The sequence below is a fragment of the Triticum aestivum genome, chromosome 7A (assembly GCF_018294505.1).
Source record: "Triticum aestivum cultivar Chinese Spring chromosome 7A, IWGSC CS RefSeq v2.1, whole genome shotgun sequence".
Lineage (NCBI taxonomy): Eukaryota > Viridiplantae > Streptophyta > Magnoliopsida > Poales > Poaceae > Triticum > Triticum aestivum.
In genome coordinates, this window is record NC_057812.1 from 550,189,266 (window position 1) to 550,261,354 (window position 72,089).

At 43.7% G+C, this 72,089-nt stretch overlaps 1 protein-coding gene, 1 long non-coding RNA gene and 1 pseudogene across 12 annotated transcripts; all 3 read right to left on the bottom strand.

The window, feature by feature from the left end:
• Positions 1-34,642: 34,642 nt before the first annotated feature.
• LOC123148144 (cytochrome P450 734A4-like) lies at positions 34,643-38,115 on the bottom strand (annotated as a pseudogene).
• Positions 38,116-50,833: 12,718 nt separating this feature from the next.
• Positions 50,834-51,749, bottom strand: LOC123148146 (uncharacterized). Its single transcript, XR_006473671.1, has 2 exons — positions 51,621-51,749; positions 50,834-51,138 (listed from the first exon to the last, which is right to left on the bottom strand). It is a non-coding gene; the product is annotated as an uncharacterized lncRNA (long non-coding RNA).
• Positions 51,750-51,996: 247 nt separating this feature from the next.
• On the bottom strand, positions 51,997-54,171 carry LOC123148145 (uncharacterized). 11 transcript variants are annotated; one of them, XR_006473667.1, is made up of 6 exons: positions 54,002-54,171; positions 53,692-53,927; positions 53,435-53,495; positions 52,263-52,714; positions 52,132-52,186; positions 51,997-52,034 (listed from the first exon to the last, which is right to left on the bottom strand). XR_006473667.1 is itself a non-coding variant. In XM_044567509.1 (4 exons), the coding sequence occupies exons 2-4, from the start codon at positions 53,852-53,854 to the stop codon at positions 52,696-52,698; spliced, it is 387 nt and encodes a 128-aa protein (XP_044423444.1). In that variant the 5' UTR covers positions 53,855-53,927; positions 54,002-54,171; the 3' UTR covers positions 52,198-52,695. The 11 variants fall into 11 exon arrangements, 1 of the variants encoding a protein (XP_044423444.1); XR_006473666.1 differs by having other exon boundaries at positions 52,263-52,834; XR_006473662.1 differs by having other exon boundaries at positions 52,263-53,014.
• Positions 54,172-72,089: the final 17,918 nt, after the last annotated feature.

Genomic DNA, 72,089 nt, shown 5'->3' on the forward strand with positions numbered 1-72,089 from the left:
TCATGCATGCATGCATGCAAATTATTGTGCAATAGTTAAAGGGCTTCTGCTTCTCATTCAGCCTGGTTTTCAGAGTCATGCACCAGTGGAAGAACGTGACTTTCTTGTTGCAAAACAGTGACCCGTACTACTGAAAACCCTTGTTTTATCCATGAGAGTTAAATATAGGCCAGGCATTATTATTCCCCCCTCTTCTTCTCTACATGTTTATAATTATTGCCGACCTGAATTTTGGGATCGGCATTGTGACTGTTGAACAAAAAACATAAACAATAATGAAATGTCAGCGTCAGTCATAGTCTATCTAACCATGCCACTGCCACGGCTGAACCCTAAGAAAAGTCACGATATCATGTACATGTCCCTAGCACACAATTGCTGGGTGGTGACGGTGCAGCCATTGCTCGGGACGTCAGGATCAGGGCCAGGGCGAGCGCTTACGTACAACAAAATTAGAGAAGTACTGCTGGCTAGCCACTGTTAGCTGTTAGGCACCAAACCGCCCGGCCCTCCTGCATTGCATGCGTCCTACCTGCCGTCTCCCCCATTGGTTGAAGGTCCAATTTTGTGTCTGAAAACGCCAACCTAGCTAGCTATCTCCTTGTCCGAACAGCTTGAGCCGCTTATTAACTTGCTAGCACCGTAGGCACCTTCACATCTGTCTCTACAACGGTAAGCACGCCATGTTTTGGTCTAGGCTTGCTGTTCCTCTAAGCAAGGAGCAGTGGAGGGTACTGCATGCCCAACCTAGGAGATGAGCTGAAATGAATTTCAGATTAGCGCCCGAAACGAGCTAAGGCGTACGTACTCTATCATCATGGCCTCATGGACCTGCTGATCCGCAAGGACCTAATAATGCGGTGCAGGATTGGGTCACATGGGCTCCCTCTCCATTTTTATGCATACGAGAGGAGAGACTGGTGCAGAGGCTTTGCTGCAATTACTACTACTGCATACATGCATGAAGCAACGAAGGATTTTATCCTATTTTTGCCGGGCCGCGCCACATGCCTGCCTCTCCGGGGGACCAGGACACGGTAGAACTAAAGCAGATGACAAGGAACAATATTGGTACATCTCCCTTGTCATGATCTCATCCATCCATGTGTAGTATATATCCAAGTGTACTCTAAAATAACCATCGGAAAATCACCGAATGTCCAATGCATTCTTCTAGCTGCATTCATTGGCTGAACAGAGCCTGCGATGGCCTTGGCTGATTATCTTGGTGCAGCAAGGCGATGTAGTATGTACATGTGGATTAGGGTTAGGTACTCCTAGATAGATGCACAGTGGTGCTGCATGCCCTCTGGCCGTCGGTCAATGATTGGTGGCGTGATGGACGTGGACCAGCCAGCAGTGGCTTGGAAGCAGCAGGAGCTCTAGCGCCCTAGCTTCTGCTTCACCGCCGGCTGGCGCCCAAATAATGGGGGCTCGCCATCTATCTTGGGACCGTCCGTCTTTTGGCAACCTACCCGAGGGAAGATTTGCGCACACTCGATCCGGCCGGTCCACACTCCACACCACCCTACCAACGAGACCAGTACGCTCCTGCGCTGTTCGTTCGTTCGTTGGGGATCGATGATGGATGGAGGGCTCGTCGACGTGCCTAGCTACTACGAGTAGTAGCTTATTATTAGCTTAGGTCTCATCATATCCTACTGCGTGGTGCGCACCTCCATCCATCATTTGCCAACGATCGGTTACTGCCCCGGTCGGAAGCTTTCCGTCGGTGTCTACGCATCAGCCGCTGTCTGTCACGGCAGGCGCCCGACACGGTCCAACGCCGGCGGAGAACGAAATAACGAACGGGGGCCCGAGATCGACGGAGGCGCGGGTGGAGCCGCCAACCGCGAGCGGCGACGGGGACGGCCGGACGTACGTACGCGGCCAATGATGGACGACGACGACGGCGGCGGCGGTCACAGGCAGGCAGTAGCCACGCCGCCCCATCACCCATCCGGCCGCGGGCGCATGCACGTCGCGCCACACGGCATGCGGAACACATGCGGGATCGGCGGGGCGGGGGACCCGGCGTTCCCCCCGCGGCTCGGGCAGGCGAGGCGGGAACGTGGCGCGTGTCCCCTCGCCTTCCGCGGGCCAGAGAGAGCAGCCTCCGATCTGGTGTCCGTCAGAGGGCCGCCCGCGTAACCTGCGCGCGGCTTGCGGCGCACATGGCACGCCGTCGTCGGCACTCGGCACTGCTACTGCTATCGGACGCCGCGACGTCCCGTCGGCCCTGACGCTCCGCCTGCCCGCCCGGCGACTCGTCCCGTCGGCTCTGCGCTCTGGGTATGTCATCGTCTCGTTACGCCAACCAAAGGCAGCGGCGCGCGGCTGGCTGCTTGCTGCTGGCGGCCTGGTGGACGAGTGGCGACGCAGCCCGGCAGGGCAGGTCCGTGACTCCCATCTGTGGATCTTACCGGTCACGGCAGCGTGTCAGGAGGGCTGGCTGGCTGCTCATCTGATCCAAACCCAGCCTCCTTCCCGACGTGGTACTACCACTACGTGACTTCCTTTCCTTTTTCATAAAGAATGAACTTCGTAGTACTACCACTACGTGCTATGTTTGTTTGGTTCTCCAAGAGAAAACCGAATCATCTCACAATATGAAACTTTTTAAACAACAAGTGGCCGCTTCATGTCTAGCTAGAGGCAACTCCAACGCGGATCATCATAGTGGACATTACCAAATGTTTGCGGACGTTGGCCATTCAACCATATCCACCAAATGACCGCCCCTTGTCGAATGGAGAGATGGGAGAGAAGGGAGGAAGAGCGGGAAATAGGTTTGTGGCGGGGTCCAAGGCTGGGTTCGTGGCATCTGCGGATGTCCGGACTCCCCCAAAGCTCCCCTCGATTAGATGCCGATTTGTGGGATTTCAGGTGTCCGCACCAGATCACTGACATTTGATAAATAGCATTGGATGGTTAAAAGTGTCCAGACCATCTACTCCAGACAATTTGATACCCACGTTCGAGTTTCCCTTCCTTAAGAGCTTCTTTGGACTGCAGAAATTTGGAAATGTAGGAACATGAAAAACATAGTATTAAGACGACATGTTCTATGAATTCCTACATGATTTCAAAACACACACAAAATTATAATATCTGTCTTTCGATGGTGCACAGGAAATAAACACAGGAATTAAGAGGATTAAGGAGAGAGAGAGTAGAGAGAGATAGAGGGAAAGTGCATTGCACTTCTCATAGAAAGAATAAAATGAAGTTTGAGCCTATGTTTAGACTCCAGTGGAATTGAAGGATAGGAACGAATTACATAGAATTTTCATGAACAAATTCCTATAATCTAAAGGGCTTCCATAGTAAAAACAATCTATGCATATGAAATCCTATAGAATTTTTGTGAAAATCCTTCAATCCAAAGAAAGCCTAAATGGAATTGAGACTACTCTGATATATTTTTCCCAAGAAGAAGTGAGCCGCTCTAAAAAAAGGTGGAAAGGCTAGAGAACTACAGGAAGGTATAGAGAATACTCCCCTTGTAAAGAAATATAAGATCGTTTAGATCACTGCTTTAGTGATCTAAACGCTCTTATATTTCTTTACGAAGGGAGTACTCAATGAGAAAGAAAATAAAGACCAGTCATAATTTAATTTACACCTCGGTATAGCATGCTAATTGTTTCTACACAATGTCATCCGTTGCAATGTACGCAAAGTCAAGCATGGCAGAGACTGACAGTGTCCCGGCTAAGGGGCCTCTTACCATGTCGACTCCCGGCCTGGTGGGCCGGGCTGAAGACCCCTTGTCGGTTCCATCCTAGGCTGCATAGGGCAGTCTATGACACATACAAGGAAGATTCTAGTAGACTTGACATCGATAAGACGTTGGATTTGTGGAGGACTCTACCTCCTCGTATGTAGTCGACTAGGATCTTGTACCCTAGCCCCCTCCCCCCCCCATGGCATCATATATAAAGCGAGGAGCCCAGCTCGTAGAGATCGTATTCAATCTCTTGGTAGTTCACATGTACTCTGTACACACTCCAACGTAATAAGGCACAAGAAGGATGTACGGTTTTATCTCCTCAGAGAGCCTAAACCTAGGTAAAATCCGGTGTCCTTGTTACCATCGTCTCTAGACACCTAGCTTAGGATCCCTTACCTAGAGATCTGTTGGATTTTCCCATGACCAAGACTTTGTTGAAAATGTGGTGATCTCGATCCTTCCACACATTCCAGGGCATATATAACCTTATCGAATATTAGTTGATGTTTCAAGTCACAACCTTCTGCATTCAAATTTTTTAGGACCTCGAGGGAGAAGTCATGCGCCTGTGCGAGGGGAACTCAATTCCCTATACTCCTTAGGCTCTTCCCAGTGTGATATGTCTTCGTCGTATCTACTTTTCCAAACACTTTTGCCCTTGTTTTGGACTCTAACTTGCATGATTTGAATGGAACTAATCCGGACTAACGCTGTTTTCAGCAGAATTGCTATGGTGTTATTTATGTGCAGAAACAAAAGTTCTCGAAATGACCTGAAACTTCACGGAACAACTTTTCAGAAATAATAAAAAATCCTTGCAAAAGATGAAGGCTAAGGGGCCCACCATCTGTCCACGAGGGTGGGGGCGCGCCCCCCTACCTCGTGGGCCCCCGGGAGCTCCTCTGACCTCAACTCCAATGCTATATATTTGGTTTCGGGGAGAAAAAAATCAGGGAGAAGGATTCATCGCGTTTTACGATACGGAGCCGCCGCCAAGCCCAAAAACCTCTTGGGAGGGCTGATCTGGAGTCCGTTCGGGGCTCCGGAGAGGGGAATCCGTCGCCATCGTCATCATCAACCATCCTCTATCACCAATTTCATGATGCTCACCGCCGTGCGTGAGTAATCGTAGGCTTGCTAGACGGTGATGGGTTGGATGGGATCTATCATGTAATCGAGTTAGTTTTGTTAGGGTTTGATCCCTAGTATCCACTATGTTCTGAGATTGATATTGCTATGACTTTGCTATGCTTAATGCTTGTCACTAGGGCCCGGATGCCATGATTTCAGATCTGAATCTATTATGTTTTCATCAATATAGGAGAGTTCTTGATCCTATCTTGCAAGTCTATAGTCACCTATTATGTGTTATGATCCGTTAACCCCGAAGTGATAATAATCGGGATACTTACCGGTGATGACCATAGTTTGAGGAGTTCGTGTATTCACTATGTGCTAATGCTTTGTTCCGGTACTCTATTAAAAGGAGGCCTTAATATCCCTTAGTTTCCGTTAGGACCCCGCTGCCATGGGAGGGTAGGACAAAAGATGCCATGCAAGTTATTTTCCATAGGCCGAAATCACTGTTCTGACCTTGTCAGCGTTTATAGTCACAAACTGAACTCGACGAGAAAGTATTTCGCGATTTGACCCTTTTAGAAACGCAGGGTCCGCGGCGTTTCCACCCAACATAGAAATGCCGAGCAAGCTAGCGTTCCCTGCCAACACGCAAACGCCGAGGCAGCTAGCGTTTCTGCCCTGGCCCACAGTCAGTCTGAACCCGCTGTTTTTGCTGACGTGGCACGCTTGAAACGCCAAGGTCCTTGGCGTTTCTGACCAGGATTAAGTAACGCGCGCAGGCCGCGCGGGCCTAACCCAGCCCACTCGCAGTCGCAGCCCCGGTCGAGCAGTTCTTTCCAAGACGAACTGGCGGCCGCCCCCTCCCTCTTCTTCACCAAATCTCCCCCAGATCTGCTATTTTGATCATCAAAACGAGTAGATCGGAGCATCCCCGAGTTGCTTGAGGTATTCTCTTCCCAATCTTCCATTTATTTTCAGTCAAGATTGGCTATTGTAGATGCATTTTTTCAAACATGGTGGAACCCTAAGATGAGTTATTAGTGATTTGTTTGATGAATATTTTGGTTACATTATGTTTAGAAAGAAGACATATACTCCTTGTGTTTAAGTATTCTTAGTTAACTTGTTTATTATTGGATTTAGAGGGAGACCATTTTTTGGATTAGGTTGAGCCTATTATTTGTTAATAATTAGTTGTGATAGATTCTTTAGGATAAAATAGGTTGAAAAGAATTGGTGTTGGTAATGTCGTTCGTGATTGTATCTTTGGGATAATTTGTAGTAGTTCTCACACGATTTTGTATATGATGCGGTCATAATTTTAAGCATATATCATAACAAATCCATTGACCTTATTTTGTAGGATGTTTGAGCCGGATAAATATCCCGGCCTTGATGATTATTACAAGGAGAAGCATCGTGCTGTGCTAGTGGAAAGAGGGGAGGTAATTATGTATCTACATTGTTGATTCTCATATTGTGAGTAGTTTAGAGAAGTATATAAATTGTGCGTGTGTTATTTGTAGGTTCCTCCAGTACTTCGTTTGAGAGGCCACAACCCACGTGAGTCCTTGAGGTATGACCGTCGCTACGAGCCTTATTTTAGAAGAATGGATCTTCTCCAGTTTGTGCTCAACTTTAAAGGCACACCACCATGGCTGAACTCGACGGCCATTACCGCCCTTACGGACCGTTGGAGACCGGAGACGCACTCTTTTCACCTTGCTCTTGGTGAGATGACCGTCACTTTGGAGGATATTGCGATGATCTCTGGTCTTCCGATCGAGAGCAGGGCTCTTACTGGGAAGGTGAGGTCTGAGGGGTGGCGACAAAGGGTTGCAGGTTTGGTTGGTGTTGAACCTCCCCCGTGGATTCATGAAACAAAGAAGGATCCTAGACCATCTGGTGTTTTGTTCTCGTGGCTACAAGAACATTTTTACGAGTGCCCAGAGAATGCTAGTCCGGCTGTTGTGGAGAGGTACGCTAGGGCTTACTTATGGAATCTTTTGACCCAAGTCGTGTTTCCTGACGGCACGGGAGACACAGCCTCGTGGATGTTCTTGGACCCTCTTCATAACTGGGATGTCAAGTGGAGTTGGGGGTCGGTGGCACTAGCCTTCTTGTACCGTCAGGTAATGATAATTTGATGCATTCTCGTTATATGAAAGAGATTTTTGCCTGTGATTGTTTAATGTGTGTACAAATGTGCAGTTGGACGGAGCATGTATGAGGAGTAAGCCGAAATCTTGTCTTGGTGGTTTTGTTTGGGCCCTACAGATTTGGATGTGGAAGCGTATCCCTGTGGGCCGTAACTTCACCATTGCTCCGGAAGAACCTTGGGAGTGGCCTTTTGACGAGGATGAGGAGCGATATCCCGCTATCGCATACACGTGGGCTAATGTCCAAGTGTCGAGTATCGCCGCCATGGGGCGGTACAAGGCATACATAAGCGAGCTTGACATGCTTACTTACAACCAGGTAATTATCAAATCCCTTGCCATCATTACAGTTTTTTTGTTGTGCATGAGCTAGTGACATGTTGTGATGTAGGTTAATTGGAGGTCGTACATGGTACTTAGGCAGTTCCCTTTGAGCAATATGTGCCTTCGTGACCAACATCTTTGGTGTGTGCGTTGCCCCATGATATGCTTTTTTGCGGTGGAGTGGCATCTTCCACATCGTGTTTCGAAGCAATTTGGAGTACAACAACGCACCCCACCGGAATATGTTGAGACAAGTGTGGTGCTACATAGGTGAGAGTTTCTTGTACCATATGTTGATCAATGTGTAACCACGGAAAAATGAAAATGATGCCGATACTTCTCATGCTTTGTAGGACGAGCCGGCAACACAACAAGAATGTCATTAATTGGGAGGATCACCATCTTATGTGGGTGGACATGTGGAATGCTCAGAGGAATGCCTGAGTTGAAGATGATCACACACCTGACAATGACGAGGGGGCATATTTAAGGCATTTGGAGTGGCTTCGCAAAGAGTACAGAGTTATCCTTAAGGGTGCTTGGACTCGTGCCGATTGCTTGGAAGTAATGCCAAGTGAGGCTGCTGATGGTGCATTCAACAACTCTATTAAGGAGTGTTGGAAATATGCCCTAGAGGCAATAATAAATTAGTTATTATTATATTTCATTGTTCATGATAATCGTTTATTATCCATGCTAGAATTGTATTGATAGGAAACTCAGATACATGTGCGGATACATAGACAACACCATGTCCCTAGTAAGCCTCTAGTTGACTAGCTCGTTGATCAATAGATGGTTACGGTATCCTAACCATGGACATTAGATGTCGTTGATAACGGGATCACATCATTAGGAGAATGATGTGATGGACAAGACCCAATCCTAAGCCTAGCACAAGATCGTGTAGTTCGTTTGCTAAAGCTTTTCTAATGTCAAGTACCATTTCCTTAGACCATGAGATTGTGCAACTCCCGGATACCATAGGAGTGCTTTGGGTGTGCCAAACGTCACAACATAACTGGGTGGCTATAAAGGTACACTACAGGTATCTCCGAAAGTGTTTGTTGGGTTGGCACGAATCGAGACTGGGATTTGTCACTCCGTGTAAACGGAGAGGTATCTCTGGGCCCACTCGGTAGGACATCATCATAATGTGCACAATGTGATCAAGGAGATGATCACGGGATGATGTGTTATGGAACGAGTAAAGAGACTTTCCGGTAACGAGATTGAACAAGGTATCGGGATACCGACGATGGAATCTCGGGCAAGTATCGTACCGCTAGACAAAGGGAATTGAATACGGGATTGATTGAATCCTTGACATCGTGGTTCATCCGATGAGATCATCATGGAGCACGTGGGATCCAACATGGGTATCCAGATCCTGTTGTTGTTTATTGACTGGAGAGTTGTCTCGGCCATGTCTGCATGACTCCCGAACCCGTAGGGTCTACACACTTAAGGTTCGATGACGCTAGGGTTATAGGGAAAGTATGTACGCGGTTACCGAATGTTGTTCGGAGTCCCGTACGAGATCCCGGACGTCACGAGGAGTTCCGGAATGGTCCGGAGGTAAAGATTGATATATAGGAAGTATGGTTTTGGCCACCGGAAGTGTTCCGGGCATTACCAATAGTGTACCGAGACCACCGGAGGGGTCTGGGGGTCCACCGGGAGGGGCCACGGGCCCCGGAGGCATACATGGGCCAAGTGTGAGAAGGGACCATCCCCTAGGTGGGCTGGGGCGCCTCCCCACCAAGGCCCATGCACCTGGAGAGAAGAGGGGGCAAACCCTAAGGGCACATGGGCCCTAAGGCCCATGCCTGGTGCGCTTCCCTCTCCCCCCACTTGGCCGCCACCCCAGATGGGGATCTAGGGCTGCCGCCACCCCTAGGGTGGAAACCCTAGGTGGGGGCGCAGCCCTCCCTCTCCTCCTATATATAGTGGAGGCAAAGGGGCAGCCCAACACATGAAGTTCCCCCCTATTGGCGCAGCCCTACCCCTCTCCCCCTCGTCTCTCGTAGTGCTTGGCGAAGCCCTGCTGGAGTCCCGCGCATCTCCACCACCACCACGCCGTCGTGCTGCTGCTGGATGAGTCTTCCCCAACCTCTCCTTCTCCCCTTGCTGGATCAAGGCGTAGGAGACGTCACCGGGCTGTACGTGTGTTGAACGCGGAGGTGTCGTCCGTTCGGCACTAGGATCATCGGTGATTTGGATCACGACGAGTACGGCTCCATCAACCCCGTTCACTTGAACGCTTCCGCTTAGCGATCTACAAGGGTATGTAGATGCTCTCTCCTTCCCCTCGTTGCAAGATTACTCCATAGATTGATCTTGGTGATGCGTAGAAAATTTTAAATTTCTGTTACGATCCCCAACAGTGGCATCATGAGCTAGGTCTATGCGTAGTTTCTATGCACGAGTAGAACACAAAGCAGTTGTGGGCGTTGATTTTGTCAATTTACTTGCCGTTACTAGTCTTATCTTGATTCGGCGGCATCGTAGGATGAAGCGGCCCGGACCGACCTTACACGTACTCTTACGTGAGACTGGTTCCACCGACTGACATGCACTAGTTGCATAAGGTGGCTAGCGGGTTTCTGTCTCTCCCACTTTAGTCGGATCGGATTCGATGAAAAGGGTCCTTATGAAGGGTAAATAGAAATTGGCATATCACGTTGTGGTTTTCATGTAGGTAAGAAACGTTCTTGCTAGAAACCTATAGCAGCCACGTAAAAACTTGCAACAACAATTAGAGGACATCTAACTTGTTTTTGCAGCATATGCCTTGTGATGTGATATGGCCAAAAGGATGTGATGAATGATATATGTGGTGTATGATATTGATCATGTTCTTGTAATAGGAATCACGACTTGCATGTCGATGAGTATGACAACCGGCAGGAGCCCTAGGAGTTGTCTTAATTTATTTATGACCTGCGTGTCAACATAAACGTCATGTAATTACTTTACTTTATTGCTATAGTGTTAGCCATAGTAGTAGAACTAATAGATGACGAGACAACTTCAAGAAGACACGATGATGGAGATCATGATGATGGAGATCATGGTGTCATGCCGGTGACAACGATGATCATGGAGCCCCGAAGATGGAGATCAAAAGGAGCAAAATGATATTGGCCATATCATGTCACTATTTGATTGCATGTGATGTTTATCATGTTTTACATCTTATTTGCTTAGAACGACGGTAGCTTAAATAAGATGATCCCTCACTAAAATTTCAAGAAAGTGTTCCCCCTAACTGTGCACCGTTGCGAAGGTTCGTCGTTTCGAAGCACCACGTGATGATCGGGTGTGATAGATTCTAACGTTCGAATACAACGGGTGTAAGCCAGATTTACACACGCAATACACTTAGGTTGACTTGACGAGCCTAGCATGTACAGATATGGCCTCGGAACACGGAAGACCGAAAGGTCGAACATGAGTCGTATAGAAGATACAATCAACATGAGATGTTCACCGTTGATGACTAGTCCGTCTCACGTGATGATCGGACACGACCTAGTCGATTCGGATCATGTTTCACTTAGATGACTAGAGGGATGTCTATCTGAGTGGGAGTTCATTAAATAATTTGATTAGATGAACTCAATTATCATGAACATAGTCTAAATTGTCTTTGCAAATATGTTGTAGATGAATAGCTCACGTTGTAGCTCCCTATTTCAATACGTTCCTAAAGAAATACCAAGTTGAAAGATATTGTAAGCAATGATGCGGACTAGGTCCGTAGTCCGAGGAGTGTCCTCACTGCTACACAGAAGGCTTACGTCTTTGATGCACCGCTCGATGTGCAAACCCCTACAACGTCGTCTGTGGATGTTATGAACACCTAACATACACGTCCTGATGACTACTTGATAGTTTAGTGCACCATACTTTATGGCTTAGAATCGGGATTCCAATGACGTTTTGAATGGCATGAGACATATGAGATGTTCCAAGAGCTAAAATTGGGATTTCAGGCTCATGCCCGTGTTGATAGGTGTGAGACCTCTGACAAGTTCTTTTGCCAACAAGATGGAGGAGAATAGCTCAGCTAGTGAGCATGTGCTCAGAATGTCTGGGTGCTACAATCACTTAAATCAAGTGGGAGTTAAACTTCCTGATAAGATAGTGATTGATAGAGTTCTCTAGCCACTATCACTAAGCTACTAGATCTTCGTGATGAACTATGACATGCAAGGGATGGAGTTGATCCCGGAGCTGTTCGCGGTGCTTAAGACCGCAAAAGATAGAAATCAAGAAGGAGCATCAAGTGTTGATGGTTTAACAAGACCACTGGTTTCAAGAAGGGCAAGGGCTAGAAGGGAAACTTCATGGATGGAAAACCAGTTGCCGCTCTAGTGAAGGAACCCAAGGTTGAACCCAAACCCGAGACTAAGTGCTTCTATTGTAAAGGGAACGGTCACTGGTAGCAGAATTACCCCAAATGCATGGTAGATAAGAAGGCTGGCAACTTCAACAAAATTTATACGTGTCATTAATGTGTACCTCACTAGTACTCCTGGTAGCACCTGGGTATTGGATACCGGTTCAGTTACTATTATTGGTGACTTGAAGCAAAAGCTACGGACTAAACGGAGACTAGCTAAGGGCGAGGTGACGATGTGTGTTGGAAGTGTTTCCAAAGTTGATGAGATCACCATCGCACGCTCCATCTGCCTTCGGGATTAGTATTGAACCTAGATAAATGTTATCAGGTGTCTACGTTGAGCATGAATATGATTAGATCATGTTCATTGCAATACGGTCATTCATTTAAGTTAGAGAATAATGGTTATTCTGTTTACATGAATGATACCTTTCATGGTCATGCACCCTATGTGAATGGTTCATTGAATCTCGGTCGTGGTAATACACATGTTCACGCCAAAAAATGTAGAGTTAGTAATGATAGTACCACTTTCTTGTGGCACTGCCGCTTAGGTCATATTGGCGTAAGATGCATGAAGAAACTCCATGTCGATGGATGTTTGAAGTCACTTGATTTTGAATCGTTTGACACATGCGAGCCATGCCTCATGGGCAGGATGACTAAGACCCCGTTTTCAGCTACAATGAAATGGGCAAGTGACTTGTTGGAAATCATGCATGCTGATGCGTGTGATCCAATGAGAATTGAAGCATGCGGTGGATATCACTATTTTCTCATCTTCACTGACGATTTGGGTAGATATAGGTATATCTACTTAATGAAGCACAAGTCTGAAACGTTTGAAAAGTTTAAGCGATTTCAGAGTGAAGTTAAGAATCATCATAACAAAAGATCATGTTTCTACGATCTGATCAAAAGGGGATTTTCTGAGTTGTGAGTTTGGCAATCACTTAAGACATTGTGGAATTGTTTCACAGTTGAAGCCACCTGGAACACCACAGGGTAATGGTGTGTCCGGACGTCGTAATCGAACCTTATGAGATATGGTGCAATCTATGATGTCTCTTATCGATCTACCGTTTTTCATTTTGAGGTTATGCGTTAGAGACAGCTGCATTCACTTTAGATAGGACACCATTTAATTCCATTGAAACGACGTCGTGTGAACATTGGTTTGGCAAGAAACCAAAGTTGTCACTTCTTAATGTTTGGGGCTGCGATGCTTAAGGCTTCAGCCGAAGAAGCTCGAACCCAAAGCGGACAAACACATCTTCATAGGATACCCAAAGGTGACAGTTGGGTATACCTTCTATCTCAGATCTGAGGGCAAATTGTTTGTCGCTAAGAACGGGTCCTTTCTCGAGAAGGAGTTTCTCTCGAAAGAATTGAGTGGGAGGAAGATAGAACTTGATGAGGTTGTCGAACCTTTATTTCAACCAGAGAATGATGCAACACAGAAAGATGTTTTCTGTGGCACCTACGTCTGTTGAATAGGAAGTTAATGATAGTGATCATGAAGCTTCGGATCAAGTTGCTATCAAACCTCGTAGGTCGACAAGGATATGTACTACTCCTAAGTGGTGCGGTAATCCTGTCTTAGATATCATGTTGTTAGACAACAAAGAACCTACGAGCTATGGAGAAGCGATGGTGGGCCCGTATTCCGGCAAATGGTTAGAAGCCATGAAATCCGAGATAGCATCCATATATCAGAACAAAGTATGGACTTTGGTGGACTTGCCCGATGATCGGCAAGCCATTGAGATAAATGGATCTTTAAGAAGAAGACGGACGTGGGCGGTAATGTTACCGTCTATGAAGCTCGACTTGTGGGAAAGAGTCTTTTCACAAGTTCAAGGAGTTGACTACGATGAGAATTTCTCACCCGTAGCGATGCTTAAGTCCGTCGGAATCATGTTAGAATTAGCTGTATTTTTAGATTATGAAATCTAACAGATGGATGTCAAAGCAAGTTTTCTTACCAGTTTTCGTAAGAAAAAGTTGTATGTGATACAATAAAAGGTTTTGTCGATCCTAAGGATGCTAAAAGGTATGCTGGCTCCAGCGATCCTTCTATGGACTAGAGCAAGCATCTCGGAATCGGAATATATGCTTTGATGGAGTGATCAAAGCTTTTAGGTTTATACAATGTTTGCTAGAAACTTGTATTTACAAGAAAGTGAGTGGGAGCACTACAACATTTCTGATAAGCATATGTGGATGACATATTGTAGATCCGAAATAATGTAGAATTTCTAGAAAGCATAAACGGTTGTTTGAAGAGTGTTTTTCAAAGGAAGACCTGGATAAAGCTGCTTACATATTGGGCATCAAGATCTATAGAGATAGATCAAGACGTCTGATGATAATTTCAAAGAACGCACACCTTGACATTTTTTTGAAGGAGTTCAAAATATATCAGTCAATGAAGGGGTTCTTACCTGAATTGTAAGGTGTGAAGTTGAGTAAGACTCAAAGATTGACCACGGCAAAAGAAAGAGGAAGGACGAAGGTCGTCCCCTATGCTTTTGTCATAGGCTCTATACGGTATTCCATGCTGAGTGCCGCACCTGATGTGTGCCTTGCCACATATCTGGCAAGAGGGTACAAAGGTGATCTAGGAGTGGATCACCAGATAGCGGTCAAAATTATCCTTAAAGGAATAAGGAAATGTTTCTCGGTTATGGAGGTGATAAAGAGTTCGACGTAAAGAGTTACATCGATGCAAGCTTAACACCTATCCGGATAGCTCTGAGTAGAGATACCGGATACGTATAATGGAGCAACAATTTGGAATAGCTCCAAGTGGAATGTCGTAGCATCATCTACGATATGACATAAAGTTTTGTGAAGTACATAGGGATCTGAATATGGCAAGACCCGTTGACTACAACCCCTCTCACAAGCATAACATGATCAAACCCAGAACTCTTTGAGTGTTTATCACATAGTGATGTGAACTAGATCATTGAGTCTAGTAGACTCTTGGATGTTGGTCACATGGCGATGTGACCTGTGAGTGTTAATCACATGGCGATGTGAACTAGATTATTGACTCTAGTGCAAGTGGGAGACTGTTGGAAATATGCCCTAGAGGCAATAATAAATTAGTTATTATTATATTTCAGTGTTCATGATAATCGTTTATTATCCATGCTAGAATTGTATTGATAGGAAACTCAGATACATGTGTGGATACATAGACAACACCATGTCCCCAGTAAGCATCTAGTTGACTAGCTCGTTGATCAATAGATGGTTACGGTTTCCTGACCATGGACAATGGATGTCGTTGATAACGGTATCACATCATTAGGAGAATGATGTGATGGACAAGACCCAATCCTAAGCCTAGCACAAGATTGTGTAGTTCGTTTGCTAAAGCTTTTCTAATGTCAAGTATCATTTCCTTAGACCATGAGATTGTGCAACTCCCGGATACCGTAGGAGTGCTTTGGGTGTGCCAAACGTCACAACGTAACTGGGTGGCTATAAAGGTACACTACAGGTATCTCCGAAAGTGTCTGTTGGGTTGGCACGAATCGAGACTGGGATTTGTCACTCCGTGTAAACGGAGAGGTATCTCTGGGCCCACTCGGTAGGACATCATCATAATGTGCACAATGTGATCAAGGAGTTGATCACGGGATGATGTGTTACGGAACGAGTAAAGAGACTTGCCGGTAACGAGATTGAACAAGGTATCGGGATACCGATGATCGAATCTCGGGCAAGTATCGTACCGCTAGACAAAGGGAATTGAATACGGGATTGATTGAATCCTTGACATCGTGGTTCATCCGATGAGATCATCGTGGAGCATGTGGGAGCCAACATGGGTATCCAGATCCCGCTGTTGGTTATTGACCGGAGAGTTGTCTCGGCCATGTCTACATGACTCCCAAACCCGTAGGGTCTACACACTTAAGGTTCGATGACGCTAGGGTTATAGGGAAAGTATGTAAGCGGTTACCGAATGTTGTTTGGAGTCCCGGATGAGAACTCGGACATCACGAGGAGTTCCAGAATGGTCCGAAGGTAAAGATTGATATATAGGAAGTATGGTTTTGGCCACCAGAAGTGTTCCGGGCATCACCGGTAGTGTACCGGGACCACCGAAGGGGTCCGGGGGTCCACCGGGAGGGGCCACGGGCCCCGGAGGCATACATGGGCCAAGTGTGAAAAGGGACCAGCCCCTAGGTGGGCTGGGGCGCCTCCTCACCAAGGCCCATGTGCCTGGAGAGAAGAGGGGGCAAACCCTAAGGGCAGATGGGCCCTAAGGCCCATGCCTGGTGCGCCTCCCTCTCCCCCCCACTTGGCCGCCACCCCAGATGGGGATCTAGGGATGCCGCCACCCCTAGGGTGGAAACCCTAGGTGGGGGCGCAGCCCTCCTCTCCCCCTATATATAGTGGAGGCAAAGGGGCAGCCCAACACATGAAGTTCCCCCCTGTTGGCACAGCCCTACCCCTCTCCCTCCTCGTCTCTCGTAGTGCTTGGTGAAGCCCTGCTGGAGTCCCACACTCCTCCACCACCACCACGCTGTCGTGCTGCTGCTGGATGGAGTCTTCCCCAACCTCTCCTTCTCCCCTTGCTGGATCAAGGCGTAGGAGACGTCACCGGGCTGTACGTGTGTTGAACGCGGAGGTGCCGTCCGTTCGGCACTAGGATCATCGGTGATTTGGATCACGACGAGTACGACTCCATCAACCCCGTTCACTTGAACGCTTCCGCTTAGCGATCTACAAGGGTATGTAGATGCTCTCTCCTTCCCCTCATTGCTAAATTACTCCATAGATTGATCTTGGTGATGCGTAGACAATTTTAAATTTCTGCTACGATCCCCAATAGGGAGACCATTTGAGCGCACCTAGATTATGGCCCTCTGCATGACCGAGTGGTATGTCTTTTTGTCTCTTTTTTGAACATGTGACATTTATTCATGAGTGGTGTGTAACTTAAGTTTTATTCAGGGCACGGAGCTATGGAGATGTATCAATGATAGTAATGTGGTGCTTGGCCGTGCAGCTGGTAGAGAAACAGACGTTCTCGTTAGGAGTACTCTACAGGTTAGAGGCCCTCTTAATATGAACATGTGTCATGTGAACCATTTTTGCATATTTACATGTCAATGTCTTTGCCTCAGCAGAAGGTTGTGAATCGTTGCCGAACAATAGCCGCTTTACTTTCTTGCCATGGCGGTTCATCCACGGATGTGCGTGCACATGCTCAGTATAGAATGGATGTGATGTCTTCCGCTCGTCCATCTTCGAGCCAAGCACGTGCTTCTTCCGCTCGTCCATCTTCCAGCCGAGCAGGTGCTTCTTCCAGCCGAGCATGGATTGATGAACAGGAAGATGAAGAGGAGGAGACAGACTACGATGCGGATCCGGACTATGTGGAGCTTGGGGCTTCGGAGATGGAAGATGCTCCACCGCCAACTCAACCTTATCAACCTTCTGAAGAAGCACGCCGAGTTAGCTCAAGAACCATCCGACGTCCTGGATGGCAGAACACTCCAGAGGGCTACGTCAACAGGGGGAAGATGGCTGCAAAAAGAGGCAAGAAGTGAAGTGATGACTAATGCGAACTTGTTAGTTCTATATGTGGTGAACTAGAAATGTAGTTAGTGTTTCAGATGAAGCAAACTTGTTATAGTTCTATATGTGATGAACTTGTTATGTTTTATGTCTGATGGACTTGTTAGTTCTATGTTAGCAAGACGTGGTAATTATTATGTGCTACGTCTAGAGCTTGCGTTGGTTTTCCCCGAAGAGGAAGGGATGATGCAGCAGAGTAGCGTAAGTATTCCCCTCAATTTTTGAGAACCAAGGTATCAATCCAGTAGGAGCCCACGCTCAAGTCCCTCGTACCTGCACAAAGCAATAGCTACTCGCAACCAACGCGATTAGGGGTTGTCAAGCCCTTCACAGTCACTAACGAGAGTGAGATCTGATAGATAGAATATTTTTGGTATTTTTGATATAAAGATGCAAAGTAAAAAGTAAAAGCAAAGTAAATAGCAAAACAATATAAAAGTGATAGAGCTTGATATGATGAGAATAGACCCAGGGGCCATAGGTTTCATTAGTGGCTTCTCTCAAGAGCATAAGTATTCTACGGTGGGTGAACAAATTACTGTTGAGCAATTAATAGAATTGTGCATAATTATGAGAATATCTAGGCATGATCATGTATATAGGCATCACGTCCGTAACAAGTAGATCGAAACGATTCTGCATCTACTACTATTACTCCACTCATCGACCACTATCCAGCATGCATCTAGAGTATTAAGTTAAAAACAGAGTAACGCCTTAAGCAAGATGACATGATGTAGAGAGATAAATTCATGCAATATGAAATAAACCCATCTTGTTATCCTCGATGGCAACGATACAATACGTGCCTTGCTGCCCCTTCTGTCACTGGGTAAGGACATCACAAGATCGAACCCAAAGCTAAGCACTTCTCCCATGGCAAGAACTACCAATCTAGTTGGCCAAACCAAACGGATAATTCGAAGAGACTTGCAAAGATAACCAATCATGCATAAAAGAATTCAGAAAAGATTCAAATATTATTCATAGATAGACTTGATCATAAACCCATAATTCATCGGTCTCAACAAACACACCGCAAAAGAAGATTACATCGAATAGATCTCCACAAGAGAGGGGGAGAACTTTGTATTGAGATTCAAAGAGAGAGAAGAAGCCATCTAGCTACTAACTATGGACCCGAAGGTCTGAGGTAAACTACTCACACTTCATCGGAGGGGCTAGGATGATGTAGAAGCCCTCCGTGATGACGGCCCTCTTCCGGCGGAGCTCCGGAACAGGCCCCAAGATGGGATCTCGTGGATACAGAAAGTTGCGGCGGTGGAATTAGGGTTTTGGCTCCTGTTCTGATCGTTTGGGGGTACGTGTGTATATATAGGAGGAAGGAGTACGTCGGTGGAGCACCGAGGGGCCCACGAGGCAGGGGGCGCGCCCTAGGGGGGTGCCCCTCACCCTCGTGACCACCTCTTTGATCCCTTGCAGTAGGGTCCAAGTCTCCTGGATCACGTTCGGTGAGAAAATCACGTTTCTGAAGATTTTATTCCGTTTGGACTCCGTTTGATATTCTATTTATCCGAAACACTGAAATAGGCAAAAAAACAGCAATTCTGGGCTGGGCCTCCGGTTAATAGGTTAGTCCCAAAAATAATATAAAAGTGGAAAATAAAGCCCAATATAGTCCAAAACAGTAGATAATATAGCATGGAGCAATAAAAAATTGTAGATACGTTGGAGACCTATCAGGCATCCCCAAGCTTAATTCCTGCTCATCCTCGAGTAGGTAAATGATAAAAAAGAGAATTTTTTATGCGGAGTGCTACTTGGCATAATTTCAATGCAAATCTTCTTAATTGTGGTACGAATATTCAGATTAGAAAGATTCAAGACAAAAGTTTATATTGACATAGAAAATAATAATACTTCAAGCATACTAACAAAGCAATTATGTCTTCTCAAAATAACATGGCCAAAGAAAGTTATCCCTACAAAATCATATAGTCTGGCTATGATCCATCTTCCCCACACAAAGTATTTAAATCATGCACAACCCCGATGACAAGCCAATCAATTGTTTCATACTCTAACTTTTTGAAAACTTTTTCAATCTTCACGCAATACATGAGCGTGAGCCATAGATATAGCACTATAGGTGGAATAGAATGGTGGTTGTGGAGAAGACAAAAAGGAGAAGATAGTCTCACATCAACTAGGCGTATCAACGGACTATGGAGATGCCCATCAATAGATATCAATGTGAGTGAGTAGGGATTGCCATGCAACGGATGCACTAGAGCTATAAATGTATGAAAGCTCAACAAAAGAAACTAGTGGGTGTGCATCCAACTTGCTTGCTCACGAAGACCTAGGGCAATTTGAGGAAGCCCATCATTGGAATATACAAGCCAAGTTCTATAACGTAAAATTCCCACTAGTATATGAAAGTGACAACATATGAGACTCTCTATATGAAGAACATGGTGCTACTTTGAAGCACAATATATGAGACTTGCTATATCATGGTGCTACTTTGAAGCACAAGTGTGGAAAAAAGGATAGTAGCATTGCCCCCTTTTTTTTTGGGCCTTCTTTTTTTCTTTGGCCTTTTTTTGGGACAATGCTCTATTGAATGATGATCATCACACTTTTATTTATTTACAACTCAATGATTACAACTCGATACTAAAACAAAGTATGACTCTATATGAATGCCTCCAGCGGTGTACCGAGATATGCAATGAATCAAGAGTGACAAGTATGGAAGAATTATGAACGGTGGCTTTGCCACAAATACTATGTCAACTACATGATCATGCTAAGCAATATGACAATGATGGATATGCCATGATGAACTAGATGGTGGAAAGTTGCATGGCAATATATCTCGGAATGGCTATGGAAATGCCATAATAGGTAGGTATGGTGGCTGTTTTGAGGAAGGTATATGGTAGGTGTATGATACCGGCGAAAGTTGCGCGGTATTAGAGAGGCTTAGCAAGGGTGGAAGGGTGAGAGTGCGTATAATCCATGGACTCAATATTAGTCATAAAGAACTCATATACTTATTGCAAAAATTTAGAATTTATCAAAGCAAAGTATTACGTGCATGCTCCTAGGGGGATAGATTGGTAGGAAAAGACCATCGCTCGTCCCCGACCGCCACTCATAAGGAAGACAATCAATAAATAAATCATGCTCCAACTTCATCACATAACGGTTCACCATACGTGCATGCTACGGGAATCACAAACTTCAACACAAGTATTCTTTAAATTCACAACTAGTCAACTAGCATGACTTTAATATTATCACCTCCATATCTCAAAACAATTATCATGCTTCAATCTTTTCTTAGTATTCAACACACTCAAAAGAAAGTTTCACAAATCTTGAATACCAAGCATATTATTATTAGGCAAATTACCATGCTATTAAGAGACTCTCAAATTAATTTAAGTGAAGCATGAGATATCAATAGTTTCTTTAAAATGAATCCACCACCGTGCTCTAAAAGATCTAAGTGAAGCACATAGAGCAAAATTATAACGCTCAAAAGATATAAGTGAAGCACATAGAGAAAAATTATCTAGCTCAAAGGATATAAGTGAAACACATAGAGCAAAATTATCTAGCTCAAAAGATATAAGTGAAGCACATAGAGCAAAATTATCTAACTCAAAGGATATAAGTGAAGCACATAGAGTATTCTATCAAATTTTAATTCATGTATGGCTCTCTAAAAAGGTGTATACAGCAAGGGTTGTGTACAGCAAGGATGATTGTGGCATACTAACAAACAAAGACAAAAATAATACAAGACGCTCCAAGCAAAACACATATCATGTTGGTGAATAAAAATATAGCTCCAAGTAAATTACTGATGGAAGTGGACGAAAAGAGGGGATGCCTTCCGGGGCATCCCCAAGCTTTGACTTTTTGGTGTCCTTGGATTATCTTGGGGTTGCCATGGGAATCCCCAAGCTTAGGCTCTTGCCACTCCTTGTTGCATGATCCATCAAAAGAATTCACCCAAAACTTGAAAACTTCACAACACAAAACTCAAGATAGAAAACTCATGAGCTCCGTTAGCGAAAGAAAACAAAATACCACTTCAAGGTACTGTAATGAACTCATTCTTTATTTATATTGGTGTTAAACCTAATGTATTACAACTTCTCTATGGATTATAAACTATTTTACTAGCCATAGATTCATTAAAATAAGCAAACAACACACGAAAAATAGAATCTGTCAAAAACAGAACAGTCTGTAGTAATCTGTAGCTAGCGCAAGATCTGGAACCCAAAAAATTCTAAAATAAATTGCTGGACGTGAGGAATTTATGTATTAATCATATGCAAAAATAATTAACTAAATAGCACTCTTAAAATAAAAATGACAGCAGTTCTCGTGAGCGCTAAAGTTTCTGTTTTTTACAGCAAGTTCAACAAGACTTTCCCCAAGTCTTCCCAACGGTTCTACTTGGCACAAATACTAATTAAACACAAAAAACACAACCAAAACAGAGGCTAAATAATTTAATTATTACTAAACAGGAGCAAAAAGCAAGGAATAAAAATAAAATTGGGTTGCCTCCCAACAAGCGCTATCGTTTAACACCCCTAGCTAGGCATAACAAGCAAGGATAGATCTAGGTATTGCCATAGTAATAAGATAGATTGGTGAAACTCATTTCATATTCTCTACGTTCGGCAGCAAGTTTGCTTTGAGGCAAGCAAAAGTAATCAAAAGGACTAAATTTAACGAGACAAAAGTCCCCAAGATCAACCTTGGGAGGTATAGGTTCCTCCTTCGGTCCTTCATAATGCACAACCAATTCATCATTATAAGCATTCTTTTGACAGAACTTTGTGAGCCTATATTCGAGAGAATATCCTAGTTCATTATTTCGAATAGCCAAATCATCATTAAGTTCAGAAATTCTATCAACTAAAACATTGGTAGGAACCCTTCTTCTAAGATTTTCATTAAAAGCAACATAATCTAGAGATTGGAAACACATTATTTCTTCTTGATCAAAGAGGATAGCCTCTATGGGAGGACGGCAAGCGTCCACCCTATAATGCGCAAAGATTTCTTTGGCTTCTCTTATTATGAATCTAAACTCATGAGCCAAAAAGATAGTAGCGGCACGCTTAACAGAAGAATGCTCAATATTAGAAAATTCCAGAAAAATCCTTTGTATAGAAGGATGCATGTGCATGAATTGTCTTTCAAGTTCAACTACAAGCATGGCAATAGCGTCCGCAAGACTACTAGTTTTGTGAAGAATAGAACTACCCATAGAAGTTAAAACACTGGCACAAGTAAAGAAATCTTGAATAACTCCTTTTCCAATAATATTACCACTACCAACACGGAATTTTTTTGTATGAAAGATGGTAGGTTCTTTAGCGGGAGCATCAGAATTTTCCATGATATTGTTATTGCCCAAATTGGCGATAACTTCCCCAGTTTCAGACATAACGACAAGCAGGCAAAAAAACTGACACACAAGCAAGAAAGGCAAACAGAGAGGGAGGATAGAGAGAGAGGACGAATAAAACGGCAAGGGTGAATTGGGGGAGAGGAAAACGAGAGGCAAATGGCAAATAATGTAATGCGAGAGATAGGGCTTGTGATGGGTACTTGGTATATTGACTTCCGCGTAGACTCCCCGGCAATGGCGCTGGAAATCCTTCTTGCTACGTTTAGAGCTTGCGTTGGTTTTCCCCGAAGAGGAAGGGATGATGCAGCAGAGTAGCGTAAGTATTTCCCTCAGTTTTTGAGAACCAAGGTATCAATCCAGTAGGAGCCCACGCTCAAGTCCCTCGTACCTGCACAAAGCGATAGCTACTCGCAACCAACACGATTAGGGGTTGCCAAGCCCTTCACGGTCACTTACGAGAGTGAGATCTGATAGATAGAATATTTTTGGTATTTTTGATATAAAGATGCAAAGTAAAAAGTAAAAACAAAGTAAATAGCAAAACAATATAAAAGTGATAGAGATTGATATGATGTGAATAGACCCGGGGCCCATAGGTTTCACTAGTGGCTTCTCTCAAGAGCATAAGTATTCTACGGTGAGTGAACAAATTACTGTTGAGCAATTGATAGAATTGTGCATAATTATGAGAATATCTAGGCATGATCATGTATATAGGCATCACGTCCGTGACAAGTAGATCGAAACAATTCTGCATCTACTACTATTACTCCACTCATCGACCGCTATCCAGCATGCATCTAGAGTATTAAGTTAAAAACAAAGTAACGCCTTAAGCAAGATGACATGATGTAGAGAGATAAATTTATGCAATATGAAATAAACCCCATCTTGTTATACTCGATGGCAACGATACAATACGTGCCTTGCTGCCCCTTCCGTCACTGGGTAAGGACATCGCAAGATCGAATCCAAAGCTAAGCACTTCTCCCATGGCAAGAACTACCAATCTAGTTGGCCAAACCAAACGGATAATTCGAAGAGACTTGCAAAGATAACCAATCATGCATAAAAGAATTCAGAAAAGATTCAAATATTATTCATAGATAGATTTAATCATAAACCCACAATTCATCGATCTCAACAAACACACCGCAAAAAGAAGATTACATCGAATAGATCTCCACAAGAGAGGGGGAGAACTTTGTATTGAGATTCAAAGAGAGAGAAGAAGCCATCTAGCTACTAACTATGGACCCGAAGGTCTGAGGTAAACTACTCACACTTCATCGGAGGGGCTAGGATGATGTAGAAGCCCTTCGTGATGACGGCCCTCTTCCGGCGGAGCTCCGGAATAGGCCCCAAGATGGGATCTCGTAGATACAGAAAGTTGCGGCGATGGAATTAGGGTTTTGGCTCCTGTTCTGATCGTTTGGGGGTACATGTGTATATATAGGAGGAAGGAGTATGTCGGTGGAGCACCGAGGGGCGCGCCCCCCATCCTCGTGACCACCTCTTTGATCCCTTGCAGTAGGGTCCAAGTCTCATGGATCACGTTCGGTGAGAAAATCACGTTTCCGAAGATTTTATTCCGTTTGAACTCCGTTTGATATTCTGTTTGTCCGAAACACTAAAATAGGCAAAAAAAACAACAATTCTGAGTTGGGCCTCCGGTTAATAGGTTAGTCCCAAAAATAATATAAAAGTGGAAAATAAAGCCCAATATAGTCCAAAACAGTAGATAATATAGCATGGAGCAATCAAAAATTATAGATACGTTGGAGACGTATCATTATGTAAGCTGGATCATGTTAAGTTCGTTGCCGAAAATATGTCTCATTGCTATACTATTGCTGTACTTGGCATTATATTATGAAAACTATTGTTGTACCTTTGCTATCTGTGATGGAATGGACATGGGCAACAGGGTTTGTTGTGTTCTGCATAACAGGGAAGAAACGCCAAGGACAATGGCGTTTATCTGTGGCCGGGAAATGCTAGGGTCATCGGTGTTTTGGGTGTGAGCGGCAACGTTTCGTGAACATGTCCCAGCCAGCCTCTGTCTTAAAGAAATGCCAAGCCACGGGGAGCGTTTAGTTGTAGGGTGGAAACGCCAGGGTCATTGGTGTTCCTGGGGTGAGCGGCAATGTTTCGTGAACATGTCCCAGCCAGCCTCTGTCTTCCAGAAATGCCAAGCCATGCAGAGTGTTTCGTTGTAGGATGGCTGACTTGTCTCTTTGAAACTCCAGCCACTCGGCAACCTTCTTCGGATAAATTTCATTGGGAGGCTTCTCACTATCAGCAATCAACTTGTCGATTTCATCGGAGTGCTTCAAAAAATACTCATTCATCTTGTAAAAGGTATATTCCGCTATTGCCGTCACCGGTAACTGACGGGCACCCTTCAAGACAAAGTTGAAGCACTCAACTAGATTGCTTGTCATGTCACCATATCTCATACCTCCTTCGTCACATGCCCGTGACCACTTGTGTCTCTCATCAATATTCCTTTCTAAGAAATCTTTCCCACCTTTGTTTGCCTTCTCATAGATTTTGTTCAAGCGTGTCGTGAATGACTTAACGGAGAAGGCTACACATGCGGAGTTAAGATCCTTGCAAAGATCCTTGTTCTTACAAGCCCTGTAAAAGTTTGCAACGAAGTGCCTCATACACCATCGGTGGTGAAGCCTCGCATGCCCTGGAATATGAATATCCACGGCCTTCAATATTCCTTGGTGCCGATCGGATATGATGCATACCTCCCTATTCGGAGGAATGACCGTGCTCCTAACAAGTCTCATGAACCATTCCTAGTTGCCTTGGTTCTCCTCGGAGACCAAAGCAAATGCCACAGGCAACACCTGATCGTTAGCATCATGTGCCACTGCTATCATGAGTGTGCCCTTGTATTTCCCTGTCAAGAATGTCCCATCTATAGACAAAACCGGTCGACAATGCTCAAAAGCTGCAATGCATGGGCCAAACGTCCAAAAGGCATGACGGAATACTCCTTCAATATCTTGGACATAGTGGTACATTCCTGGGTTTCTGTACGACATCGCTCCCAGCAACCTGGGTAGCATGTTGTAAGCCTCTTCCCATCCACCGTACAACATTCTGAGAGCGACTTGCTTGGCCTTCCATGTCTTTCCGTACTTGACCTTATATCCGAATTTATCTTCAATCCAACTCATCAACAACTTCACTTTAATGGTTGGATCCTCGGCTATATGTTTCTGGTATTTATAACCAATGAATTCCGAGGTTAGTTGACGGTGTGTCTTCCGTGCTTCTACGGCCGGCGGTGTGCATTGGTGAGTGGCTTTGCAACTAGTTATCTTCCACCAACCATCTTTCGCGAGTCTTCCATTGACTTTCCATTTGCATCTTTCTACCTCACATTTCACGGTGTATCGCTTGTTGCAGTCTGAGTGAACAACTATGAAAGGCCCGTGATGTTTGACAGCATACTCACACAACCACATCCTAAATTCTAGCATGTGCTCGAACATCAAACCTTTCCTCACGTATGACATCGAAATCGCGTCGGGTGTACTACTTGGGAACTGTCTAGCCTCAATTGTCTTGCTCATGCCACCGTCGACTATAGCCTTATCTGCAAGGCTAACATCACAAAACAAGGGAACTTTGTGATCCCTACCAGTGATTTTTGTGTACCACTCTGCTTCTTTCGCAGTCAAGCCATCCTCGTCCAACTCATTCACCGGGCCTTCATCATCCGAGTCATCCACACAAGCACGCTGATAGATAATGTCAGGATCCATGTCCTGATGCCTTACTTCAGCCTCTACATCACCAACAATGTTGTGGTGCCTCTCATACTCTTCATCGGAGTCATCGCCATCATCTTTCATCGGTGCACTACCTCGGAACTCATATTGGGGATACTCATTGGCTTCCGCTTCAACTTTATACTCAATAATAGGCGGCACACTACTAACCGGGTTCACATCATCTACTAAGGTTTGGTTCAAGTCAACATGAAAGAGAGGAGCCTTGACCGCCTTACTTGCAAAGACTTCGAGTGACTTGACTTCCGAGGATGCAACAACCTCCTTATATGCAGCCCAATGCAAATTGGACTTGATAGGCATTGTCTTCATTCGACACTTGTGTGCCGACCCAACATCATATCTTCCTACTAATTCAACTTGATCACTTGCATCCACCCACTTTAATCTTATCCGTGTTTCTTCCACAACCTCTTCATAACTAGGGGTCTCAAGAAATATAAACACTTCCTCATACTTGTCAACAATATCCACATTCATGAATGCCTCTTTGTCAACATAATGAATATTCACAATCTTGTCCATCTAAAAAAATGGTAACATAAGTATAAGAAATGTACAATGCTAAATATACCACATTGCTAACAAAACACCTAACCCTAACCCTAAATCTTAACATTGGCCATAACCCTAACCCTAAATCTTAACATTAGCCATAACCCACAATAAGGTATGCTCAACAACATCAAAATGCAACACTATTGGAACAACAATACTCAAAACATCACATTATAGATCCATGCTCAAAACTAGGGTTAGGAACAACAAGAACAAATCAATCCAAATGGACAAATCCAACCAATACAAATTTGTGAGATGAAGGAGGTTACCTCAACGAACAGAAATGACACCAGATCCACGGACCAACCCAATCGATTTGCAAGGATTTGTGAGGGGCTAAGTGAGGGACACAAAGGGGGAAAAGGGCAAGAGCTCGGGATAGGCCAATGGGGGAGAAGAGAGTGAGTGGTGAGTGGTGGGTGAAAGCCCCACGACCACCTAAAATATCTGCACCAGAAACGCCACTGATTGTGGCGTTTCCAGAAACGCTAGCTGGGTCGGTGTTTCCAGCCTGCCACGTCAGCAAACAACGCGTCCTCGGCCTGGCAATGGGCCAGGGCAGAAACGCTAGCTTGCTCGGCGTTTCTATGTTGGGTGGAAACGCCGCGGACCCTGGCGTTTTTAAAAGGGTCAAATCGTGAAATACTTTCACGTCGGGTTCAGTTTGTGACAATAAACGCTGACAAGGTCAGAACAGTGATTTCGGCCTTTTCCATAAGCACGTATGACTATATTCAGAATACATGCCTACATTACATTGATGAACTAGAGCTAGTTCTGTGTCACCGTAGGTTATGAATGTTACATGATGAACCGCATCCGTCATAATTCTCCATGACCAATCCATTGCCTACAGGCTTTCCATATATTGTTCTTCGCTTATTTACTTTTTCGTTGCTATTGCTATCATCACTACAAAATACCAAAAACATTACTTTTGCTACCATTACCTTATGTTACCGTTATCATTACTATCATATTGCTTTGCTACTAAATACTTTGCTGCAGATATTAAATTTCCAGGTGTGGTTGAATTGAGAACTCAGCTGCTAATACTTGAGAATATTCTTTGGCTCCCCTTGTGTCGAATCAATAAATTTGGGTTGAATACTCTACCCTCGAAAACTGTTCGATCCCCTATACTTGTGGGTTATCAAGACTATTTTCTGGCGCCGTTGCCGTGGAGCATAGCTCTATTCTTTGAGTCACTTGGGATATATATCTGCTTATAATTATGAAGAACTTGAAAGGTCCAAGAACCAAGATTTATCCCTCAACTACGAGGGGAGGTAAGGAACTGCTATCTAGCTCTGCACTTGATTCCCCTTCTGTTTTGAGTAAGCTTGCGACACCTAAACCTGCTTCTGCTATTCGTTCTGATATGTCGCATGTTATTGATGATGCCACTTCTGCTATACATGATACTTATGATGAAACTACTTCTATGCTTGATACTACTGTGCCACTTGGTGAATTTCTTGATGAACAACTTGTTAGGGCTAGAGAGAATGAAAATATTGAATCTGATAATACTGATGAAAGTGATGATGAAGACTTGCCTGTTATTCCTAAGGGTTATCTTTTTGATAAATAAGCTTCTTTAGCTATTTTAGCTTGCAAAGATAGATACGAACTCAAGAGGTTATTAGCTAAATGGAATCAACAATCTCTTAATGCTAGAATGAAACCTGACCCTGCTTTTGCTACTTCACCTATCCGTGTTACTGATAAGGATTATCAATTCTCTATTGATCCTGATATAATTACTTTGGTTGAATCTGATCCTTTTCATGGCTATGAATCTGAAACTGTTGTGGCACATCTTACTAAATTAAATGATATAGCCACCCTGTTCACTACTGATAAAAGAACTTGTTACTTTTATATCCTTAAAATATTTCCGTTCTCATTACAGGGTGATGCTAAGATATGGTTTAATTCTCTTGATCCTGGTTGTGTGCGTAGTCCCTAGGATATGATTTATTACTTCTCTGCTAAATATTTCCCTGCTCATAAGAAACAAGCTGCTTTAAGGGATATATATAATTTTGTGCAAATTGAAGAAGAGAGTCTCCCACAAGCTTGGGGGAGGCTTCTCAAGTTACTTAATGCTTTGCCTGATCATCCTCTTAAGAAAAATGAAATACTTGATATCTTTTATAATGGGCTAACTGATGCCTCCAGAGATTACCTGGATAGTTGTGTTGGTTCTGTTTTCAGGGAAAGAACACCGGATGAAGCTAAAATTCTATTGAATAATATGTTGGCAAATGAAAATAATTGGACACTTCCTGAGCCAGCTCCTGAGCCTATTCCTAAACCAACTCCGAAGAAGAGGGGTATTCTATTTCTCAGTCCTGAAGTTATGCAAGAGGCAAAGAAATATATGAAAGAAAAAGGTATTAAAGCTGAAGATGTTAAGAATTTACCTCCTATTGAAGAAATACATGGTCTTAATTTACCGCCCGTTGAAGAAACATATGATCTTAATCCATTACCCATTGAAGAAACTCATGGTCTTGATAACCCGACACAGGTAGTAAAGTTAAATTCTCTCTATAGATATGATAAAGCTGAAATCCCATTTACTAAGTTTGCTAGCCCATGCTTAGATGAGTTTGATAAATTTATGGCTAAGCAAGAATACTTCAATGCTTATTTTAGTAGACAATTGAAATACAATTCAAATATGCTTGAACACTTGGGTGATTATATGGCTAATGTTAAAGGTGAACTTAAACTTATTCGTAAACATGCTTCTATGGTTACCACTCAAGTAGAACAAGTACTTAAAGCTCAAAATGATTTGCCCAATGAATTGAATAGTAAGGATAATGATAATGTTTTTAGAGTTATGACTAGAGGTGGTAGAAAGACTCAGGAACCTCTGTATCCTGAAGGCCACCCTAAGAGAATTGAGCAAGATTCTCAGAGAAATAATATAGAAGCACCTAGTCCTTCTAAAAGGAAGAAAAAGAAAAATGATAGGACTTTGCATGCTTCTAGTGAACCTGTTATTGAAACACCTGAGAATCCAAATGATATTTCTATCTCTGATGCTGAAACACAATCTGGTAATGAACCTGAAACTAGTGATAATGTTAATGATAATGTTCATGATGATGCTCAACCTAGTAATGATAATGATATAGAAATTGAACCTGCTGTGATCTTGATAACCCACAATCAAAGAATCAACGCTATGATAAGAAAGACTTTGTTGCTAGGAAACACGGTAAAGAAAGAGAACCATGGGTTCAGAAACCTATGCATTTTCCTCCCAAACCATCCAAGAAAAAGGATGATGAGGATTTTGAGCGCTTTGCTGAAACGATTAGACCTATCTTTTTGCGTATGCGATTGACTGATATGCTTAAAATGAATCCTTATGCTAAGTACATGAAAGAAATTGTTACTAATAAAAGAAAGATACCGAAAGCTGAAATTTCCACCATGCTTGCTAATTATACTTTCAAGGGTGGAATACCAAAGAAACTTGGAGATCCAGGAGTACCCACTATACCATGCTCCATTAAAAGAAACTATGTTAAAACTGCTTTATATGATCTTGGAGCCGGTGTTAGTGTTATGCCTCTCTCTTTATATCATAGACTTGATTTGAATAAGTTGACACCTACTGAAATATCTTTGCAAATGGCTGATAAATCAACTGCTATACCTGTCAGTGTTTGTGAGGATGTGCCTGTTGTAGTTGCAAACGTTACTATTTTAACGGACTTTGTTATTCTTGATATTCTCGAGGACGATAGTATGTCTATTATTCTTGGAAGACCCTTTTTGAATACTGCAGGGGATGTTATTGATTGCACTAAAGGCAATGTCACTTTTCATGTTAATGGTAATGAACATACGGTACACTTTTCGAGGAAACAACCTCAAGCTCATAGTATCAACTCTATTGGAAAAATTCCATCGATTATATTTGGAGGTTTTGAATTTCCGCTTCCCGCTGTCAAGAAGAAATATGATATTCATATTATTGGGGATGTGCATATCCCCGTTGAGGTAACATAGTGTTATTTGAAATTTCGCCGGTTCCATATTATTCGGAATGAGTTCGTTAACAAGACTTGATCAACCTTGTTAGTGGATTCCTTTTGATGTTCATGAGAAGGGTGTAAATAGAAGGCACAACCTTCTGTACCCCACTTTTACTTTCTGTTATTTATATTAAATAAAATAAAAATAGTATTTTTCTGTCTGTTATCTGATTATCCGTGCAATATAAAAATACCCCAAAAATAAAAGTTCTCCAAATGCCCTGAAATTTAAATATGATTTTTTCTGGAATATTTGAGAATATTTGGCACTGAGAACACAGCAGGGGGGTCATCCACCTGGCCACGAGGGTGGAGGGCGCGCCCCCCTGCCTCGTGGGCCCACGGTGGCCCTCCTCCACTTATCCTTTCACCCACACACTCCTTCTTTCTCCCCCAAACACGAATATCCAGCTCAAACCCGAGTCCAAACTCATTTTGCTGCCATTTTCGATCTCCTTGCTCAAAGCACCTCTCACAAAACTGCTTGGGAAGATTGTTCCTTGGTATGTGACTCCTCCATTGGTCCAATTAGTTTTTGTTCTAGTGTTTTATTCATTGCAAATTTTTGCTGCTTAGGTGACTCTGTTCTTAACTTTGCATGTCAAATTTATATGGTCAAAGGTAGTTTTGATGCATGATATAGGCCCTAAGCACTTGTAGGAGTAGTTGCTATCAATATTATTGAGTTTGGTTTACTTTTATTTTGAAATAACTAAAAATTTCAGAATTTTTCAGAAAATAATGAAGAGACTTTTGAGGGGCTCATCGAGCCGAAGCTTGAAGGAAAAGGCACAGAAGCCCAAGTATAATCTGCCTCGCACCGCGGAGGTTCGATCGTGTGAATGGCCTTCCGATGATTTCTTGAGAGCAGTCGGGATTTATGAAGATTTTTATGAATTGGCTAAGAATGCAGGCCTCACCGCTTTCCTCTACGACCAACGCGATCAGTATCTCTTACTCACAAACATCTTTGTGCAAAACTTTCATTTCCATTCTAGGAGCTCACCACCTACGATGGAGTTTTATTTATATGATGAGCATAAGGAGATGTCACTTTATGATTTTGTCGGGTTTGTTTGGTCCCTTTCGAGGGCACGACAGAGGAACCACATCGCAGCGATGTGGATGGGTTTATTGATATCATCACTGTAGGGGAAACGAGGAAGGTTTCCGATGCACGAATCACTAGTATACATTTTTCTGTTTTACGCTATTTTGCATTATTTGCTAGTCGTTGCTTAATTGGTCGCGAAAACTGTGGAAACCTTAGTGTTCCTGATATTATTATTTTGCTCCACGGTTTATTCAGTGATAACTCTGTTAGTATGGGCGGCATTATTGCTAAACGGTTAAGTCTGAACCGTATAAAGGGCCCCATCTTTGGAGGCATCTATGTTTCGCGCCTAGCTGCACATTTTAACATATCTATTAGGCATTATGAGAAGGAAGAAAAAGTGCTGCCGCATGTTTATTTAGATTATAAGAGTATGGTGACACATGATTTTATTGTTAAGAATAGGGAAGGAGAGCTTAAATACAAATTGTTCTTTGATAAACATCATCCTGAGACTATTACCCTGCCTGCTGCTACCTTGTTTGATTTATCTGCAGGCCAGTACCTTGTTCCGTTAGAGGCTATTCACGCCTATCGGACCCCTACATCAGCCATAGAGCCAAAGCTGGAACCACAAATTGATCCTCCACGACAGTCTAATTATCAGTGGGATCCGGAGATGATTGCCAATCAGTGGCAATCTGAGTCTTCTTCTTCGTAGTACGACCCCAACTATTATTATGGATATCCGCCAGGCCAGCCGTGACCATAGACCAACTTAGGCCCAAAAGTCTAAGCTTGGGGAGTACATATTTCTCACCGACATTGCATTTATATTCACACACTCATTGCGAGATGTCGGTGCTCATACTTTTTCATTGTATCATCCATGCTAGTTTATTTTCCTTTTTATGCTTTCTTCTTGTGTGTTTAATAAACCTTAAGAAAAACAAAAAAAATTAGTTGTAGCTTTTAATTAGTTTACTTTCCATGTTTGTAGTAGTAATTAAAAAGAAAACTCAAAAAGATTTCATGTTCTTCTTTTACTTGTTGGGAGCTCTCCCGTAAATAGTTTTATTTCTTTTTTTTTCTTTGGGGGTCGATAGGAGAAGACCATAATTAAATTGTTGAAGTGGCTTTTATACGCATTATTGTTGATCTGACAAAAGAGCCCATATTGCCTTGTCTTCTCCTATTTATTGAATGCTTACAGATTCCAGCTTAGTCCAATGCACAAGCACTAGTATTATTCACACTATTCGGTCATGCAAGTGAAAGGCAATTGTGACGATATATGATGGACTGACTGAGATGAGAAAAACCGGTATGAACTCGACCTCTTTTGTTTTTGTAAATATGATTAGTTCATCGTTCTTGATTCAGCCTATTATGAATAAACATGTTTGCAATGACAACTAGAGATCATAGTTCTTGTGCCATGCTTGATTAGCTAGGAGCTTATAATGGTTTAACTTGCGTGCCAACATGCTATTAAAATAGTTGTGATGTGGTATGATAGGGTGGTATCCTTCTCTGAATGATTTAAGTGACTTGACTTGGCGCATGTTCACGCATGTAGTTGAAACAGAATCAACGTAGCCTTCATGGTATTTATGTTCATGGTGGATTATATCCTACTCATACTTGCATTCGGTGTTGATTAATTTTAATGCATGTTCATGACTGTTGTCGCTCTCTAGCTGGTCGTTTCCCAGTCTCTTGCTAGCCTTCACCTATACTAAGCGGGAATTTTTTTTGTAATATATTTTAGTAACATTTGCTTGTATGCAATATGAATATTTGGAGTGATAATATGATAATTAAAACTAAAAATACATATGTTTTATTCTGTTTCATTATTCTACTATAAATAACTTATAGATGTTTGAATGTTGAATAATTGAATGTTGGTTATTGTACTAAAAATACATATGAATATTGTGTTTGATTATGCTTTATATGTAAACCACTTATGATATAAATAGCAATAATAAAATGAAAATTCTCATAGATGTTTGAATGTTGGTTATTGTAGTATTGTTTTTTCTTGTACTGTTGCATGTTGAGATGGATTTTTTCCATACATGTTACAAGATGAGATGCTTGCATATTGAGAGAAATATGTGAGGGTAGCCCTTTAGATACAGAAGATAGAAGATAGCAATGTGTATTTTTTGCATAAAAATGATTAGCGGTGTCACCTGCAAAAAAAAGAAGAAGAATAGCGGTGCGATGGAGCCCTTTGGCGAAGATCTCGGCCATGACAGGGAAATGGACCGAGAGACCATTAAGATATGCCTTGGAGGAAGAAGGAGGTGAAAAAAAAACTTAGTCATTATTCAAAAAAAATTACCAAACCCTAGCGCAATGAGGACCTCTAACAAGAAAGTGCGGCTTTTCAGAGAGAAATGCCAGCTAACCAAGTCAAATGGCTTGGTGATATATAGCTTGGTGAAAAGACTTTGTCTCATTTTTGGTTGAGGGTCATGGAGAAGATTGAAAGATGCAAAAAAAATGCCGCTAGTATATACTCCCTCTGTTCCTAACTATAAATCTTTTTTGAGATTCTAATACAAGCTACATATGGATGTATGTATACAAACTACATATGAAAAGACTCTGTCTCCTTCGTGGTTGAAGGTCGTGGAGAAGATTCAAACATGCAAAAAGGAAAAATTCCACTGAGTGCCGCTCCGCTCCACGGCGGAGTTACGGAGCGGAGAGATTTCGAACGGCCTCTTATATTTAGAAACGGAAGGAATACATGGACCCTTGATAAAGGTGCTCTGTCTGGCCGAGAAAATGTGGTTGAGAGCTGGCGCTGCCCTTAAAGCAAACAACTCGGGAAAGAAACTGCCGTTTTTGTTTTTGTGTCAAGCAAAGAAAACCTAATGCCAAGAAAAATAAGACCACGAGTAGACACGAGGAGGAGGACAGGGCGGAGTGGGTGACACACTGGCAGCACAGTGGACTTGAGTTTAGACTCTAACTAACGAACCTGCACCGCATCCTCAGCACAGCCTGCACAAAGCGTATTCCTCCCATGTACCACCACCACCCCCAGAGATTCCGCCATGAATTGTCAACACGGCACAACCGAAAAAGGAGAGGGAGAGAGAGAGGGGATACCGCGTACGTCCACGGCGAACAAATTTCCCATCCCCATACAGCCTTTCCCGTCCCCCCATTGCTCTGGATTCATCATCCTTTTCCGTCTCCTGCTCTACTAAAGATGAAGAATAGCCGGAATGAAACACAGCTGTAATGTAGGAGTAGTACGTACACACAAACGCGGCCCGAATCCGTGGAGGGAGAAGGGAACAAATGGAAGCGACCGGGCAGGGCAGCGCGGGCCCGGCCTTCTCCTGTCCCGTGCCATCAAACCCTAAAGCTCCTGCTCTGCTCTGCTCTGATGATCTACGTACTACGTACTACTACTAGACAGTTAGCGAGGGCCATCCGTCCGTCCATGGCGGGCCACGACGGCGGGCGAAGCTTTCCGTTAGCTGCCGCGTGTCATTAGGCGGCATATGTATGTACACAGAGAGAGCACGGCGTGGTCATTTCTGTCAATTCCTACTCCCTGGAGGCTAGCAGAGTTCGTTGGCCGGCCGGCCAGCTAGCTAGCTAGCTAGCGTGGATCGACGCGGACGGCGGGGCGGCGACAGGGGACGGGCGGAAGATCACGGGCGCGCCGTACTGCGGGTGGAGCAGCATGAGCACCGTCGGCGCGTGCACGTACTTGGGCGACGGCCTCATCTCGAACCGCTGGAGCAGGACGGCGACGGTGAGCTTGGCCTCCAGGAGCGCGAGGTTCTGGCCGATGCACATCCGGGCGCCCAGCCCGAACGGTATGAACGCCAGCGGGTGCGCCGCCGCGCGGGCCGCGCCGCCGGCGAACCGGGCGGGGTTGAACTGCGCCGCGTCGGGGCCCCACAGCCCGGGGTCGTGGTGGATCGCCATGATCGGGATCAGCAGCTCCGTGTCGCGCGGGATCGCCAGGTCCCCGAGGGCCACGTCCACCTTGGCCCGGCGGATGGTGGCCACCGCCGGCGGGTACAGCCTCAGCGTCTCGTTCAGGATCATCCCCACCTGCAACGGGACACGGGGGAAGAAACAAGGTGAGTCTTTTTTGTTTTTGTTTTGCCGCTGCGTGCGGAGTTACCGTAATGCCCCTCCGGCCCTCCGGACGGTTTTCAAAGATCGTCTTTTTCGGTGGTGCTTTCGGTTTCGGCCTCGGAACAGTGGCGCGCGGGTGGCGTACCGTTTTCAGCTTGTGCAGCTGCTCCTTGGTGGGGAGCTCGCCGGGGCCGCACACGGCGAGGACCTCCTGCCGGGCGCGGTCCTGCCAGTCCGGGTGCATGGCCAGGAGCACCGTGGCCCAGGTCAGCAGGTTCGTGGTCGTCTGCTTGCCGGCGAAGAAGAACGTCTTGCACTCCTCCACCATCTCCTCCACCAGCATGGGCTGCGACCTCTTGTCGCGGGCATTGATCATCAGCCCCAGCAGGTCCCTGAAGCCGCCGCCGCTGTTGCCCTTGTCCTTGGCGGCCGCCTCGTGGTCCTCGGCGGCGTCGCTGCGCCGGCCGATGAGCTGGACCAGACCCCGCCTGATCTCCCTGTCCAGGCCCCACGACATCCGGTTCTTCTTGGTCGGCAAGAACCTGCAAATCGATTGAATTGACGGCGCACACATGACATGAGTACAGAAGCATGGAGGTGTCAATGGAGAGTCTCTGAGCGGTGACTGGTTTCGGTTGGGATTAATGTGGTATTTGACGTACCGGTAGCCCGGGACGAGCACCTTGCGGAAGGCCTCGGAGGCGAAGGCCATGAGGCGGCCCTGCATGCGGAACACCACGCGGCCGGAGGCGTAGCTGCGGCCGAACGTGGCGCGCGTGATGGCCTCTTCGGCCACCGCCTGGAACCACTCCGCCACGTCCACCTCGACCTCGCCGCCGCTCGCGCGCGCCATCGCCCGCCACCTCTCCGCCAGCGCCGCCACCGACCTGCCGACGTGCGGAACCAGCCGCTGCAAAAAAGAAAAATCGCCGGCGCGGCGCCGTGTCACTCGCTGCACTTGCACACTGACGACCAAGCCGGGCGGGCCAAAGAGATGCGCATGCGTTTCACTCGTACGTTGAGGTTGTCGGGGTAGAAGGCGGGGGCGAGGACGCGGCGGTGGAGGGCCCACTTGTCGCCGTGCAGGCTGACGAGGCCGTCCCCCTCGAGCTGCCGGACGATGGGGTGCGCCTCGTAGCGGTCGAACGCGTCGGCGCGCGTCAGGAAGATCTCGCGGACCAGCTCGGGGTCCGCCACCGTGAGCCGCGGCGTCGGCCCGAACCATATCAAGAACGTCGGCCCTGCGCCGCCACGACAAAGACCCAACCACCATTAAAAATCCATTCCACCCATCGATGGCGGAAACGCGGCTGCTGACAGCAAGAGACACGGAAGGAACACGCGAGGCGGCGCATGCGTACCGTAGATCTTCCTCCAGTAGTGGTAGAAGGCGAGCACCCGGGGCAGCGCGTTGTGGGAGGTGGGCGGCGACATGGGCTTGGCGGTGGCGTCCGCCATGAGCGCCACCATCTCCCGGACGCAGCCGACGAGGAAGCGGTACGGCGGGCCGCGCACGCCCTGCCGCGCGAAGTGCGCCTCCAGCCGCCGCGGCCGCCACCAGAGCGCGTCCGCCACCCGCGCCGCCACGTGAAGGAGCAGGCACGCCGCCGTGGCGGCGACGGCCAGCCCCCTCCACGTCGACCACCACCACTCCGGCGCCCCCATGCCGCTTCCTGACACAGAAGGGCGCCCCCGACAGACAGGGGTCCGATTCCTCGGCGCGCGTCCCGGGTCAGCACGGTGGGTCGCTCGAGTCGTGGGTCTGTTGGGCTGGTTTGGAAATGAGAGAGGAGCAGGAGGAGGAGGAGAGAGGGAGGGCGGGAGGAGGCGGGCGTTATATAGGGGAGCGGCCGGCGGCGTTGGTCGGGCCCAGCCAGCGCTCTGTTCTGCTCTGTTTCTGTTCACGCTTCGCTTTGGGTTTGTCCGGGTCAACGAGGTAGGTTTAAGCCCAAGCGTCCCCGGTTGACCATTCTGGGCTGCTGACGTGGCATTTCCAGTTTTCTATTTTTCTGTTAGAAATTATGAAGGTGAAATGTCAAGTCCGGTTTGAAATTAAGAGACCATCGCCAAAAGATGAATTTGGAGACAAAAGGATTTTTGTTGAAAAAACAATTGAGACTGAATAAACCACAAATGCGATAACTTTTTGAAACTTTGGACTGTCCCCCCCCCCCCCCCCCCCCCCCCTAATATGTTTTTATGTTACTAATTAGTCCTATTGTTGTTTTTTGTATCGTCTAGGGTTGTGTTTTTTACCTCATCCTAAAATGTTGTAATATTACTAATTGGAGTACTTGACTGAGATTTTTCACAATTGATTAATAAAATAGCAACTACAATCTAGTTAAAAGTGCAACATGTATTATTTTTGCCCACCCTTTTATGTTTTTCAAGCATATGTTGCATAAGAAATTAGTCAACCAAAGTTTCATTTAGCTAAATCGATTGAGACTCACGTAAGCAATCTAGCAAGACCAAAGAAATGTGAAGAAACTGGTGCCTTTTAGTGCCTCGACATTACTTCTCAAACTTCAAAAGTTGTAAAGGTGAGGAAAATCCGGAAATGGCATGTCAAAAGTATGGTTTGAAATTAGGAAACCATCGCCTCAAAAAGAATTTGGGGACCCTGAATGGACCACATTAACTAGAGATTTTACAAATTCTCGCTCTAATAGAAAGATAAAATGCATCTCATTTATGTTTTAAATCATCTTGCATATCAATCCATTTGTTTCAAAATATACTAAGGCATATCATGATTCATGAAGATCAACTTTATGTAACAATAACCCCATATTATCAATTTAATTGTACATCATAAGAATTAGAACAATGGCACAGCTATGTAGAGGTCGGGGGAGGGGGGGGGGGCGTAGCCCCCTCTCCCCTCCAGCCTTGCATATACCTATGAAGGTTTTTTGTGAGGCTTAAATGGAACGAAAAATTCTCATTGCCCCTCCACTTCTTCGTGATTTATACTTTTGCGCCTGGGAACTTTTGTTTAGCTCTACCACTGGATTAGAAGCTTATCTTTCAAAACACACATTAAATTTTTGAAGCTAAGAGAGTATATTACATGTTTATATATTCACTATCAATTCTAGTGGATCCATATTACAATGGTGAAGATAACATATAAAATTTACGAGCGGGCATTGTGAAATCAACAGGGAATATATATTTATTTGACCAGAAAAGAGTATCACTAAATCACTAGCATCGTTGCACCACAATAAACCATTGGTCGGTTGTCAAATTTCTTAGTTCTAAGTTCCCCCAAAAAAATATGATTATATAAGAACATTATGCATTTACCTTTGCTTCTCAAATAAAATCACCAGAATCTTGAAAATATCAAAACACATTGTACTAGTGGTAATTAGAAATATTTACTATTTAAAACATAAGAATTATAGAAATACTAGAATAATATTTCTATAATGAGTACATGCTCTAATGTACATGTCAAATGATAGGAGTAAATGTCCTTGGCGTAAAATAAAATGAAAACAAAAGAAACATGGTACAATCACTTGGTAGATAGCAGAAAGTATAATCTAAGTAAAAAATGATAATACAAGTTATGTATATGGTACAAAGAAAGCATTTTATGAACTTTTGGTATATACTATAGGGAGGTAAGCAAATCTCTTTAAAAACACATTTTAACTATTACTTTAAATAAATAATTGAATTACTAGCACTTCTATAATTGGACTTAATTGTGATCACTTACATGTGATCGATCTGCAATAGAGATTGGATACCTCTATTGTCTTTGAAAAAACTCATAGAATGTATATAATGGTTGCAGGCTTTGTAGAATTTAAGAGCATCTGAATTGTGGTAAACTATGATACCCCCCCCCCCCCCTTTAATTTAAGATTGACAAGCGCACTTTTATTAAAATATGGGCCCATCTATATCTCAGTTGACTGAGATTTTCTCAAGTCTCAATCAATTTAGAAAAATTGCAACTCCCATTCATTGAAAAGTGCAAGATGTATTAGTTTTATTGCACCCGTTATGTTTTCCCAAGCATAGGTTGTATTCTTGTAATGAACCAGGAAGACTTCTTCGCATTTTTCTCCTCTGACCCTAGGCAGCTAGGGCCTACGACAAACTCTATCCTCAAGGATTCATCGGCGAACCCGTTGATTTGCCTCCCCTCTGCATTTCGCTCTGCAGTCAGTGACGAGGAGGGGAATCCCGATGCCTCTTCTCCAGTTAGTAGTTTAGGTTAGGGTTTTTTTAGTCCTCGCAGGTGCGGCATCGGGCCAATGGCGGCGCTTTTTATTTGAGTTTATTTTCTGGGCTCGGATCCTCCTTGAGTTCGTCCGTCTGGACATAGTCGACGAAGCGCCGATGCAAATTCCTGCTGTCTACTCGAGGCAGCGAGGTTAGGGTTTCTTGTCATGTGGTGAGATTTGGTGTCAGGTGCTTCAGATCTATGCAACGGTTCAACGGCGACGACTGCGGCTCCAGGGCGCTGATCCTTAGAGGCACGTGTACGAAGACTTTCCGGCTGTTATCGACAAGGTCAAACCAGCTCCGGTAGAGAGCGGCCACAGTGATGCGTCATCGGCTCGTTCTGGCGGCAGTAGTGGTCGTTCGATGGTTTAGGAATTTCGATGTAATTTTTATTTGAGATACTTTGTGCTTCTGATGAACTTTTATACCCCCTCCGCCCCAAATTAATTGACGCACACTTAGTATAATTGTATAGTTATACGAAGTATACATCAATTAATTTGGATCAGAGGGAGTAATATATTTGATGCTTATGCTTTTCATGAAAAATAAAGAATGACCAATCTAGCAAAACCGTCGAGATATCTAGAAACACATGCTCTTTTAGCTACAAACTTCTGATGCAAATTAATGTGGAAGGGTAGCCCAGAGCAGACCCGAAAACTTTAGTATGACCCGACCAGTCTATGCATGCTTCTCTATGCAAGTCATAACTTGCTACGAACAAGTTGTTTGTCTATCCTTTTCTAGGCCTCAAGTCGCTGGATTGCAGACGTCTTCCCCCTACCTGTGTATCATACCTTGATGCGATTTATCGTCACGACCAATGATTGTCTTTACCTGCTAATAATAAACTAATTATTGGAAGTATATATGATTGGGGACACCCGAACCAGACAGCTTACACGTCCCTAAATTAAGAGAACGGTTGGACTAGAGCACTCATACGCAAAACTACGCATATTATCACCTGACCATGTCCCCAAATGGTGGACACCTATTGATGTACATGTACGTATATCAGTCGTCTACAGTTTATATTGTTGGATTTGGACCATGTGTTGTTTATGAATGCGCTTTACTTATAAACTACAAGATCATTACCATCATTTAGGTTGGCACTGCTTGAAGGGGTCTAGATTTGTGTGCTAGTGGGCAGTGGCGTGGATGGGGCTTCAGGGGCAAGAAACAGACCAAAGAGGCCGAAGTCAAATGCAGGCCTTGTCTCTTTCGGAGACAAAGAGGTCTCTATCGGGAGGTCGGAATTACCGACAAGTAAGTCTTACAGAGTCCACATTCTCCACTTGACCATGTCGTCCAAGGCACGCCAAGGGCCAAGATTGGCGACCTGGGTTTCCCGGGCCGGACACCGAAAGAAGCACAAGGATAAACAAATCCGGAGTTTTTCGTGATCGTATCAGGCACTACGCATCCTCAATCCTTCAAAATCGGCAATGATAATCCTCACATGGAAACAGCACAGCTGTATCTAGAACTAGTAATAGACACATAGGAGTGTATCAGTGATCCGTGCCAGATTCGTCAATCTCCAAATAGCAAAGACGGGAGCACAGACTTCTTCTTCTTATGAAGAACAAAAACGGGAAAACAACGGGCGAAGCGGTAGAGAGAATGATTGGTGCTCCGGTTTGGACGGACGGGTAACGCGACGGTGGCCGTGGATAGAAAATGGTTGTGGACGCGCTCCCGGCCGCCACATGGAGCCCGAGCTGGCGACGCAACCGTTGGGAGGGAGGGCCGTGCATGCATGTTCTACGGGCCACGGCCGCATCTTTCAGCGACCGACGCAGTGTGCTCTGGCTGTACGCTTTGGAACTGTCCAGCCGATGATCAAGTACACGCGGAAACGATACTAAAACTTTTATCGGATGGGGACGAGTAGGCGGATGATACGTGCATGATTGGCTGCGGGGAGTCAACGAGAGCTCTGCGCCGTGGTGGTGGCGCCCTCGCCGTGCGTCGGGTTGCCGGCGTGGCGTGGCGCGTATGCTCGGGGGTACTCTCCTGTGATCGGGCGAGTATAAAAATAAAAAATGGAGGACAGGCCGATCCGAAGCCGGGAAAGTAGGTGGGCGCGCGCGCGGGAAACGACGGGCGATCCCGGGACAGGCGCGGGCGTGTCGCAGCGGCGCCGGGCGGGAGGAGCACGATGCTCGGGTTTCCGGCTGGGTGGTGGGCGCCCCCCGCGTCCCGGGGCGGACGGGGGCCTCGCCGCGCGAGCCGCGGCGACGGTTGCTTGCCGCCGCCGCTGCCGCCCGCGCCGGCTTGAAATGCTCGCGCGCGCGCGTACATGCTGGGAGGGAGGAGGAGGAACATTCCTGTGCACGCACGTCGTCCCGGCCGGGGTGTCTGACACGGACGGACTTCACATGCATGCACGTCCATGCACGTCTCGCGATCCCAGGGTCCATGTCACCCGTTGATCCCAGCTCTCACGTGAAACGTGTACAGTCCGCAGAGGAGCCGGCCTCTTCTCTCTCGGCGCCTCGGCCATACAACATAGGGCTCGCTGCTGGATGTACGTATACTTTATTTTCTTCTTGACCCGGGAGGGTGCTGATCAGCTGGGCAGTTTCCCACACCGACACTGCATTAGTTTAGACTGTGTGCAAGGCTTAGCTTTCCACGAGATGGATGACCGAGGAACATCCAAGATTCTTCACCTCCATCGGAATTATTCCAAGTACCGGTAAGACGGTCGACACGGGGAATAATATCGGGGGCGCGGTTAAACGGTCGATTAAAGAAACATGAGTGCAACTCGGAAAATAATAGCAATAAGATGAGTGTGATGCACTTGATCGTGCATCGGTCGGTCGCTGCTTTGCCTCATCTAAGCAACTAAAGTAGATACTATTATCAATTATATGCATTCTTTGATTCGATGGAATCTTATGGAATGCCCGGAGGAGTCAAATGTCAAAAAGAACCCTTCACAATATTTTTGAAGAAAATAACCTTTTTTGTGCGAAACTTTTAATCTATACATCAAACATCAAGATAGTATAAAGAACACCACAAATAGCAAAAATTAAATCAAGTTTCATAGACTACTCAACGACGACTACAACCACGGAGCATCTCACTTTAGCTATATGTAAGTTGTCTCGTTTTTAAATTTGGGTACGTCAATTTTCTTACTGTTGATTATTTTTCCAAGATTTACGATGTGTGCTTTTTCAATTTTTTTTGCGCTGGATTTTTGACTTGCCCCTATTTGGGGTTAGTCGATTTACTTACTGGGCTTGAAGCGCACTAGTCGTTCTCTGCTTTTTCTTCTTCTTCTATTGACTGTTTTTTGTATTTTTAGTTGATTTTTTTCTTTAAGGTATTTTTGGATGTCGGGTGAGTATAAATGTATGCACACAAGTACTATATAATATGTGTGTACATTATACTTGAATGCAAAAATTGCACTACTGTATGCTTATTATTTGCATATTACAAAAGTGCAACATTAGTGCAAGGTTATGTGCAAGTTTTTTAAGTTTAGTTTATTTTATTTCATCTTAAAGGTGCCACAAATTATTCTTGCTTGAATTTGTTTTATTCTTTAAGGGTAATACCAATGTCGCGAATTCATTCCTTCTGATTAAACTTATTTTTTTTTGCAAAAGATCACCATTTTATGCCTATTACAACATATTACTGAAAAGATAAATTTATGTGTAAAATTGTGTGCAAATTTTGCCATTATTTTTAAAATTTTGTTTCATTTCCTTTCTTCTTAAGGGATAGTATCAATGCCACTAATTCATTGTTTCTTAGAAATCATTGTTTTTATTTTCATGTGTGTAAGTATGCACAAAATCACTATAAAATATGTGTGTAAATTATACTAAGCGCAAAAATTGTACTATTATATGCTTATTCTTTGCATATTACAAAAAAACTGTAATTCAAGGGCAAAGTTGTGGGCAAGTTTGGGTAATACCAATTTCACTAATTCATTCTTTCAAACAAAAATTTATCATTTGATTTTTTTTCATTTTGTTTCTTCTTTAAAGGGTAATATCAATGCCACTAATTTATACCTTCTTAGAAAACTTTTTCTTTTGTGAGATTTCCACCATTTATATGCTTATTCTTTGCAGAGTGCAATTTCATTACAAAGTTGTGTGCAAGTTTATTTTTATTTTACTTTTTCATTGCTTTCTTCTTAAAGGGTAATACCAATGCCACTAATTCATTATTTCTTAAAAAACTTCATTATTTTCTTTGTTTGGTATTTATTCCCCTTTCTTTCTTCTTCTAAGTGTAATAGCGTAATACCAATGCATTTGTTGAAAGGTGAGAACATGTGCCATTTTGATGTTGTTACTGGGTTACGGGGTGGTAGGTTGCTTCTCCCACCTGCTGGTTTTGGGCTTCTAATCGTTTGTGAGCAAATGCATAGTTGGGTTGTGTGAGGGAAATCGACAAAATGAGAATTTCAGTAAGTCAATTTGTGTTGTATATGATTTTTTTTCATTTGATCAGGTTTCAACGGCAGATGTAAAATCGAATAACCTAAATTGTAAATTCCGGCAACTATTCCATAGCTGGTCCCCAATTATCTTGCTATAATTTTAGTGTTTTTATTATGGTGTGTCAAACAATATCTGATGTTAATTCGCATGGTTTTATATTTCTATGGGGTTAAGAGTACATGACATTCTAGTGAGTCTGGTAAAACGCATTTGGGGTTATGTGTTTCCCTTTTTTTAGGAGTCATGTGAATCAATGGAACTCTTTTTGGGTTGTTGTATATCACAACAATAGCGACAATGGACAATATATTGCAGTGTATTTGTATGTATGTTACTACTATCATATGGTGCGATCATAGGGGTGAGTATTTGTGCATGTGTGTGAGCGTCTGCGTGTGTACCGTGTTTAAAAAAACCATCGTATGGCGCACCGGCAGTGGCGATCCAGCTTTCACTCTAGCCAGGCTCTATAATAGTCGAGATACATTAAGGAGCTAAAAGGATATTCATACAAGTCATATTCTCGTCTTTGCTAGGTTCAGCGTCTTTGTTGGAGTTGTGTGATGGCAGCGATGTCTCTTAGTAGGAATAATGTCTCACGTTTGAGGGCGTGTGGAGATTTGTCTCCATCGAATCTAGTGGGATTAGGTCAGTGATGGTCTTTCGCGGATCTGTTTGAATTCGGTCTTCATTCGTGTGTTGACAGGTTTGATCCTTCCAATCTACGAGTTTCCTCATCAGCGGTGGTTGCTGCTCTGGCGCGCTGGTCCAGTGAAACCTTAGAACAACGACTTTGCGGCGGTCTATTGCAATAAGGTTTGCCCGACTCCGGCGAAGGAAAAGCGGTGGCAGTGGCGTGCCTTCAGCTCGCTTCGGTGCTTATAGCTGTCGCTAGTTGGTCCATGGACCTGATTCTAATTTTTGTTACCTATGGTGTCCTCTGCACTGCCATGGTTGATTATGAACAGATCAAAAGCTTTCCCAAAGAAAAGAAAATTTATGAAATCCGCAAGTGGTAATTGTTAAGCTACCCCTTTCATACGAGAAAATGACTCCCAGAAAGCAGGTGCACTTTCGGCCATACATGTGGCCACCGTCTGTTCCAACGACGATCTCCCATAGCCAAGTGCATGACAGATCTAACCAACTAGCCAACTTTGCCCCTGCATGCATCCCGGAGCCAAGGGCCGATCGATCTGCTTAATCGCTGCGCCGAGGCTGCATGGCGCCAAGTTGCGCTCGCGCCGGTGGCGCTGGCGCATGCGATGCGTGCTTCCGCGCGACTTCGCTCCCCGCTCGCTTTCTGCGCCGGCCGGCCGGCCGGCAGGATCCGCGCAAAAGCGAAAGGCCGGGCCTTTTGGTCGCGCATATATTTCCTCCCATGATACCCGGTCAAAAACGCGATTCGGGCTTCGACTCGACCACGACGTACGTGTAAAGGCGGCCTAACCTAACCACCCCCGCACGCACCGCCAGCCAGCCAGCCAAAGGAGCCCAGGCGACGCGCCGAAGGAACCGACATGTACACGCTCGACACAGCTCTGCCCAGATAGCTACTGTGCCCATAGTTTTCTCCGCTAGCTTATACTAGTATTAGTAATATGCTGGAGCTTTTTCTGGTTGTATCATCGCCTGTCATAGGCGACTACGGTCCGGCGAATTAAAAAATGGGCACATCGTGTTGCAGTTCCGTCCGTTCTTGGTCCTTGGCAGCAGCTTTTCGCACAACTTGGTCGACAAGTTTACATGCATGCTGATGAAAAGATCTCCAAATGGCGGTCGGCGTCCGCACACATGGCATGCGCACGCGTTATTTGTTCGACCGCGTCGGTAGGCCCCGACGTGAACGTCAAAAAAAGGTGCCGGGAGTCGGTACATATGGACGTAACTTACTGATCAGTTGCCGGGACAGCGAGACACGATGCTGCCCGGCCGCGGTGCCGGTGCGGTGGCCTTTCCCGGAGCTGCCGGACGACAGCAAAGCGCCAATGGCTCTCGGCCGGGGGACAGCAACAGGACGCCGCAGATCGGGCGGACTACGAAATATCATGCGAGTCAGTGTGAGTGTGAGTGACCCTCAAAAAAAAAAAGTGTGAGTGTGAGTGTGAGTGTGCATGCGCGAACGGGTGGCCATGCACGCGAGATGTGTGCTCCTCGTGGATCACAGCTTTTGGTAACACCGTCTCTTTCTCTTCTCCTGGTGTAGCTAGCTAGGTTTGAAACTGAATGGAGCTTGATTAGCTAGCTATACGGCCGGACGGCCGGGCGTGTCATGTCATCAGGACGACAAAACGGTGTTAGCCAGACGTACATATACGAGACTTATGACAGGCTGAACGCGCCTGGTCGTGTGGACGTGGCTTGCTATCTGACCGCACGTCCTCTTTGCCCATGCGTGGCTCACGCCCCCGTGCATGTGACCAGCGGGAGGAGGCCGGTTCGGTCGCTGTGGGCCGGCGGGCCCGACCGAGGAGCAGCAACAACCGGCAGATATGGAGCCCAGGAAGGAGCGCACGATAAGTACGTGCGCCCGGCCGCCTCCGCCCAGTCAGTCTCCACCTCCACGTACATGGGATGGGGGGGCCCGACCCCGGCGACAGCCGCCGTCCTCCGCTGGCTTCCTGTCCCTCGCCGACCCGGCCGGCGCACGCGGCGCCAACGTGCGTGCCGGCCGCAAATCGGCGTCGCCCATCATACGCCGGCCGGCCGCGCGCGCGCTTCCGGCGCTTTCAGTTCCAACCCTTGATCGAGGCTTGAGTAGCTGATCAAGCTCCTCTGGCCGTCGACCCGGCCGTGCAGCTCACGCCCATGATAGGGTGCCAGGACGTCTGTGCGTGGCGTCGCTGTCAGTCCATTCTGCCGCGCTGCCGGTCTTGGATCATGGTGCGTGCGTGGTTGAATGTCTTTGCGCACGTCGTTTGCATGCACTAGTAGCTGCTAGGAGCCTTTGTCGTCGCCGCCTGACGTTTTTCTGACGTCGAAACTCGAAAGCAGACCCTTGCTTGATCGTCCGAGAGTTTTTGGTGTGAAAATTACGTAGCGACACTTCTGTTTTTGGCTTGCAGAAGTACTACTTGCATGCAGAGATGCTATATATGCTACTAGCGCCGGAGGAGGGCTTTGGGTCTGTCGTAATTGAAACAGACTGTCGATTAACCTGCACTCTTTGGGGCGTGGAGGACGAGCGGTCAGAGGCCTCCCAGGTAATCACAGCCATGAGGAGCTATGGCCCTGTTTGGTTCAGATTTTATCAACGGATTCCGCTACCGCGCGGCAGAATCTGAACCATAGGGCGAACCCAGCAGAATCCGATTTTAGAAATCCGCTGCCAAAATCTGAACCAAAAGCGGAAGCAGCCGAGGACGTGCTTTCCAAAATCTGATTCCGCTGCGGGTCAAAATCTGAAAAAGCTGTATCAGCTGGTTTGTCAAATAACCTACATCTTTTTCACATCAAATTTTTCACAGCTGTTTTTCCACAGCAAATTTTTCACAGCTACTTTTAGAAATCCACAGCCGAACCAAACAGGGCCTATGTCTCACATTCTCAGGGATCTAGTCTTCACTACGTTGGTCTTTTTTTTTTCTTGAGCAGATTCACTATGATTTTTATTTTATTTTTGAGTAAAGCAAATTCATTATGTTGGCAGAGAAGCTAATGGCGCAGCCCATTCTTGTGCTAGGGCTGCACTTGATTGTACAGATGCTACACAAACCCGACTGGGCGAGCCCAATGACGATGCGAGCGGGGAGACCAGGCGCTGACCCAACGAACCGACCCGATAATGAAAAAACGGCTACAATTTATAAATTCATAACAATAATGAAAAAACATGAATATTTTTTCCCCTAAAAAACATGAATATTTTTTCCCCTAAAAAACACGAACAAAATAAACTGTTTCCCAAAACCTAGCCAGCTTACAAAACATTTAAACAACGAAATGGGTCAACTAGCTTGATCGGCGTTGTTCGTTTCAACAACATTTTGACGCAACGATCATCATACAGGGTTACCGGACGAAATTAGAAAATCTGTATTCGCGCGTGGGCTGGGTCATCAACCCATGCTTAGCAAGGAGAATATCTATTATCGCCACTCCAAAAACCGGGGTCTACATCACATATTTGTCGAGTCCAAATGAGCAGAAGAAATGTCCTGACATGGCTGACCAGACCACGCAAAACCCCGAATAGACATTACACAAACTCGACACCTCAATAGACATGGGGAGACAAGGATGCAGTGGCAGCTCTGGGGTATATATACGGCATGTCTAGGATCTCACAATAGTCTTTTTATCATAGAAAAAAGTTTTAAAAACAAAAATACATGAATAGTTTCACTGTTGGCCCACCTGGCCCATTGGGATGTATCCGCCATTGCGAGGCCACCATGTCAATGTAGTTCAGTGAGAGGTTAAGGGGCGTGTGACTACAAGAGTTATGCTACCTCGGTAAGTTCGGTGCAACTGCTATTGCATGTAGAGTTTAAGTTTGTGTCCTCGCATAACTAATCTTTCAGACCTGTTGAGTTTTTGTCCGTGTGTCTTGGTGCTTATCTTGTTCGACTGCCTACACTTCTAAGAGATAATCACTGATCCAAATTCGTTTGTCAGTCATGGCTTTCTATCTTTTTGGATGGGCGAATTAAGGGGCTCTCCGAAATACTTATTGGTAATCAATTTTGTGCAGGTATGCGATTGTCAATGCCACTACTTCGGTCTAGTTGCAATGTCTTTGTCGAAGGGAGAATCTCGTCTTTTAAAATCTATTACGATGAAGAAGGCATGTCTAAAAGATTTCATTGTAATTGTTAATTTTAGAAATTACTTTGTAGTTTCTTGAATATTTGATCCAAATCATTGTATTAATAATGGTTCTTGTGTTTAAATAAAGTCACCAGCATTTTAAAAATAAGACCTTTATTTTTTTCAAAATGCTTTTGTTGGAGAATAATACCCCTAATTAGCGTTTTTAGGGGACCCCTAATTAGCGATTTCGAGTGATTTGGGAGAGAGATGCGCCACCTTTAGCATTCGTAAATGGGCCAGGCCCAGTGTGCATTGGCAAGCGAACGTTTCGGCGAGCCAGTCGCAGGAGCGCTCAGTGGCACAGACTATTTTTTTCAGACGTTGCACACAGTTTTTTTTTATACCACTAAAAAAAAGTCGTTGCACACACACCGCAACACATGTGTGCAACAATTGAGTCAGGCGCTAATTATCCTTCTTTTTTCGATCTATTCAACATGTGCGTGCATCCGCTTAGTTTCAAAAATATGTTCATGGCGCATGAAAAAAAATGTTCAACAAATGTAAATTTTGTTTCTAAAAAATTTCCATGACATTTTAAAAATATTGATAAAATGTAAAACGTTGTTCTCGTATTTTTTTTAAAAAGCGTCCGTACCACTTAAATTTTTGCATGAAATTCAAAATGTTCAAGCGTTGGAAAACATGTTCATAACATTTGAAAAAAAATCACGCAATTTTTTATAGATATTAGTAACATATAGAAGACCTTTGTGCCAGTTTAAGAAAATGTTCATGATAATAAAAAAATCATGTATTTTTTTTGAAAAATTGAACATGTTTTAAATATACTAGCAAAATAGCCCGTGCGTTGCAACGGGAGAAAAAAGGTGAACCAACAAACAAAAGGAAAGAAAATGATAGTGCGACAATATGACTTAGTTTATACAAAAGGTGTAATATATATTCATTAAAATTAAAACATAATTGTTTCTACCAATTCTTGTTAAACACAAGCACGATTATAAAAATATTTTCTTTCACAATGCATACAATGTATGTACCACTGTTTGCTTCCCATTATTTACAATTATGAATTATATTAAGATTATATGCATAAAAGCACTCCACTAAAAGGTTGAACTCTAAAGCTTGTCACTACCTCACATTAAATAAATTTGATACTTTCAGTGAGCCTTTCTTTGGCACTCAGGAAACGATAAGTGCAAGGTGTGCCTTTCTCTAACTCCTGTTGTATTTCGCATTCGCCCACTTCATCATGTATAGAGGAAGCTTCATAGTTACCTTCATTTTCTCAAGCTCCTCCTTTATCAATAACACTCGTTAGACGACAATTATTTGATCAATGAATACTACAGCCAGTTCAGACCATGAATTTACTCAAAGTAAATCTCTCAAATTGTTGACCGGGATACAAATGACACAAAACAACCAAAAGAATACATTTGCAGAAACTTACCCGGTTCCCATGTTAATATAAGCCAACAAAAATAGCATGTTACATATATGTAGAACTGGAATCACTTATGTTTCACTCATCAGGCAAACATGCAGGTCAACAGAGACACCTACAGAAAATCCACACAAATGTTTGTCGTTGTGTGCATATTTTAAATCCATGTACTTGTTGCTTGGTGCCTAAATAATTACCTAGAACAAATCTTGGTTTTGTATGGAAATTCAGCTTCGGTGACCGGAGTTGAACAAACAACATACAGTAGCATTGAAAGCTGTCAACAGGTCAACCTACCACAAATCTTATTTTCGGAATTGAACAGACAACATACCACTGAAAGCTATTAAGGTAGCACACCATTCAAAATATCATGGTATATCCGAGTTACAACTTTTGGTATTTGATCTGATCGTCATAACTTTCAGCTTCATCTCGGTGTATACAAAAAACAAAAACTGATTCCTATCACAGCAATAGAAAACAATTGCTTGACAGAAAAAAGATAAATGGCATAACCAACAGGCACACCTCAAATTACCCAGCATAAATCAAATGTCAAACCGAATTCTTCTCCTACTGGCTGCTGCTGATTTACTTGGTGGCGACTGATGGGACCGAAGTACTTATCTGTAGTTAATCTATATTTGCGCGCGCGCACACACACACACATGTACCTTGGGTGCTTCCTCGTGGCACCACACCTGGCCGAGGTAGAGTTAGACCACACCCAGGTAGAGCATCGTCGCTGTCGAAGACAGTCGGCAATCAAAGTGGTGTAATTACATATGCCTGAAAGCAAAACATCCGTTGTAGAGTTGCCATCGAGATACAAAGGGCCTCACCTTTATTGTCCAAAGTCGTCGAGATGTAGAAGTTGTAGTACCAAGCGCCTAGCGACTGCATATAGAAAAGGATAATCAGCATCAAAGCAGGGAAAAAACTGAAAAGTAGAAGACTCATGTTACTTGCATACAATTTGTTGGATGTGTGTATCCCATTCTTTGCGCATCCACGACAGCAGGTGGAGCCCGTGGAAACACAGAGCAGGATCGGCCCAAAAGCATGATGCAACCCAGTCCAATGGAAGGGAGAGGGAAAGTGGCGCTCCAGCTCTGAAAAAACCCTCCTTTCTTGAGTTCCCCTACACTTGTCGTCGTTGTTCGCTCACCAAAGGAGGGTCCGGCATGGACTCACCGTTTCCATTCACGCGTCCGGCACGCCCATCCCCACGGTCGTGGTCAGCTACACCACACCATCGAGGCCGCTCTCAACCAGTGTTGGTTTCATCCTCTGCGATGCCACTGCCCTAGCGCACACAAGACGCGTCCAACCGGCTTCAGGGCCACCGCACTGGCGACGACTTCCCAAGAGGAGGAGCACAAGTCCGGCTCCGAGGCCTCGTGGCATTAGCCGCCAGCCAAGGCCCTGTCACCGTAGACCACAGGTGTCACGAGGAGAAGCAATGGTTGGACCAGAGGACAAGGTTCCATAGGCCCTGTGTTGTTGACGTCCTGTGGTTTGTGTTCAAGTGGGCCAATCACGCCACTGCCACCGCCGTCTAATGAGTTGCTGATCGCAAACAATCATTTTATAAAGTTGAAAGTGCAGGAAGCGTCCAACTAAATCGCTGATGTTAGCTGAATTTAATTCAGCATGGCATGAAAATTGAGATCACTAAATATTATTGTTACGACTGAATAGGAATTGCAGTTGCTACTTGTACATCTGTAAAAACAAAATTAATGGTAAAAATTTTCAGTGTTTGCTTGAATGTTATGAGTAAATGAGTGTTCCAGTAAGCTTTGTGTAAGTGCAGAATTGGACAGAAGTACATATGCAGAATTCTGAAATGAACTGAATGTCAATTGTTGCTCCTAACTGAATTGAACTAAATGGCAGCGAAAACTAAACTTGAACTAAATTAAATGACAACTATTGCTGGCACCCAGAACTGAACTTGAACGGAACTAAATGGCCACTATTGCCCATAATTGAACTAATGGAACCCAGAACATAACCAAATCCAAAAATATCCAGAATTAACACGACTGAATAGCACAAAACTTGAATTGTTGCTCTGGATGACAAAATATTGAACTTGTGCCAAAGTGAATGTACTTGGAATAATAATATATATGTACTTACTGGAATCTGGATGTGTGTGGTGTTAGCCTCTTCTTCCATAATTCCATCTCAGTTGCTTCTTCTATAAGAAAAAAAAGGATATTTGATCAAGTTCAATCAGATGCTTTTTCCGTGAGAAAAAGGGAAATTGATCAAGTTCCAACGAAATTAGATGGTGGGGGTTCAATCAATTCCAGTGTTCTTATTCGTGTGGAAGATGACAAGAGAAAGGCGGACTATTGATATTTACATGAGGTCACGAGCAGAGCAACGCGTACCATCCGGCCCAGGCGGTATCGTTCTGGTCGATCCCACGCTGTTTCTGTACACCTTGCATGTTGTTTCCTTCACTTGTGTCACAAGGAGCCGGATGGGCCACTGGTTTCGTGGCGACCTGAGCCATAGAGCCTCTCTAGATTTCATTGTCGTCCGATGCGGCATGGATGGACATCCCTCTGACTTAGACTCAGTTAAGTCAGATGATCTCTGCTCCAACAAATTGGCATGGGTACGACTGCAGAAAGTGGAAACAAATTTGAAGTGGTAAAGAAGACAAAAACATGCGAAAGAAGATTACTAATTCCTCACCTGCATGTAAAGTTGGATCTTAGTATTTAGACAAGGGCAATCATATCCGTCAGTACAGCCATCATGAAGAACACTATAGAATGCATCTGTATCCTACATGTTTGTACTGCAACCTCTGCAATTGGTTAGGGATAACATACAGTGCCTAAAAAACCTGAACATGATTAGTTAGATGAAACTTTATTTTCTTGTACACCAAACTCGTAACTCAAATATTCTCCTCCACGATCAGATCGTAGAAACTTTATTTTCTTGTTACGATGATTTTCAACTTCACTCTGAAATTCTTTGAACTTTTCAAATGTTTCAGACTTATGTTTCATTAAGTAGATACACCCATATCTGCTTAAGTCATCTGTGAAGGTGATAAAATAACGATATCCGCCACAAGCCTCAATATTCATCGGACCACATACATCTGTATGTATGATCTCCAACAAATCTGTTGCTCTCTCCATAGTACGGAGAACGGTGTTTTAGTCATCTTGCCCAAGAGACACGGTTCTCAAGTACCAAGTGATTCATAATCAAGTGGTTCCAAAAGTCCATCAGTATGGAGTTTCTTCATGCGCTTTATACCGATATGACCTAAACGGCAGTGCCACAAATAAGTTGCACTGTCATTATCAACTCTGCATCTTTTGGCTTCAACATTATGAATATGTGTGTTACTACTATCGAGATTCATCAAAAATAGACCACTCCTCAAAGGTGCATGACCATAAAAGATATTACTCATATAAATAGAACAACCATTATTCTCTGATTTAAATGAATAACCGTCTTGCATCAAACAAGATCCAGATATAATGTTCATGCTCAACGCTGGCACCAAATAACAATTATTTAGGTCTAATATTAATCCCGAAGGTAGATGTAGAGGTAGCGTGCCGACCGCGATCACATCGACTTTGGAACCGTTTCCCACGCGCATCGTCACCTCGTCCTTCGCCAGTGTTCGCTTAATCCGTAGTCCCTGTTTCGAGTTGCAAATATTAGCAACAGAACCAGTATCAAATACCCAGGTGCTACTGCGAGCTCTAGTAAGGTACACATCAATAACATGTATATCACATATACCTTTGTTCACCTTGCCATCCTTCTTATCCGCCAAATACTTGGGGCAGTTCCGCTTCCAGTGACCAGTCTGCTTGCAGTAGAAGCACTCAGTTTCAGGCTTAGGTCCAGACTTGGGTTTCTTCTCCTGAGCAGCAACTAGCTTGCCGTTCTTCTTGAAGTTCCCCTTCTTCTTCCCTTTGCCCTTTTTCTTGAAACTAGTGGTCTTGTTAACCATCAACACTTGATGCTCCTTCTTGATTTCTACCTCCGCAGCTTTCAGCATTGCGAAGAGCTCGGGAATAGTCTTGTTCATCCCTTGCATATTATAGTTCATCACGAAGCTCTTGTAGCTTGGTGGCAGTGATTGGAGAATTCTGTCAATGACGCAATCATCTGGAAGATTAACTCCCATCTGAATCAAGTGATTATTATACCCAGACATTTTGAGTATATGCTCACTGACAGAACTGTTCTCCTCCATCTTGCAGCTATAGAACTTATTGGAGACTTCATATCTCTCAATCCGGGCATTTGCTTGAAATATTAACTTCAACTCCTGGAACATCTCATATGCTCCATGACGTTCAAAACGTCGTTGAAGTCCCGATTCTAAGCCGTAAAGCATGGCACACTGAACTATCGAGTAGTCATCAGCTTTGCTCTGCCAGACGTTCATAACATCTGGTGTTGCTCCAGCAGCAGGCCTGGCACCCAGCGGTGCTTCCAGGACGTAATTCTTCTGAGCAGCAATGAGGATAATCCTCAAGTTACGGACCCAGTCCGTGTAATTGCTACCATCATCTTTCAACTTTGCTTTCTCAAGGAACGCATTAAAATTCAACGGAACAACAGCACGAGCCATCTATCTACAATCAACATAAACAAGCAAGATACTATCAGGTACTAAGTTCATGATAAGTTTAAGTTCAATTAATCAAATTACTTAAGAACTCCCACTTAGATAGACATCCCTCTAATCCTCTAAGTGATCACGTGATCCAAATCAACTAAACCATAACCGATCATCACGTGAGATGGAGTAGTTTTCAATGGTGAACATCGTTATGTTGATCATATCTACTATATGATTCACGCTCGACCTTTCGGTCTCTGTGTTCCGAGGCCATATCTGCATATGCTAGGCTCGTCAAGTTTAACCTGAGTATTCTGCGTGTGCAAAACTGGCTTGCACCCGTTGTAGATGGACGTAGAGCTTATCACACCCGATCATCACGTGGTGTCTGGGCACGACGAACTTTGGCAACGGTGCATACTCAGGGAGAACACTTCTTGATAATTTAGTGAGAGATCATCTTATAATGCTATCGTCAATCAAAGCAAGATAAGATGCATAAAAAGATAAACATCACATGCAATCAATATAAGTGATATGATATGGCCATCATCATCTTGTGCTTGTGATCTCCATCTCCTGAGCACCGTCATGATCACCATCGTCACCGGCGCGACACCTTGATCTCCATCTTAGCATCGTTGTCGTCTCGCCAATCTTATGCTTCCACGACTATCGCTACCGCTTAGTGATAAAGTAAAGCATTACATCGCGATTGCATTGCATACAATAAAGCGACAACCATATGGCTCCTGCCAGTTGCCGATAACTCGGTTACAAAACATGATCATCTCATACAATAAAATTCATCATCATGCCTTGACCATATCACATCACAACATGCCCTGCAAAAACAAGTTAGACGTCCTCTACTTTGTTGTTGCAAGTTTTACGTGGCTGCTACGGGCTTAAGCAAGAACCAATCTCACCTACGCATCAAAACCACAACGATAGTTTGTCAAATAGACTCCGTTTTAACCTTCGCAAGGACCGGGCGTAGCCATACTCGGTTCAACTAAAGTTGGAGAGATAGTCGCCCACAAGCCACCTATGTGCAAAGCACGTCGGGAGAACCGGTCTCGCATAAGCGTACGCATAATGTCGGTCCGGGTCGTCTCGTCCAACAATACCGCCAAACCAAAGTATGACATGCTGGTAGGCAGTATGACTTATATCACCCACAACTCACTTGTGTTCTACTCGTGCATATAACATCAAACCATAAAACCTAGGCTCGGATGCCACTATTGGGGAACGTAGTAATTTCAAAAAATTTCCTACGCACACGCAAGATCATGGTGATGCACAACAACGAGAGGGGAGAGTGTTGTCTACGTACCCACGCAAACCGACTGCGGAAGCGTTGACACAACGTAGAGGAAGTAGTCGTACGTCTTCCCGATCCGACCGATCCAAGCACCGTTACTCCGGCACCTCCGAGTTCTTAGCACACGTACAGCTCGATGACGATCCCCGGGCTCTGATCCAGCAAAGCGTCGGGGAGGAGTTCCGTCAGCACGACGGCGTGGTGACGATCTTGATGTTCTACCGTCGCAGGGCTTCGCCTAAGCACTGCTACAATATAATCGAGGTGGAATATGGTGGCAGGGGGCACCGCACACGGCTAAGGAACGATCTCAATGATCAACTTGTGTGTCTAGGGGTGTCCCCTGCCTCCGTATATAAAGGAGCCAAGGGGAGGGGGCCGGCCGGCCAAGGAGGGCGTGCCAAGGGAGTCCTACTCCCTCTGGGAGTAGGATTCCTTCCCCCAATCCTAGTTGGAGTAGGATTCACTGAGGGGGAAAGAGAAAGAGGGGGGCCGGCCACCTCTCCTTGTCCTAATAGGACTAGGGGAGGGGGGAGGCGCGCGGCCCATCTTGGGCTGCCCCTTCTCCTTTCCACTAAAGCCCATTAAGGCCCATACAGCTCCCGGGGGGTTCCGGTAACCTCCCGGTACTCCGGCAAAATACCGATTTCACCCGGAACACTTCCGATATCCAAACATAGGCTTCCAATATATCAATCTTTATGTCTCGACCATTTCAAGACTCCTCGTCATGTCCGTGATCACATCCGGGACTCCGAACTAACTTCGGTACATCAAAATGCATAAACTCATAATAATTGTCATCGTAACGTTAAGCGTGCGGACCCTACGGTTCGAGAATAATGCAGACATGACTGAGACACATCTCCGGTCAATAACCAATAGCGGGACCTGGATGCCCATATTGGCTCCTACATATTCTAAGAAGATCTTTATCGGTCAGACCGCATAACAACATACGTTGTTCCCTTTGTCATCGGTATGTTACTTGCCCGAGATTCGATCGTCGGTATCCAATACCTAGTTCAATCTCGTTACCGGCAAGTCTCTTTACTCGTTCCATAATACATCATCTTGCAACTAACTCATTGGCTGCAATGCTTGCAAGGCTTATGTGATGTGCATTACCGAGAGGGCCCAGAGATACCTCTCCGACAATCGGAGTGACAAATCCTAATCTCGAAATACGCCAACCCAACATCTACCTTTGGAGACACCTGTAGAGCTCCTTTATAATCACCCAGTTACGTTGTGACGTTTGGTAGCACACAAAGTGTTCCTCCGGTAAACGGGAGTTGCATAATCTCATAGTCATAGGAACATGTATAAGTCATGAAGAAAGCAATATCAACATACTAAACGATCGGGTGCTAAGCTAATGAAATGGGTCATGTCAATTAGATCATTCAACTAATGATGTGACCTCGTTAATCAAATAACAACACCTTGTTCATGGTTAGGAAACATAACCATCTTTGATTAACGAGCTAGTCAAGTAGAGGCATACTAGTGACACTAAGTTTGTCTATGTATTCACACATGTATTATGTTTCCGGTTAATACAATTCTAGCATGAATAATAAACATTTATCATGATATAAGGAAATAAATAATAGCTTTATTATTGCCTCTAGGGCATATTTCCTTCACAATCATGACACCATCATAGAGATTTTGTGATGTCTACTACACAGCTTATTCTTGTAGACTCGTGTTGGTCCTCCAAGCGCAAAGTTTTGTAGGACAGTAGCAATTTTCCCTCAAGTGGATGACCTAATAAGGTTTATCAATCCGTGGGAGGCGTAGGATGAAGATGGTCTCTCTCAAACAACCCTTCAATCAAGAGTCTCTTGTGTCCCCAACACACCCAATACAATGGTAAATTGTATAGGTTCACTAGTTTGGCGAAGAGATGGTGATACAAGTGTAGTATGGATAGTAGATATAATTTTTTGTAATATGAAAATAAAAAACTGCAAGGTAGCTAATGATAAAACGGAGTACAAACAATATTGCAATGCTTAGAAACAAGGCCTAGGGTTCATACTTTCACGAGTGCAAAATCTCTCAGCAATGATAACATAATTGGATCATATAACAATCCCTCAACATGCAATAAAGAATCACTCCAAAGTTTCTATCGGAGAATGTAGGACGAAAACGTGCATCAACCCCTATGCATAGATTACCCCAATGTCACCTCGGGAATCCACGAGTTGGGTGCCAAAAAATACATCAAGTGAATCAATATAATACCCCATTGTCACCACGGGTATCCATATGCAAGAAATACATCAAATTTTCTCAAATCCAATATTCAATCCAACATAACGAAACCTCAAAGTGCAAGACTCAATTCATCAGAAGAAGGTAGAGAGGGAAGAACACCATAAGATCCAAATATATTAACAAAGCTCGCGGTACATCCACATCGTGCCAAATCAAGAACACAAGAGAGACATATCAAACACATAGCTACTAGTGCATACCCTCAGCCCCGAGGGTGAACTGCTCCCTCCTCATCATTGTGGCCACCGGGATGATGAAGATGGCCTCCGGTGACGATTTCCCCCTCCGGCAGGGTGTCAGAACAAGGTCCCAATTGAGTGTTCGTGGCTACAGAGGCTTGCAGCAGCGGAACTTATCATCTATGGTTCTTTTAGGGGGTTTGGGTGTTTACAGGAATTCTTGGCGTCGGTCTCAAATCAAGGGGGGGGGGTCCGCGAGGGAGCATCAAGCTCGCTCCAAGCACCCTGAGGGGTAGGGCGCGCCTAGCGAGCTTGCCGTGCCCTCATGGGTCTTCTGGTCCTCCCACGAAGCTTCGAGGGTCTCTTTCGGTCCACAAAAAATCATCGTAAATTTTCAGCCCATTCCGAGAACTTTTATTTCTACACAAAAAATGACACCACAGTAATTCCGCTGAAAACAGTGTCAGTCCGGGTTAGTTCTAATCAAATCATACCAAAACCGTATAAAATTGTAGGAAACATGGCAAGAATACTTCATTGTAGATATGTTGGAGACGTATGAGCATCCCCAAGCTTAATCAGTGCTCGTCCTCGAGTAAGTAAATGATAAAAGAAACAATTTATGAAGTGTGAATGCTAGCAAGTGCACAAGTTTGATCAATGATAATTCGAATCACCTTTTCTAGCATCATTATATATCATGAACATTAGCTCATCTCATAAAACTTCTCATGATCAAGTAGCAATCTATTCACATGTTAAAGTATAGACCATAAACTTTCTTAAAAAGTAACAAACTATGTTCTCAATCATCAAACTATTTCAATTCGTCTTATTTTCAGGAAGGGTCTATGTAAGAGCTTTGATTTAGCAAATTCCACATACTCAACTATCATATAGTCTTCCATGATTGTTGACACTCAAAGCATATTTTTAGAACAAATAACATACATCGAACACAAAGAAAGATAGGGGCTTAATGTTTCTCCTCCCAACTTATTTATCATATAGATAATTGTCAACAAGAATAATTCATGATCAAATATATTTGAGTGGTAATATATGCTTGGATCTTTGCCCACCACATGATACTTGCCAACTAGAGAATAATTGAGGTTGAAATGAGAAGGAATACTATTGACTCTTGCATAAAAGTAAATACATAAAAGTAAAAGATAGACCCTTCGCAGAGGGAAGCAGAGGTTGTCATGCACTTTTTATTTTTGGATGTGCAAGCCCTTAATGCAAAGGAATGTCACATTGTATTGCCCTTTGTGATAGCAACCTTTATTATGCAGTCCGTCGTTTTTATTTCTTTACCATCACAAGTTCGTACAACACTATTTTCCCTTACAATAAAAGATCATACATATTTAGGAGCATTTTTATTGCTTTTTGCACCGATGACAACTTACTTGAAGGATCTTATTCAATCCATATGTAAATATGGTGGACACTTATGGCAAGAAACTAGGTTTAAGGGTTTTTGGATGCACAAGTATTATCTCTACTTAGTATAAATTTTTTGGCTAGCAAAAGATGAAGGAAATATGCCCTAGAAGCAATAATAAAGTTGTTATTTATATTTCCTTATATCATGATAAATGTTTACTATTCATGCTAGAATTGTATTAACCAGAACTTAGTACATGTGTGAATACATAGACAAACAGAGTGTCCCTGGTATGCCTCTACTTGACTAGCTCGTTAATCAAAGATGGTTAAGTTTCCTAGCCATGGACATGTGTTGTCATTTGATGAATGGGATCACATCATTAGAGAATGATGTGATGGACTAGACCCATCTGTTAGCTTAGCACTATGATCGTTTAGTTTATTGTTATTGCTTTCTTTATGACTTATACATGTTCCTATGACTATGAGATTATGCAACTCCCGAATACCGGAGGAACACTTAGCGTGCTATCAAATGTCACAACGTAACTGGGTGATTAAAAAGATGCTCTACAGGTGTCTCCGATGGTGTTTGTTGAGTTGGCATAGATCGAGATTAGGATTTGTCACTCCGATTGTTGGAGAGGTATCTCTGGGCCCTCTTGGTTATGCACATCACTATAAGCCTTGCAAGCAATGTGACTAATGAGTTAGTTGCGGGATGATGCATTATGAAATGAGTAAAGAGACTTGCCAGTGATGATATTGAACTAGGTATGATGATACCGACGATCAAATCTCGGGCAAGTAACATACCGATGACAAAGGGAACAACGTATGTTGTTATGCGGTTTGACCGATAAAGATCTTCGCAGAATATGTAGGAGCTAATATGAGCATCCATGTTCCGCTATTGGTTATTGACCAAATATGTTTCTCGGTCATGTCTACATAGTTCTCGAACCCGTAGGGTCCGCACGCTTAACGTTCGATGACAGTATGTATTATGAATTATGTGATTTGATGTACCGAAGGTTGTTAGAAGTCCCGGATGAGATCACGGACATGACGAGGAGTCTCGAAATGGTCGAGAGGTAAAGATTCATATATTGGAAGGCTATATTCGGACATCGGAAAGGTTCCGAGTGATTCGGGTATTTTTCAGAGAACCGGGGAGTTACGGGAATTCACCGAGGAAAGTATTGGGCCTTATTGGGCATTAGTGGAAAGGAGAGAAGGGCCACAAGGGGAGGCAGCATGCCCCCCATGGTCTGGTCCGAATTGGACTAGGAAGGGGTGGCACCCCCTCTTTCCTTCTCCCTCTCCTTCCTTCTTCTCCTACTTGGACTAGGAAAGGGGGAAACCTACTCCTACTAGGAGTAGGAATCCCCCCTTAGGCGCGCCCCTTGAGGACGGCCCTCCTCCTCCCCTCCTTTATATACGGGGGAGGGGGGCACCCCATAGACACACAAGTTGATTTCTTAGCCGTGTGCGGTGCCCCCCTCCACAGTTTTCCACCTCGGTCATATTGTCGTAGTACTTAGGCGAAGCCCTGCATCGGTAACTTCATCATCACCGCCAACACGCCATCGTGCTGACGAAACTATCCCTCGGCCTCAGCTGGATCTAGAGTTCGAGGGACGTCACCGAGCTGAACGTGTGCAGATCGCGGAGGTGCCGTGCGTCCGGTACTTGATCGGTTGGGTCGCGAAGACGTTCGACTACATCAATCGTGTTACTTAATGCTTCTGCTTTCGGTCTACAAGGGTAAGTGGACACACTCTCCCCGCTGATATGTCTCCAACATATCTATAATTTTTGATTGTTCCATGCTATTATATTATCTGTTTTGGATGTTTATGGGCTTAATTATACACTTTTATACTATTTTTGGGACTAACCTACTAACCCAAGGCCCAGTGCAAATTGCTGTTTTTTTGCCTATTTCAATGTTTCGCTTTAAAGGAATATCAAACGGAATCCAAATGGAATGAAACCTTCGGAGAGTTATTTTTGGAACAAACGTGATCCAGGGGACTTGGAGTGGACGTCAAGAAATCAACGAGGAGGCCACGAGGCAGGGAGGCGCGCCTACCCCCTCGGCATGCCCCCCATCCTCGTGGGCAACTCGTAGCTCCACCGACCTACTTCTTCCTCCTATATATATCCATATACCCTGAAAACATCCAGGAGCACCACGAAACCATCTTTCCACAGCCGCAACCTTCTGTACCCAAGAGATCCCATCTTGGGGCCTTTTCCGGAGCTCCGCCGGAGGGGGAATCAATCACGGAGGGCTTCTACATCAACACCATAGCCTCTCCGATGATGTGTGGGTAGTTTACTTTAGACCTTCGGGTCCATAGTTATTAGCTAGATGGCTTCTTCTCTCTCTTTGGATCTCAATACAAAGTTCTCCTCGATCTTCTTGGAGATCTATTCGATGTAACTCTTTTTGCGGTGTGTTTGTCGAGATCGGATGAATTGTGGGTTTATGATCAAGATTATATATGAACAATATTTTATTCTTCTCTGAATTCTTTTATGCATGATTGGTTATCTTTGCAAGTCTCTTCGAATTATCAGTTTGGTTTTGCCTACTAGATTGATCTTTCTTACAATGGGAAAAGTGCTTAGCTTTGGGTTCAATCTTGCGGTGTCCTTTCCCAGTGACAGCAGGGGCAGCAAGGCACGTATTGTATTGTTGCCATCGAGGATCAAAAGATGGGGTTTATATCATATTGCTTGAGTTTATCCCTCTACATCATGTCATCTTGCCTAATGCGTTACTCTGTTCTTATGAACTTAATACTCTAGATGCATGCTGGATAGCGGTCGATGTGTGGAGTAATAGTAGTAGATGCAGAATCGTTTCAGTCTACTTGTCGCGGACGTGATGCCTATATACATGATCATGCCTAGATATTCTCATAATTATGCACTTTTCTATCAATTGCTTGACAGTAATTCGTTCACCCACCATAATTCTTATGCTATCTTGAGAGAAGCCACTAGTGAAACCTATGGCCCCCGGGTCTATTCTCCCGTCAACAAGCCATTTCTGTCGCCGTTTGTTTTGCAATCTTTATTTTCCAATATATACAACAAAAATATTTATCTTATTATCTCTATCAGATCTCACTTTCGTAAGTGACCGTGAAGGGATTGACAACCCCTTTATCGCGTTGGTTGCGAGGTTCTTGTTTTTTTGTGCAGGTACGAGGGACTTGTGTGTAGTCTCCTACTGGATTGATACCTTGGTTCTCAAAAACTGAGGGAAATACTTACGCTACTTTGCTGCGTCACCCTTTCCTATTCAAGGGAAAACCAACGCAGTGCTCAAGAGGTAGCAAGAAGGATTTCTGGCACCATTGCCGGGGAGATCTACACATAAGTCAAGACATACCAAGTACTCATCACAAACTCTTATCCCTCGCATTACATTATTTGCCATTTGCCTCTCGTTTTCTTATCCCCCACTTCACCCTTGCCTTTTCTTCGCCCTTCTTCTTTTCGTATTTTCGTTTGCCTTGATGTCTTACTTGGCTCGTTTGCTCGCTTGGTTGGAATAATTGTTTATTTATTGGTAAACAGAGAACCTAAGATCTATGGATCCTCATCCACTTGCTGATCTTTTTAAGAGATCCAATTATTATGAACCAATTGCTAGTGAGTTTTGTGCACTAGATTATCTTTATGAAGTTTTGCTTGAAATTCGTGAATCTGGAAATTGTGATGAAGTACTTTATGAATCAATTCACGATAGATCTTTGAATAAAAAGCATGATTGCAATGATGATATTATAAATTCTATTAATGTCAATTGTGCTAATAATATGCAAAACCCTAAGCTTGGGGATGCTAGTTTTGCTATGACTACTATTTGTTGCAATGATCATGATTGGGGTGATTCTTCTTTTGATCTTGAAAATTTATTTAATCCCCATGATGAATATGAGAATGATAATGGTGTTTGCAATATTATTGAATGTGGGTTTGGAAGAGTGTCAACTTTAGATCCCACATATTTGGAGAATGTTCAATCTTATGAAGTTTTTGATAAAAGTGGGTTTGGAGAGGTCATGACTTTAGTTAATGTTAATCCCACTATTTTGGAAGAGTGTCAACTTTGCATGCATGTGGATCGTGTTGAAAATATTTTATGTGATAGCTATTTTGTTGAATTTGCTTATGATCCCACATATAATTATTATGAGAGAGGAAAATATGGTTGTAGAAATTTTCTTCTTACTAAATTACCTCTCGTCATGTTGAGATTGCTATCGTCTCTTTCTTCTTCCTTGCATATGCTAATTTTTGCTTGCTATATAGTTTGTTTGCTTATAAAATGCTTATGCATAGGAAGTATGTTAGACTTAGATGTGTTCGTCACATGCTTTATGATGTTCCTTTTGTGCTTCAATTCTCGTCTTTCATGTGAGCATCATTAAAATTATCAATGCCTAGCTAAAAGGCTTTAAAGAAAAGCGCTTGTTGGGAGACAACCCAATATATTTACTTTCTGTTTTTGAATAAATAATTCATCTAGCCTCTGTTTAGATGTGGTTTTATGTTTTTAATTAGTGTTTGTGCCAAGTAGAACCTTTGGGAAGACTTGGGGAAAGTTTTAGCGATCTTGCTGTAAAAAAACAGAAACTTTAGCGCTCACGAGATTTGCTGCCATTTTTTACTGGAGAGTGCGATAGGTTGATTCTTTTTGAAGATGATTAATAAATAAATTACTAACGTCCAGCAATTCATTTTAGAATTTTTGGGGTTACAGAAGTATTCTAAACCTACAGATTACTACAGACTGTTCTATTTTTGACAGATTCTGTTTTTTGTGTGATTGTTTGCTTATTTTGATGCATCTATGGCTAGTATCGGAGGTTATGAATCATAGAGAAGTTGGAATACAGTAGGTTAACACCAATATAAATAAATAATGAGTTCAGTACAGTACCTTAAGTGGTGTTTTTTTCTTATACTAACGGAGCTCATGAGATTTTCTGTTTAAGTTTTGTGTTGTGAAGTTTTCAAGTTTTGGGTAAAGATTTGATGGATTATGGAATAAGGAGTGGAAAGAGCCTAAGCTTGGGGATGCCCAAGGCACCGTAAGGTAAAATTCAAGGACAACCAAAAGCCTAAGCTTGGGGATGCCCCGAAAGGCATCCCCTCTTTCGTCTTCTTCTATCGGTAACTTTACTTGAGGCTATATTTTTATTCACCACATGATATGTGTTTTGCTTGGAGCTTCTTGTATGATTTGAGTCTTTGCTTTTCAGTTTTCCACAATCATCCTTGTTGTACACACCTTTTGGGAGAGACACACATGAATTGGAATATATTAGAATACTCTATGTGCTTCACTTATATCTTTTGAGCTAGATAATTTTGCTCTAGTGCTTCACTTAGATCTTTTAGAGCACGGTGGTGGTTTTATTTTATAGATATTATTGATCTCTCATGCTTCACTTATATTATTTTGAGAGTCCTTTAGAACAGCATGGTAATTTGCTTTGGTTATGAAATTCGTCCTAATATGATAGGCATCCAAGATGGGTATAATAAAAACTATCATAAAAGGTGCATTGAATACTATGAGAAGCTTGATACTTAATGGTTGTTTTGAGATATGAAGATGGTGATATTAGAGTCATGCTAGTTGATTAGTTGTGAATTTGAGAAATACTTGTTCTAAAGTTTGTGATTCCCGTAGCATGCACGTATGGTGAACCGTTATGTGATGAAGTCGGAGCATGAGTTATTTATTGATTGTCTTCCTTATGAGTGGCGGTCGGGGACGAGCGATGGTCTTTTCCTACCAATCTATCCCCCTAGGAGCATGCGCATAGTACTTTGTTTCGATAACTAATAGATTTTTGCAATAAGTATATGAGTTCTTTATGACTAATGTTGAGCCCATGGATTATACGCACTCTCACCCTTCCACCATTGCTAGCCTCTCTAGTACCGCACAACTTTTGCCGGTACCATAAACTCACCATATACCTTCCTCAAAACAGCCACCATACCACCTATTATGGTATTTCCATAGCCATTCCGAGATATATTTCCATGCAACTTTCCACCGTTCCGTTTATTATGACACGCTTCATCATTGTCGTATTGCTTTGCATGATCATGTAGTTGACATCCTATTTGTGGCAAAGCCACCATTCATAATTCTTTCATGCATGTCACTCATGAGTCATTGCACATCCCGGTACATTGCCGGAGGCATTCACATAGAGTCATATTTTGTTATAAGAACTGAGTTGTAAGTAAATAAAAGTGTGATGATCATCATTATTAGAGCATTGTCCCAAGTGAGGAAAGGATGATGGAGACTATGATTCCCCCACAAGTCGGGATGAGACTCCGGACAAAAAGGAAAAAAGGGAAGAAAAGAGGACATAAAAAAAGAAGAAGGCCCAAAAAAGAGAGAAAAAGAGAGAAGGGACAATGTTACTATCCCTTTTCCACACTTGTGCTTCAAAGTAGCACCATGATCTTCATGATAGAGAGTCTCCTATGTTGTCACTTTCATATACTAGTGGGAATTTTACATTATAGAACTTGGCTTGTATATTCCAATGATGGGCTTCCTCAAAATGCCCTACGTCTTTGTGAGCAAGCGAGTTGGATGCACACCTACTTAGTTTCTTTTTGAGCATTCATACACTTATAGCTCTAGTGCATCCGTTGCATGGCAATCCCTACTCACTCACATTGATATATATTGATGGGCATCTCCATAGCCCGTTGATACGCCTAGTTGATGTGAGACTATCTTCTCCTTTTTGTCTTCTCCACAACCACCATTCTATTCCACATATAGTGCTATGTCCATGGCTCACGCTCATGTATTGCGTGAAGATTGAAAAAGTTTGAGAACATCAAAAGTATGAAACAATTGCTTGGCTTGTCATCGGGGTTGTGCATGATTTAAATATTTTGTGTGGTGAATATACAACATAGCCAGACTATATGATCTTGTAGGGATAACTTTCTTTGTCCATGTTATTTTGAGAAGACATGATTGCTTAGTTAGTATGATTGAAATATTGTTAATTTTTATGTCAATATTAAACTTTTGTCTTGAATCTTTCGGATCTGAACATTCATGCCACAATAAAGAATATTACATTGAGAATTATGCTAGGTAGCATTCCACATCAAAAATTCTGTTTTTATCATTTACCTACTCAAGGACGAGCATGAATAAAGCTTGGGGATGCTTGATACGTCTCCAATGTATCTATAATTTTTTATTGTTCCATGCTATTATATTATCTGTTTTGGATGTTTATGGGCTTAATTATACACTTTTATATTATTTTTGGGACTAACCTACTAGCCCAAGGCCCAGTGCAAATTGCTGTTTTTTTGCCAATTTCAGTGTTTCGCAGAAAAGGAATATCAAACGGAATCCAAACGGAATGAAACCTTCGGGAGAGTTATTTTTTGAACAAACGTGATCCAGGGGACTTGGAGTGGATGTCAAGAAATCAACGCGGAGGCCACGAGGCAGGGAGGCGCGCCTACCCCCCTGGGCGGACCCCACCCTCTTGGGCCCCTCGTAGCTCCACCGACCTACTTCTTCCTCCTATATATACCCATATACCACGAAAACATCCAGGAGCACCACGAAACCCTATTTCCACTACCGCAACCTTCTGTATCCAAGAGATCCCATCTTGGGGCCTTTTCCGGAGCTCCGCCGGAGGGGGAATCAATCACGGAGGGCTTCTACATCAACACCATAGCCTCTTTGATGATGTGTGAGTAGTTTACTTCAGACCTTCGGGTCCATAGTTATTAGATAGATGGCTTCTTCTCTCTCTTTGAATCTCAATACAAAGTTCTCCTCGATCTTCTTGGAGATCTATTCGATGTAACTCTTTTTGCGGTGTGTTTGTCGAGATCCGATGAATTGTGGGTTTATGATCAAGATTATCTATGAACAATATTTGATTCTTCTCTGAATTCTTTTATGAATGATTGGTTATCTTTGCAAGTCTCTTCGAATTATCAGTTTGGTTTGGCCTACTAGATTGATCTTTCTTGCAATGGGAGAAGTGCTTAGCTTTGTGTTTAGTCTTGCGGTGTCCTTTCCCAGTGACAGCAGGGGCAGCAAGGCACGTATTGTATTGTTGCCATCGAGGATCAAAAGATGGGGTTTATATCATATTGCTTGAGTTTATCCCTCTACATCATGTCATCTTGCCTAATGCGTTACTCTGTTCTTATGAACTTAATACTCTAGATGCATACTGGATAACAGTCGATGTGTGGAGTAATAGTAGTAGATGCAGAATTGTTTCGGTCTACTTGTCGCGGACGTGATGCCTATATACATGATCATGCCTAGATATTCTCATAATTATGCACTTTTCTATCAATTGCCTGGCAGTAATTCGTTCACCCACCGTAATACTTATGCTATCTTGAGAGAAGCCACTAGTGAAACCTATGGCCCCCGGGTCTATTCTCCATTATATTATTCTCCCATCAACAAGCCATTTTCGTCGCCGTTTATTTTGCAATCTTTATTTTCCAATCTATACAACAAAAATACCAAAAATATTTATCTTATTATCTCTACCAGATCTCACTTTCGTAAGTGCCATGAAGGGATTGACAACCCCTTTATCGCGTTGGTTGCGAGGTTCTTGTTTGTTTGTGCAGGTACGAGGGACTTGCGTGTAGTCGCCTACTGGATTGATACCTTGGTTCTCAAAAACTGAGGGAAATACTTATGCTACTTTGCTGCATCACCCTTTCCTCTTCAAGGGAAAACCAACGCAGTGCTCAAGAGGTAGCACCCGCTCGTTGCTATGCTTCTCCTAGATAGATCTTGTGTGATCGTAGGATATTATTTGAAATACTACGTTCCCCAACAAAAGATCCTATGCAAGCACCACATGTTGGAGGATCCATAACAATATAATTTCTATACAAATATACCCAAACATACTCATTACGTTGTCTTCCTTGTCCAACTTCAACTAATTTGCTCAAGTTTGAAAATAATTAATGGGGATCACAATCATAGAAGATGTCCAAGATAGTATATTTATATGTGAAACCTATCTTCCTTCAGTATTCTTTCATGAATTGTTTAAGTGACAATGCTGTTTTTGCTAACTTTCAATAAATTTTACCACCTATACTTCTTATATGTGAAGTCATTACTCCCCATGGGATAAGCATATGAAACATATGTACTTTTAGATTTATGATATTCAATTCATTCAACAATTTATTCTAGGATATAAGTGAAGCACAGGAGTAAATGACAAACTACTCCAAAAATATATAAGTGAAGATCAATGAGTAGTCAAATAATTAAGTAGTTATGTGAAGACTCTCTCTCATTTAAGAATTTCAGATCTTAAGTATTTTATTCAAACAACAAGCAAAATAAAATAAAATGACATTCCAAGGATAGCACATATCATGTGAAGAAGCAAAAACTTAGGCTCAACCAAAACTGACCGATCATTGTTGAAGAAGAAAGGTGGGATGCCAATCGGGGCATCCCTAAGCTTAGATGCTTGAGACTTCTTGAAATATTAACTTGGGATGCCTTGGGAATCCCCAAGATTGAGCGTTTGTGTCTCCTTAGTTCTTCTCATATCACGATTTCCTTAAATCTCAAAAATCTCATCCACACAGAACTCAACAAGAACTCATGAGATAATTTAGTATGAATCAATGCAAAACCTAATCATTCTCTACTATAGAAAATCACTAAAATTATTATTTAACATTGCATACTAAATACCTCTACATATTTAATCATCCTCAAATAGAATCATTAAACAAGCAAACATATGCAAACATAACAACAATCTGTCTAAACAGGACAGTCTAAAAAGAATGCAAGAAGATTCATACTGTTGAGTCCAAGAAAACATATGCAAACATAACAACAATCTGCCTAAACAGGACAATCTAAAAACAAATATGTTGCCAAAAAATCCAAGAAGGCAGCTTCTGCCTCGTCTGATGAGTCCTGCGATGAAGATGCTCCCGAGGAAATACCCATGTATGATCAACGAGCTCTTCTCAACAAGCCATATCAAACTCCCTCACCAGTAAAAGCATCACCCCCACTGAGAATGTCACCAAGGCTTGCACCCACTCCAGTCTTTGATAAACCTTTGGGTTCTGCTGCTCCTTCTGTGAAGAGAAAGCTGCTGCCCAAATAGAAGGATGTTGCTCATGTCAAGAAAGCTAAAACCAGTGTTCCTGCTTCCACAGAGGAATAGAGATATGCTTTCGATATCATGATTGATGTCATTGAAAGTGCTGCCTACGATGCGAAATCAGTTGATTTGAGCAGTTTGAATCTTCCTGATGATGTTACCAAGCTGGTAACAAAATATTTCACTGAGCTGAGAGAAATGACCAAGAAACTGAATCAGGCAGTCGAGGAAAAGAAAACCATTGAGCAAATGAGACGAGATGCCAACATTGAATCTGAAAGGAAGGAGCTGAACAAAGAAATTGTTGAAATCACAAAAGCTCTCAGGGTTATGAGGAATGATAAAATTGAGTGGCACTCACGGCTGAAGATGGAATTATCTCAGCTATGTGACCGAAGGAATGATGAGATTGAACGTCAGGCTAAACTTGCTCGATGAAGAATAAAGAAAGAGAAACGTCAAACGGCTAAGGCTAGGGATAGCAAACCAAAAGGAACCAAGCCTCCTCGCCCTCAGACAGTTGCTGATGCTCCGATTGACTCTAGTGCTCCTCTGTAGCAGATACTGCCGTCGCCTCCTCACGAGGATGAACCCGTACAACAAGCTAAATCTGTGGTGGTTATCATTCCTACCTTTGCTGCTCAAGAGACTGATGTTATTGATATCTTTCTTAACAACCCCGATGAAGGAAATGTCCAGCCCGAGCAACAAGCCCCAGAAGAGAAAATTGATGAAGAGATTGAGGTTGAGAAGGAAGTATCATCACCTCTGA

Excerpts from the sequence above, each read along its gene's own strand:
- LOC123148145 (XM_044567509.1), bottom strand. The coding sequence starts at position 53,854 with ATGCCGCATCGGACGACAATGAAATCTAGAGAGGCTCTATGGCTCAGG. Across the intron at positions 53,496-53,691 it reads GATACCGCCTGGGCCGGATG|AAGAAGCAACTGAGATGGAA; the intron begins GTACGCGTTGCT and ends TTTTTCTTATAG. Across the intron at positions 52,859-53,434 it reads CCACACACATCCAGATTCCA|CAACTCATTAGACGGCGGTG; the intron begins GTAAGTACATAT and ends GTTTGCGATCAG.